General features: G+C 40.5%; 4 protein-coding genes across 4 annotated transcripts; 2 read left to right on the top strand and 2 right to left on the bottom strand.

Moving 5' to 3' along the window:
• Positions 1 to 11,042: 11,042 nt before the first annotated feature.
• LOC120876001 (olfactory receptor 1013) lies at positions 11,043 to 11,978 on the top strand. The gene has a single exon (XM_040257728.1). It carries the CDS (start codon positions 11,043 to 11,045, stop codon positions 11,976 to 11,978), a length of 936 nt encoding a protein of 311 aa, XP_040113662.1.
• Positions 11,979 to 16,740: 4,762 nt separating this feature from the next.
• Positions 16,741 to 18,630, bottom strand: LOC120877053 (ADP-ribosylation factor-like protein 6-interacting protein 1). The gene has a single exon (XM_040259355.1). It carries the CDS (start codon positions 18,549 to 18,551, stop codon positions 17,940 to 17,942), a length of 612 nt encoding a protein of 203 aa, XP_040115289.1. The 5' UTR covers positions 18,552 to 18,630; the 3' UTR covers positions 16,741 to 17,939.
• A 10,355-nt stretch (positions 18,631 to 28,985) lies between these two features.
• LOC120877052 (olfactory receptor 9G4-like) lies at positions 28,986 to 29,924 on the top strand. The gene has a single exon (XM_040259354.1). The coding sequence runs from the start codon at positions 28,986 to 28,988 to the stop codon at positions 29,922 to 29,924; it is 939 nt and encodes a 312-aa protein (XP_040115288.1).
• Positions 29,925 to 47,231: 17,307 nt separating this feature from the next.
• LOC120877051 (olfactory receptor 8H1-like) lies at positions 47,232 to 48,170 on the bottom strand. The gene has a single exon (XM_040259353.1). It carries the CDS (start codon positions 48,168 to 48,170, stop codon positions 47,232 to 47,234), a length of 939 nt encoding a protein of 312 aa, XP_040115287.1.
• Positions 48,171 to 50,660: the final 2,490 nt, after the last annotated feature.

Genomic DNA, 50,660 nt, shown 5'->3' with positions numbered 1-50,660 from the left:
AACAATGCAAGAGAACTCCTTTTTCTCCACACCCTCTCCAGCATCTATTGTTTGTAGGTTTTTTTGATGATGGCCATTCTGATCAGTGTAGATTGGCACCTCACTGTAGCTTTGATTTGCCTTTCTCCTGTATGGATGTGAGAGTTGGACTATAAAGAAAGTTGAGCGCAGAAGATTTGATGCTTTTGAACTGGAGAAGACTCTTGAGAGTCCCTTGGACTGCAAGGAGATCCACCCAGTCCATCCTAAAGGAGATCAGTCCTGGGTGTTCACTGGAAGCACTGATGTTAAAGCTGAAACTCCAATACTATGGTCACCTGATGTGAAGGACCGACTCATTTGAAAAGACCCTGATGCTGGGAAAGATTGAGGGCAGGAGGAGAAGGGGACGACAGAGAATGAGATGGTTGGATAGTATCACTGACTCAATGGACATGAGTTTATGTAAACTCCGGGAGTTGGTGATGGACAGGGAGGCCTGGTGTGCTGCAGTCCATGGATTCACAAAGAGTCGCACATGACTGAGCGACTGAACTGAACTGAACGGAACAATTAGTGATGCTGAGCATCTTTTCCTGTGTCTCTTGGCCATCTGTGTGTCTTAGACCTTCAGCCAGTTTTTTGATTGGTTGATTGTTTTTACACAGTGAGTTGCATGAGTTCTTTCTATATATTGGAGATGAATCCTTGTCTGGAAGTGCACCTCACTGGGGATCACCATTACAAAGAACAGTGAGTGATTCATACTGTTTTTAAAAATTTTATTTATTTTAATTGGAGGTTAATTACAATACTGTATTGGTTTTGTCATACATTAACATGAATCTGCCACGGGTGTACACGTGTTCCCCATCCTGAACCTCCCTCCCCATACCATCCCTTGGGTCATCCCAGTGCACCAGCCCCAAGCATCCAGTATCATGCCTCAAACCTGGACTGGCGATTCATTTCATATATGATATTATACATGTTTCAATGCCATTCTCCCAAATCATCCCACCCTCTCCCTCTCCCTCAGAGTCCAAAAGTCCATTCTATACATCTGTGTCTCTTTTGCTGTCTCACATACAGGGTTATCATTACCATCTTTCTAAATTCCATATATATGCATTAGTATACTGTATTGGTGTTTTTCTTTCTGGCTTACTTCACTCTGTATAATAGGCTCCAGTTTCATCCACCTCATTAGAACTGACTCAAATGTATTCTTTTTAATGGCTGAGTAATACTCCATTGTGTATATGTACCACAGCTTTCTTATCCATTCATCTGCTGATGGACATCTAGGTTGCTTCCATGTCCTGGCTATTATAAACAGTGCTGCGATGAACACTGGGGTACATGTGTCTCTTTCAATTCTGGTTTCCTTGGTGTGTATGCCCAGCAGTGGGATTGCTGGGTCATGAGACAGTTCTATTTCCAGTTTTTAAAGGAATCTCCACACTGTTCTCCATAGTGGCTGTGTTAGTTTTCATTCCCACCAACAGTGTAAGAGGGTTCCCTTTTCTCCAGACCCTCTCCAACATTTATTGCTTGTAGACTTTTGGATCACAGCCATTCTAACCGGCGTGAAATGGCCATTATGGTTTTGATTTGCATTTGTCTGATAATGAGTGATGTTGAGCATCTTTTCATGTGTTTGTTAGCCATCTGTATGTCTTCTTTGGAAAAATGTCTATTTAGTTTTTTGGCCCATTTTTTGATTGGGTCGTTTATTTTTCTGGAGTTGAGCTGCAGGAGTTGCTTGTATATTTTTGAGATTAGTTGTTTGTCAGTTGCTTCATTTGCTATTATTTTCTCCCATTCTGAAGGCTGTCTTGATTCATAGTATTTTTGCAAATGTTTTAGGCTAATTTTTGGTGGGGGAATGACAAATGTTTTAGGCTAATTTTTGACTTGAATTGTGTGGCATGACTAGAAGCATGCAAGGTGGAGTAGCTTGCAAAAATATTGCAAGCTCAAGGAGCAGCATGCTGAAATCCCAGGAGAGGTGCTCATGGTGGAGGCTCTTCCAGGTAATAAGACAGAGTTCTAAGGGTCTGCACCATTGAAAGCGTGGTGGTGATGGCTCGCAGAAGGTGTGTCTGGGCAGGAAGGCTGTAATCTATGAGCCTTTTTGTGTCATGTAGGGAAGCGTGAACTGTTATCTTGTCAAGCTCCAATACTGGTCTGAAGTTACTTAGAGGGACTGTGATTTGCAGTAGGGTCATAAACAGAAACATTTTTCTTTAATTGAGATTCTGTTTACAGAAGTGCAAATGACTCAGCCTTAATTTGTCCAGCCTTGTGCGGGGGATCTCCTCTATTATGCAGCTCAGTTGGTAAAGAATCCACCTGCAATGCAGGAGACCCCGGTTCAATTTCTGGGTCAGGAAGACCCACTGGAGAAGGGACAGGCTACCCACTCCAGTATTCTCAGGCCTCCCTTGTGGCTCAGCTGGTGAAGAATCTGCCTGCAATGTGGGAGACCTGGGTTCAGTCCCTGGGTTGGGAGGATCCCCTGGAGAAGGGAAAGGCTCCCCACTCCAGTGTCCTGGCCTAGAGAGTTCCATGGACTAGTCTAGGGTCACAAAGAGTCTGACCCGGCTGAGCCACTTTCACTTTCCTCTATTATGCAAGAGTATTTCATAAATTTAAGAACATAGTCGGTTGTTATGAGCTTGTTCCTTTTTCCTCTTCTTCCAAAAATGACCCCTGTGCCTGACATAGTTACACTTAAGCAGCTTTGCCCTCTTGCATTCTCTGAGTACATTAGTGTGACTTGCTTAGTTGTGTCTGACTCTGTGATTGTAGCCCATCAGGCTCCTCTATCCATGGAATTCTCCAGCCAAGAATACTGGAGCTGGTTGCCATTTCCTTCTCCAGGGGATCTTCCTAATCCACAGATAGAACCTGGATCTCCTGCATTGGCAGGCAGATTCTTCATCATCTGAGCCACCAGGGAAGCCTCATTCTCTGAGTGGTCCTTAGGGATTCTAGGCGCACTGTGACGTTTTCTGCCCCTTTGCTTTAGTTCCCCTCCATCCTTTGCTTCAAGATTGGGCATGTGTGGATGGCACTGAGGGGGTGTTTAGATAGAGGAGGGCTCTCCTATCCCACCTGCAGTGGTGAAAGCCTCCAAATCACAGGATAGGAGTGACTCATAGGTTTTGCAGAGATTCTAACAGCACGTTGCCTGACCAAGTACTATTTCCTCCTTTTTCTTTCCAGGACTCAGATGTGAATACTTGAGTACATCATCAAAAGGCACTTTAAAAAAATTGACAAAAAGTTTTATATATTTAAGATGTACGACATGATACTTTGATATACATATACACTGGAAAATGATTATCACGATTAAGCTAATTAACACATTCATTACTTCATATAGTTACCATTTTTTATGAGTGATAAGAGCACTGAAGATTTATTCTCTTAGCAAATTTCAAGTATATGATATACTTGTTTTCTACAGTACTTTTTAAAAATTATTTTTAATTGGAGGATGATTGCTTTACAGTGTTGTTTGTTTCTGCCATAAATGACATGAAGCAGCCGTAGATACACCTGCACCCCCCTACTCTTGCACCTCCCTATCACTTCGCCGCACCATTCCACCCCCCACCCCGTGACGCCTCCTCACCCCATCCCACCCCACCCCTGTACGCTGTCACAGAGCCCCACACCCCTTTAGCTTTTCACAGAGCGCTGGGTTGAGCTGCCAATGTCATACAGCAGGTTCCCACTGGCTATCTATTTTGCATATGGTAATGCATATGGTAATGTATATGCTTCTGTGCTCCCCTCTCAATTCACCCCACCCTCTCCTGCCCCCACTGTGTCCACAGGTCTGTTCTCTGTGTCTCTCCTGCTGCCTGTAGAGATGCAGAGGAGCCTGGCGGGCTCCAGTCCACGGAGTCACAAAACCTGGACACGGCTGAGCGTCTGAGCACACAGGATCATCAGCACTGGTTTTCCAGAGCCCACACGTATGCGTTAATACACAATGCTCGTTTTCCCTCTCTGACTTGCCTCACTCTGTATAGCAGGCTCTAGGTTCATTCACCTCCCTAGAACGGACTCAACTTCATTCCTTTTAGTGACTGAATAATATTCCACTGTGTATATGTACCACAGCTTCTTTATCCATTCACCTGTTGATGGGCATCTAGGTTGCTTCCCCGTCCTGGCTGTTGGAAACAGTGCCGCGATGAACACTGGGCTACGTGTGTGCTTGCACTATTATTGTCACAGCCGTCATGCCGTCCATTGGGTCCTCACAGCTTCCGGGTCTTTACACTGGAATCGGTGCTCTTGGCCCAAAGTCCTCCCGTGGGAGGCACTGCCCAGTCCGTGCCAGCCGCCCTTGAGTCCCACTGTCTGGATGTAACACTCAAGTGAGAGTCTGCAGGATTTGTTTCTGCGTCTGGGTCTTTCATTTTGCAATATGCCCTCCAGGTTTATCCAGATAGCAAGGTTCCCCTCTCGCTTATGGCTAAATAATAATAGACTTGATCCAGAACGTTCTACAAATCACCTCTGACTGCTCCCACGCTCTGGGATCAGATTTGCACAGTTAAGCTCTTTTTCCCGCCAAGGTTGAGTGTTGTCCAAGGACGCTCTCTAGTTCTCTGTGTAAATTTGCATTTATGTGCCCACATTTGTGTTATCCTTATACTTCGTGAAATAGCAAGAATTAAATTAGGCACACAGCCTAAGCTTACCCATAGTCATACCTGTCTCAGTTCTGGAGGAAATGAGGAAACAATGTGATATGTTTTAAAGCACTGGAGTAAAAATATGACACAAGATTCTAAAGAATTATTAGAGCAGCTGTGAAGAGGAAGGATTCAAAGCAGGGGGAGTCAGGAGCCAGAAGTTTAGTGCCAGCACAGCAGTCTAACCATGAAGCAGGCGGCAGCCAAACGGGGAGGGTGTTTTTGAGATCATGCGTTGCAGTAGGTTTACCAAGAGGTGTAGAAACTGAAAACTGAAAGAAAAAAATATATGAAAGAATTCTGGGGGAAAATCAGAAAAAACCTGCTGTCTTCATGTAAATAGTCTACTTGGATTTCAATATAGGATATTGTATAAGCTGGAAAACAACAGCCCTTCCCCTTCAGTTGGGGAAGTAGAAATAAAAGCAGTTCCATTTATAAATTTTTAATATATTATTAAAGCTGTTATGAAATTATGGAAGAAATCGCCAGCAAGAATTTTTTTTTTAATTTGGAATGTCTACAGACAGTGTGCATGTGTGTGCCCAGTCATGTCTAACTCTTTTTAGACAAAGACTAACAGAGAGTGTCTATGGACTGTAACCTGCCAGGCTCCCCTGTCCATGGGATTCTCTAGGCAAGAATACTGGAGCGGGTTGCCATTCCCTTCTCCAGGGATCTTCCCAACTCAGGGATAGAACTTGTGTCTCTTACATTGGCATGCAGATCTTGAGACCAATGTGGTCTTTTTAAAAAATTTATTTATTTTAATTGGAAGCTAATTACTTTACAATATTGCAGTGGTTTTTGCCATACATTGACATGAATCCACATATTTGAGGCTTTGTATCTCTGAGGTGCTGAATTAAGGCTGTTTCAACCAAGGTACTCTTGCCTGGCAAATCCCATGGAGGAAGGAGCCTGGTGGGCTGCAGTCCATGGGGTCGCCAAGAGTCAGACACAACTGAGCGACTTCACTTTCACTTTTCACTTTCATGCATTGGAGAAGGAAATGGCAACCCACTCCAGTGTTCTTGCCTGGAGAATCCCAGGGACGGGGGAGCCTGGTGGGCTGCCATCTCTGGGGTCACACAGAGTCAGACACGACTGAAGCGACTTAGCAGCAGCAGCAGAAGCAGCAGCAACAGCAGCCAAGGTAGGAAAAGCTGCAAGCCGTAACCAAATGCAAAACTGCTGGAATACAATTGCTGATTAAATGAAGAAGCGTTTCTAAGGTGACCCTGGCAGGGACAGGGAGGGAAAACAGAAAGGAGCAAGCCTTTTACCCTCTTCTAGATAGCTAGCCTCCTTTACCCTCTGTTCAGCTCCTTTAATATAAGTTTCAGGGAAACGTCCCAGATCTTGCATGAAAATTTGCATAATCCCACCACTCTTCAGGTGTATCCCAGAGTAGTCCTTGTATTCTTCCTCTGAGTTCTGCTTGGATATTATCTCTTGTTGCTGCTGCTACTGCTGCTAAGTCGCTTCAGTCGTGTCCGACTCTGTGCGCAGCCCACCAGGCTCCTCCCTCCATGGGATTTGCCAGGCAAGAGTACTGGAGTGGGGTGCCATTGCCTTCTCCGTTATCTCTTGTACTTGGAAGCAAAGACAGATGTTGTATGGTCTCTATTTCATTATTGCAATTGTTCTTCAGTAGCTAATTTGTGTGCGACTCTTTGCAACCCCATGGACTGCAGCAGCCAGGCTTCCCTTTCCTTCTCTCTCTCCTGGAATTTGCTCAGACTCGTGTCCATTGAGTTGGTGATCACATCCTCTGTCATTGTGGTGGTGGTTGAGTCGCTAAGTCGTGTCCGACTCTTGCGACCCCATGGACTGTAGCCTGCTAGGCTCCTCTGTCCATGGGATTCTCCAGGCAAGAATACCAGAGTGGGTTACCATGCCCTTCTCTAGGGGATCTTCCTGACCCAGGACTCGAACCCGGGTCTCCTGCATTGAAGGCAGTTTCTTAACTGGCTGAGCGGTGGGCTACAAATAATTCTCGAGCATTGGTTGTGTGCTGACGATTTTGGGGCTACTCCTTTCTGCCAAACTCTCTTTTATCACAGATGCAGGCATGGAAGTCACAAAGCTGAAGGGTTTCACGGATCAACTGGGCCAATTATGTTCATGACGAGAGTTCTCTTCCTGCTTCATCCCAGAAAGATAACTGGCATTAAAATTGGTCACTTGGCACCAGGATAGCACGTGGCATGTTCTTTGCTTTTAGCAGCAAATCCCAAAGGGATTCTCAGGCTTATATTTTCTCCTAGTATTGTTACCTTTGAAACAGGATTCCTGTGGAGTGAATAGAAGGCACTTTTTATTCTAAGGTAATCTAAAAAAATTTGGGCTTTAGTTAAAATTCAAGTGAGGAAACTATTTATAATTCACAAAGCAACTACCTTGTTGAATTGACCAGGCAAAAAAGGTCAGTAAATCACCATATGGGCAAAACCAAAATACTTTACAATATAATCAAATCATAATATAATTCCACTTCATGAAATACGGTAAGGTTTCTTTCCTATACTTATAATTGATGAAGAAAGCTGAAAGAAAGTGAAGTCACTCAGTTGTGTCCGACTCTTTGCCATCTCATGGACTGTAGCCTGCTAGGCTCCTCCATCCATGGGATTCTCCGGACAAGAATACTGGAGTGGGTTGCCGTTTCCTTGCCCAGGGGATCTTCCTGACCCAGGGATCAAACCCTGTCTCCCACACTGCAGGCAGACTGAAATGCCTTCAAATGTCTTTTCTTTCATTCTTGTTCTCCTTTTCAGAGAAACAGATCATTAGATATATACTTTATGGATGTTTTCATTCTCATAAACCCTGAGAAGTTGCATGTAGCTCTGTGTGGCCCAGTGTCTCCTTTTATCTTGTAGTAAGCTGATCCATCCTTAATGTTGGTAAGAGTATAGAAATACTAATATTGGTCAATATTTTCATGACTTTGAAATGTTTATTTTTATATGTTGTGAAGTTCATTGGATAGAAGCTCTTTAAGCGAAAGAGCAAAATTTTATGTGTCTATCAATCTAGCTCTATGTATATTTATCTTTGTCTATATTTATATCTATTTCCATATATAATATACCCATCTATACTTATAGTTGTATATATATTTCACTTTTTTAACATCTAAGATTTACATATAAAATACAGATATAGATGAATATATTTAGGCATTTCTTTGGGATCGTATTATGCTATTATAACTATAACTCAAGAAGTACCTGATTAAATGATCAAACGGAATGACACAGATTGCAAACACATTAACTCTGGCAAGAACTGGGAGATCACAAAGACCTCAGATTCTTTTGGATAACCACCCCCAGAACCATCTACCTCTTAAATGGGTCTCCTGATAATGAGAGACTTTGAGAGATGAGGAGAGATATTCTGTGGGAAGAAAGTTTCTGAGTGTGCCTTCTAACAAGGCATGCAGCCAGTTTTAAGTCTAAGAACGAATGGCAAGTAAGGGTACCTCAAAAATCTCTCTTTTGTGTCTTTATATATATAAGACTACTATACAGTATATCATGAGGGCGCCCCTGGTAGCTCAGTGGTAAAGAATCAGCCTGCAGTACAGGAGATACAGGTTTGATTCCGGGGTTGGGAAGATCCCCTGGAGGAAGGCCTGACAACTTGCACCAGTATTCTTGCCTAGAGAATTCCTTGGACAGAGGAGCCTGGCAGGCTCTATGGGGTTGCAAAGAGTTGGACCCGATTGAGTGACTAACACTTTCACTAAAGTCTCACTGAATTGAGAAGGTAGGTGGGAAAATAAAGCTTTAGAGATTATCATTTTATTTCAAATGGCAACAACCAACTCAGATCAGAATCCAGATTTCTTGCTTCTTGATCTTAAGCAGCTTCCAGGAAGATGCTTTGTTAAAAAGGATCCTGGCACTCCTGAAATTCTAAGAGAACTGAAACATTACTTATTCCAATCCTTGTTTGCTTATTCTGAGTAAATTCTACTTTGATAATAAATGTAGCATTAACATTTTTAATTAAAATTATGGATTCCATTCATCAAAAAGATACAGTTCCAAGAGAGCAATTATTTATATTTTTTAGCTTAAGTCCATCACCGAAGGCTTCCCAGGTGGTGCAGTGGTGAAGAATCCGCCTGCCAATGCAGGAGACGTAAGATATGCAGGTTCCATCCCTGGGTCAGGAAGATCCCCTGGAGACGGAAATGGCAACCCGTTCCAATATTCTTGTCTGGGAGATTCCATGGACAGAGGAATCTGGCATATTACACAGTACATGGGGTCACAAAGAGTCAAATGCAACTGAGTATGCACACTCATGCACACACCCACGCACTCATCACCTAGAAATATCCATTTTATTTTTTCTTGGGCATAAGAGGTTTTGAAAGCCTTGGCTCTAATAGCAGCGATATATCCATGCCTGTTCAGAACCCTGCAAATCCTGATTTAGCTCTTTTTTGACTGTGGTGTTGAGTTTCCTGCAAGTTGTACCGTAGGCAAGCCGAGATGGTTCTTCCCCCATTGCTGGCGGCAGAAATGCTCCTACTTTCGAAGCAAAGAAGACTATTAGAGACTGAAGTCCGTAACTTCATGTATTAAATGATCATAAACTTGGTGGCCTAAAGCAGCAAAAATTTATTTTCTCATACTTCTGGAGCTCAGAACTCAATGGCCCTGGGTTAGAATCCGGGTGTCCACAGAGCCACAGTCCACGCAGAGGCTCTCGCAGACTTCTCTGTCTCGTCTCAGGCTTTCTGAGGTCGCCGCCGTTCCCTGCGGTCGGATCACTCTGAGCTCTGCGTCTCTGGCCACACTCTCCTTCACTGGGTCTGTAGTCAAACCTCCCTCTACCTCCTCTCTATAAGGATATTTGTGGTTGGATTTAGGGCCCACCCCGATAACCTTATTTCAAAATTCTTAACTTTTACCTTAATGATCCTTTCCCCATAAAGTAAATTCCCATGTACCAGCAATTAGTAAAACACTAATTTGAAAAGATACGTGCATCCCAATGTTCCCAGCAGCACTATCTACAAAAGACAAGATAAGGAAGCAATGCAAGTGTCCATCAACAGATGAATGGGTAGAGATGTAATATACATATGTACATGGCAGAATATTGTGAGCTACAAAAATTAATGAAATTCTGCCATTTACAACAGTGTAGATTAATCTAGAAAATACTAAGTGAAGTAAGATAAAGACAAATACTGTATGACATCACATATGTAGAATTTAAAAAGTAATACAAATGAATACATATACAAAACAGAAATAGACTTACAGCTACAAGAAACTAACTACTGGTTACCAACGGGGAAATGAAGGTACAGGGACAGATTAGGGATATGGGATTAAGAGATACAAATTACTGTGTATAAAAGAGATAAGCAACAAAGATACAATGTATAGCACAGAGAATCATAGCAAGAATCTTGTAATAACTTTTCATGCTGAATCATTATGCTGTACACCTGAAATTAATGTAATAATGTAAATCAACTAAACTTCAACTTTAAGAAAAAGAACTTGAACATCTTAATGGGCCATATTCTGCCTACCACATTCCCTCAAATCATTCAGTTTGATAAGTTTAGTTTTTTGTTTTTAATTCTTCTTTCTATAGGAAATTAAACCACATTTTGAACACAATTATCCATTGATTAATATTTTCACTTCCTTTCAGCATGCATTTGAATGTCATACATACATAGATATGGTTTCAAATTCCTATTATCTAAGTAAACCTATTGTATTTTTCAAGTTATACATTTTATTATTAATTTTTTAAACTTCATTTTTAGCTGTTTTATTGGTTTTGTGGATAAAAAGTTAAATAAAATGTAAGTATTGGCTTCAAAGAAATTTGCATAAATGCACATTCAAGGTTATTCCAAAGTGTGGCTAGACTAATAAAAGTATGCTTCTTCAGGTAATGCACTAGTAAAAACAAAGGATTTAAGAGCTCAAACGCAAACCCCCCTTTTCATGTCTTCCACGTGCTCCCCAATCGCTCTAGCTGCAAACAGAAAAGATGAACAAATCACCATCTCTCAAAAGGAGAATGATTAGGAAAAAATGCATGGTGACAAACTATATTATGTTCATAATCTGATCTTTCAAGGCAGCATAGAAAGATTTCACAGTTTTCTAACAGTTCAGCATAAACAATTTCCAGTTCAGCATAAACAATTTTTTTAATGAACATGCTATATGCATCAGTTGAGTAGTTAAACAATCTAAAATGACATATAATGGGGAAGCTGATAACACCAATACCTTAAATCATGACATTGATCAATTTTTTACAGAAAGAAATGAAAAAAACTCAAACTCAATGGATGAAAAAAATTATACCATGGTGAAGGAGTTCATACTTTTAGGATTTACGACAGACCCGTGGTTACAGAGAGTTCTCTTTGATATCTTCCTCGTCATCTATACCAGCAGTCTTTTAGGGAACATCACCCTGATTTCTCTGATCTGTGCTGATTCTCAGCTCCACACTCCCATGTATTTCTTCATTGGGAATCTTTCATTCCTGGATCTCTGGTATGCTTCTGTCTACGGCCCCCAAATCCTGATGACCTGCATCTCTGATGACAAGCACATCTCTTTTGCTGGCTGCTTAGCTCAGTTCTTCTTCTCTGCTGGACTGGCCTACACTGAGTGCTACCTGTTGGCTGCCATGGCTTATGACCGCTATGTGGCCATCTCTAACCCATTGCTTTACTCCCAGGCCATGTCCCCGAGTTTATGTGTCAGTCTTGTTGCAGCTGCCTACTTTAGTGGCTTTGTGAACTCAGTCATCATCACCAGTGAAACATTTACCTTGAGCTTCTGCAGGAACAACGTCATTGATGATTTCTTCTGTGACCTGCCCCCCCTTGTCAAGTTGGCCTGTGATGTGAAAGAAAGCTACCAGGCTATGTTATATTTCATACTTGCCTCCAACGTCATCACTCCCGCCATGCTTATCCTTGCCTCCTATCTCTTCATCATCGCTGCCCTCTTGAAGATCCGCTCCACCCAAGGCTGCTTGAAGGCCTTCTCCACCTGCGGCTCTCACCTGACAGCTGTCACCTTGTACTATGGGTCAATTCTCTTCATTTACTCCCGGCCAAGTACAAGCTATGCCCTGGAGAGGGATAAAGTGGTATCTGTGTTCTACACAGTGGTGATTCCCTTGTTGAATCCCTTGATCTATAGCTTAAGAAATAAGGATGTTAAAGATACCTTGAGGAAAATGTTAGATAGAGCAAAGTTTCTTTAGCAAAGGCTTTGGTAAACAGTAGATATAATAGTCATCTGAGTTAAATTCACCCATTCCAGTCCATTTTAGTTCGCTGATTCCTAGAATGTCGACGTTCACTCTTGCCGTCTCCTGTTTGACCACTCCCAATTTGCCTTGATTCATGGACCTAACATTCTAGGTTCCTATGCAATATTGCTTTTTATAGCATCGGACCTTGCTTCTATCATAAGTCACATCCAAAACTGGGTATTGTTTCTGCTTTGGCTCCATCCCTTCATTCTTTCTGCAGTTATTTCTCCATTGATCTCCAGTAGCATATTGGGCACCTACTGACCTGGGGAGTTCCTCTATGAGTATCCTATCATTTTGCCTTTTCATACTATTATGGGGTTCTCAAGGTAAGAATACTGAAGTGGTTTGCCATGGGAGAAGACTCTTGAGAGTCCCTTGGGCTGCAAGGAGATCCAACCAGTCCATCCTAAAGGAGATCAGTCCTAGGTGTTCATTGGGAGGACTGATGCTAAAGCTGAAACTCCAATACTTTGGCCACCTTCTGCAAAGAGTTGACTCATTGGAAAAGACTCTGATGCTGGGAGGGATTTGGGGGCAGGAGGAGAAGGGGATGACAGAGGATGAGATGGTTGGATGGCATCACTGACTCAATGGACATGAGTCCGAGTGAACTCTGGGAGTTGGTGATGGACAGGGAGGCCTGGCGTGCTGTGATTCATGGGGTCACAAAGAGTCAGACATGACTGAGCGACTGAACTGAACTGAACTGAACTTGGTAAACAGAGTGGTTTTTTTTTTATTGCTTGTTTTGTGTTTTGCAGATTAGTTTCTATTTTATTGATAACAGTCTGTAAATCTCAGAAATAAATAAATTAAGCAAAAAATAAAATCACTGAATAATGTAGAAATACCAGCCTGCATTTGTCTTTTTAAGTTGGGACTGATGTTCTTGAATATTTTTTAAAATAAATCAGTCTGGGGCAACCGGAAAAACTACTAGGCATGCTAGCTCAGAACAAAGTCTATAGCATTACTGGAATTCTGAGAAGTTTTTTTTTTAAATTACAATTGACAGCTTATTAATTAATTGTAAATATAATATTATAACCTAATATAGAATAATAATATTGGTTATGCAATCGCTGTCATGACTAGACAGAAGAAATCTCTTGGTTCCAATCAGATAAATCATAGGTAAGAAAAAAAGAACACAAGCACAGATTTTCTGATTCCAGAGGTATTTATTCATTTGTTATGAGTTAGTGCGAGTTGAAAGTTCATAAGTACAATAAGAAAAAAGAAAGTCACTCGGTCGTGTCCGACTCTTTGTGACCCCTTGGACTATACAGTCCATGGAATTCTCCAGGCCAGAATACTGGAGTGGGTAGCCTTTCCCTTCTCCAGGAGATCTTCCCAACCCAGGGATCAAACCCAGGTTTGCCACATGTCAGGCAGACTCTTTACCAGCTGAGCCACCAGGGAAGCAAAATGCCATTCAAAATAAATTTATTTTTCTTTTCTGATTTTCATATTTTTGTTTACTATGACACAAAGATTTCCTTGACAGCATATATTGGAAAGAACGACTATATTTAGAGTCATGACAAGCTTCCAATAAAATAATATTTTCCCAAAGAAATAAAAGAATGAAGGGCAAAAGAAGAGCTGCTGTATGAAACAGAAATGGAGAAGGAGATAAAGATAGATAATTAGAGAGCTGAAAAGATTTCAAAAGCTTTACATCCAAGGGAGGATTTAGAGCTTGTCAGGGCTGCCATATCAAAATACCAGAGATTGCCTGTCATAAACAATTGAAATGTATTTCTCACAGCTCTGGAGGCTGAAAGGCCAAGATCAATGAGCCAGCATGGTTGACTTGCTCTGATGTCTTTTTCCTTTGCTGGCACTTGGTCACTTTCTTACTTTCTCCTGACTTGGATCTTTGTGTGTGTGTGTGTGTGTGTGTGTGCATGTGTGTGTGTGTGTGCGTGTGTGCGCGTGCGCAAAAGCATCCCCAGTATCTCTTTTCCTGTTTCCATTTTTGTTTGTTTTTATAAAGATACCAGTCAGATTGCATTAAGGTTCATTCTAACCATCTCAGTTTAACTGAATTTCCTTTATAAAGGCTCTATCTCCAAATTCAGTCACATTTGAAATTACTGGAGGTTACATCTTCAATATTTGAATTTTAGAGGGTTGCGATCCAAGCCACGGCCCCAAGAATGGATAGTGTTTCCTGATGAATGAGACAAGGAAGTGTAGCCTGGACAGACAGTGAGACGTAAGAGAGGGAAAAACACTATGAATCACATGATAACTTCTAGAAAAGTCCAATTAGTATAATTTGGAGAGTTTTTTTTTTTCTTTTTATCACACACATGCTGTGTGTGCTAAGTCAATTCAGTCGTGTCCAACTCTGCAACCCTATGGACCACAGCCTGCCAGGCTCCTCTGTCCGCGTGATGCTCCAGGCAAGAAGACTGTGGGCTGCCATGCCCCTCTCCGGGCAATCTTCCCAACCCAGGGACTGAAACTGCTCCTCCTAGGTCTCCCGCACTGGCAGGCAGGCTCTTTACCCTAGCGCCCCCTGGGGAGCCCCCGCACACCATCACACACAGGTGTGATTACATTTGACACATTCATTCTGAGAGTGGACTTTTAATGAAATGCTCCTCATTTTACCATATCCTAACTAATATATTATCCCCATGCTCCAAAGGAGCTCCAGTTGTGTCTTTGGAGAGGGAGGCACATATTTCTGGGATGCTCTGTGGAAGAGGTCCCAAAGGACTATTGAGGAAACACTTATATTAGATCTAACACAGCTCCCCAAAGCATCAGAGGAGAGTGAAGAGGGCGTCACTTCTAGAGTGTCCTTCCTGATCAAGGGTAAGAAACTAGGGTCAGAAGCAGGTAAGTGGTCGGGCTTTTCTGTGATCTCAGACAGCGTCTGGCCTGGCTCTCAAAGGGTCATTCTCATGCCAAACACACACACACAATCTTCTAACTAGAGTTTCGTTCGTGTTATATGTAACCTTCCTTTAGAGTTCTAATTCAGTCTGGTAGCTATGCTGGGTCATCATATATTCAAGTACACAGTAGAGAAAATAAGAGGCAAAAAAAGACATGCTTTTCTGACTCTAGTGGTGCTGAGACTTGACTCTGGTGGTGCTGAGAGTGCTGTGCTCTTTAAACGGCTAGTGTGTGATGTTTTCTTCTTGGTCCTCATTTCCTGGTGCTAGAAGGATGCATTCTTCCCTCGAATTTTAAGTGCTTCAGTGAAGGGAGAAAGGGACAGAGCTGCTTCAGGGATCACACAATATATGAAGTCCTTTTATATGGGAGGCTCAACAGGACTGACTCTGACGTTTTCTTTGTTGCTTATTTTATTCACTTTTTAATTGCAATTTATCTCAAATTCAGAAATTATTTTAGTCCATCTTGGTGGTTATGAATCTTCTCTTTATTTACTCTTCCTTTTCATTAGTGACATAATACACTGACCACTTCAGGGAAAATGTGTCCTGGGGAGTCTGAGCAAGGTTAGAAAGGAGACATCTTTAAATTATAAAGGGAATTACTCATCAATTAATTTTAGAAATATTTATTAAGTGCCAATTAGATGCCAAGAACTGTTCTATACTTTGGAATACAGCGGTAGACAAAACAGAAAAGTCTTTCTGACCTGTGTTCTTACATTCTGGTGAAGAAAGATGGACAATAAACTTAAGCAAAAGGAGAGGATTGCAGTTGTTGTCCAGTTACTGATCGACTCTGACTGTAAGTGACCGCATCGACTGCAGCACTCCAGCCTCCCAGGTCCTCCCCTGTCTCCGGAGTTTGCTCAAATCCATGTCCATTGAGTCAATGATGCTATCTAGCCATTTCAACCTCTGCCGTCTCCTTCACCTTTTGGCTTTCAGTCTTTCCCAGCATCAGAATCTTACATCTGGGGAGAAAGGGCAAGATCTGAGCAGAATAAGAAGGATGGGGATTGTTGATGGGAAGGGAATATAACATTTAAAATAGACTGATGAGGATGGGCAGAAATGCCAGAAAGTGTCATTTGATAGAAACTTAAAGAAGATGAGAGTGTGAGTCTTGCACACATCTGGGGAATAGTGCTCACACCGGGGAACAGATAGATCCAATATATCTGAGGCTGGGCCGGGGCTGCTATTAAGAAACAGCAATAAAGGAGGACTGACTTAGAAGGTGCGGATCTGCAGGTAATGGAGGGCCTGCTTGGGAAGGACATTCGGGCCACTGCACAGACTTGGACTTTAACTTTAAATAAATTAGTAAATTTGTAGGTTTTTTTTTTCTTTTTTAAGAACAAGAGTTACATGAATTCCCTTATTTTTGTAAACAACAATACTGATGATACATTGAAGATAAACTAAAGAGGAACAAATGTGTAGACCAGTTTGAAGGATTTTGTAATATCTTTGGCAAAAATGGTAACAGTTTGACCAAGATGCTGCCAGTGGAGGTGGTGAGAAAAGCTCAGATTCAGGGAATGTTTTGAAGGCAGGGACATGAGGATTCCTTGGAATTTTATTTTATTTTATTTTTGGGGGGGATTCCAGCTTTTTTATTTATTCCTCTTTTAACAAAGTAGAAGAACTAATACAGGATTAAAACTGCTAAAGTAGTTAATTGGTAGAACACACATACACACAAAAAATCTGGACAGAAGACAAGCTTACATACAATGAGCAAACACGTAAATTATGGTAGTTTGTAGGTTGTATACAAAACATTTTAAAAAAAGTCAAATATGCTACATGGTGCCACTGTTTACAGCAATATTTAAGGGGAGAAAATAACACTAATTTAGGGACTGATATACCACAAGGTCCAGGTTTCACAGCATCAGTGCAATAAATTCACAAAACTATATTGCAGCTAATTAATCAGTTTAAGAATTGTTCCCAAATATGTCACATTTCCAGCCCTCAGAGGTCCATTCCTACAGATTTCAACTACTACATCTATTGGGACCAAAAGCAGCCAGTGTCACCATAAAAGGAGACTCTTGAGACTTATCTGTAAAGGCTTATTCTGGTCTTGAAAAATTAGTAGGATAAGGCTATTTTCTACTGAAATGAATCTTGACTCAACACAGGAAGACTTTTGTCCTTTATTGGCTGGTCTTGGAGTGAAGATCATAGACATGACTCTTAACCTATTATGGACTTTAGTTTCAATTAACTGAAAATCTGAAATTTAAAAGTCCTAAATACCAACTTGTGTAAGCCTGCTACTAAAAAGCCTTTAAGGATGTACTAACTTCAAGTTTAAGTGCAAGAGAACAAGAGTTCTAAAAGTTCCTATCAGATTCCCCATTTGGGAGGAAGGATCAATGTTTCCTACAAACTGCTAAATTCTGCACAAGGGAAAAAACACATGCTAAGGCATGGAATTAGTTTCATCTTATTCCATGAGGCTGCTTCTCCCACACTACCGAAACAGAATGAGGAATGAATCTTAATTGGTCTCTTCATCAGAAGTGGTAAACTTGGTCTATATTCATGAAGCCAGTTTTTTTAGCAGACCATGGAAGCAGACAATGGACTAAGCTTCCTGAACCCACAGACCACTATCCTGTATCCAGCTAAAAAAAGATCAACTTGAACAGTTATCCCAAGTCACTGTTAACTGTACTAAAGGGTGAAGCTCACCACTATGTTATTTTAAAAGTAAGAGTTCAGTTAACCCTGGGTGGCAAAAAGTCAAGATGAGGAACTGAAGAAAGAGTTGTCCATATAAGGGCAGCTGCTAAAAACACACCCATGAAGACACCGGGCAAAAAGCCTTGCTTAGCAAGTCAGAATTTGTACTAAGGGCAGAGTGAGGGACAGCAGAGAGCTACTTCTGTAACATTTTAGTATCCAAACAGCATAACAGACACTGTTCCCAAGGACAATGTATACTCCATTAATCACACTGAATAAAGCGAATGCTTTATTCATTTTTCTTTTCTTTTTGTTTGAGAAGCTTGTTTATCTCTCTTTTGGCCATTCCAATGTACTTCGAAATGATCCCATGTTGGTTCAGTCCAGGAAGCAAAAGTAAGAAAGTCACTATCAGGTAGGTGAGAAGGAGGTTGTGGACTTGCTGTTCCACCCAAGCAACCGCAGCAAGAGAAATGATCATGGTCATGAAGTACATTTTAGGCTTTTCTTCCTTTAGTGTAAAGAGGCGTTTCCACCAGCCCACAGCTCTGCGTTGAGTTTTTACTAGATTGCTGCAAATTTCATGGAATCTTTGCTGTTGCTCGGTGGTCCATTTATTGGAGCCAAAAATTCTAGGTGCTAGAATGGGAACAAGGTAGTCAGCCAAGCACAAAAACATAACAAAACAGGAAACACCAGATAGAACAGATGGATCTAGATAGTAGATAGTCAGAAACACCAAAGAAACCACACCCATGATGGCAGGTGGAAACCAGCCTCTTTCCCATCGGAGGATTTTATCTGCCATCAGCATCACTTCTCCCCATCCTTGCGGCTGCTCTTCCAGACTTGCAGTCTCTGCAGCCAGCAGATTGGTGCTGAGATTATCTCCCTCCGCCATAGTTCTCGAGGTGTGCCGTCTCAGCGAGCACAGGACGTAACCAAATCAAATCGCCCACAGACTCCCTCGCCGCACCCGTGGCGCCTATTCCTTGGAATTTTAAACAGAAGGCAGGAGAGAAGGAGGGTAGGTTGATTCCAAATGTGTGGCTCCAGTAAAATTTACTAATAATAAGAGAAATGAGCAGTTCAATCTGTTTGGGGAAGTGAGAGCTAGGGATTCAGCTGTAAACATGTGAAGTTCAAAGTATTTATCACTCATCTCTAATTATAGAGTATTAGCATTGCAAAGAACTTAGGAATCTTTTGGGAGTTGTTTTTAACCTAAGAATCATAACTACTGAATCAACGAATAGATATCTAGGGATTTGTCTTCTCTCAAAACTTTTGATTGTTTCAGTTCAATTCAGTCTCACAGTTGTGTCTCTCTGAGACCTCATGGACTGCAGCACGCTAGGCTTCCCCATCCATCACCAACTCCTGAAGCTTGCCCAAACTAGTGTCCATAAAATCGGTGATGCCATCCAACCATCTCATCCTCTGTCTTCCCCTTCTCCTCCTGCCTTCAATCATTCCCAGCACAAGGGTCTTTTCCATTGAGTCAATTTTTCACATAAAGTAGCCAAAGTATTAGCATTTCAGCTTCAACATCAGTTCTTCCAATGAATATTCAAGACTGATTTCCTTTAGGAGGGACTGTTTGGGTCTCCTTCCCATCCAAGGGACTCTCAAGGGTCTTCTCCAACACCACAGTTCAAAGGCCTCAATTCTCCAGTGCTCAGCTTTCTTCATAGTTCAACTCTCATATCCATACATGACTACTGGAAAAACCATAGCTTTGACTCTATGGAATTTTGTTGACAAAGTAATATCCCTGCTTCTTAGCTTGCTATCCAAGTTGGTCATAGCTTTTCTTCAAACAAGCGTCTTTTAATTTCATGGCTGCAGTCACTATCTGCAGTGAATTTGGAGCCCCCCCCCGCAAAAACAACAACAACAACAACAACAAAACAGTCTCTCATTGATTCCATTGTTTCCCCATCTATTTGCCATGAAGGGATGGGATCAGATGCCACTATTTCAGTTTTCTGAATGTTGAGTTCTAAGCCAACTTTTTACTCTCCTCTTTCACTTTCATCAAGAGACTCTTTAGTTCTTCCCTTTCTGCCATAAGGGTGGTGTCATCTGCATATCTGGGGTTACTGATATTTCTCCCAGCAATCTTGATTTCAGCGTGTGCTTCATCCATCCCAGCATTTCACATGATACACTCTGCATATTGGTTGAACAAGGAGAGTAACAATATACATCCTTGACATACTCCTTCCTCAGTTTGGAACCAGTCTGGGTTTTTTTTTTTTTTTCATTTTTAGTTCTAACTGTTACTTTCTTGGCCTGCATACAGATTTCTCAGAAGGCAGGTGAGTTGATCTGGTATTCCCATCTCTTTAAGAATTTTTCACAGTTTTTTTGTGATCCATGCTGTCAAAGGCTTTGGCATAGTCAATAAAGCAGAAGTAGATATTTTTCTGAAACTCTCTTGCTTTTTTGATGATCCAGTGGATATTGGCATTTTGATCTCTGGTTCCTCTGCTTTTTCTAAATCCAGCTTGAACATCTGGAAGTTCACAATCCATGTACTATTGAAGCCTGGTTTGGAGAATTGTGAGCATTACTTTGATAGCACTGTGAGATGAGTGCAATTGTGTGATAGTTTGAACTTGCTTTGGCATTGCCTTTCTTAGGGATTGGAATGAAAACTGACCTTTTCCAATCCTGTGACCATTGCTGAGTTTTCCAAATTTCCTGGCATATTGAGTGCAGCACTTTCACAGCATCATCTTCCAGGGTTTGAAATAGCTCAACTGGAATTCAATCATCTCCACTAGCTTTGTTCATAGTGATATTTCCTAAGGCCCACTTGACTTCACATTCCAGGATGTCTGGCTCTAGGTGAGCGATCATACCATCGTGATTATCTGGGTCATGAAGATCTTTTTTGTATAGTTCTTCTGTGTATTCTTGCCACCTCTTCTTAGTATCTTCTGATTCTGTTAGGTTCATACCATTTCTGTCCTTTATGTGGCCATCTTTGCATGAAATATTCCCTTGAAGGTGAAGGTGAAGTTGCTCAGCCGTGTCCGACTCTTTGCGACCCCCATGGACTGTAGCCTACTAGGCTTCTCCATCCATGGGATTCTCCAGGCAAGAATACTGGAGTGGGTCACCATTTCCTTCTCCAGGGGATCTTCCCAACTCAGGGATCGAACCTGGGTCTCCCACATTGGAGGCAGACGCTTTAACCTCTTTACTTGAAGAGATCTCTAGTCTTCCCCATCCTATTGTTTTCCTCTATTTCTTTGCATTGATTATTAAGGAAGGCTTTCTTATCTCTCCTTGCTATTCTTTGGAACTCTGCATTCACATGGGAATATATTTCCTTTTCCTCATTGCCTTTTGCTTCTCTTCTTTTCAGGGCTATTTGTAAGGCCTCCTCAAACAACCATTTTATGTTTTTGTGTTTCCTTTTCTTGGGGATGGTCTTGATCACTGCCTCCTGTACAATGTCACAAACCTCTGCCCATAGTTCTTCAGGTACTCTGTCTATCAGATCGAATCCCTTGAATCTATTTGTCATTTCCACTGTATAATCATAAGACATTTGATTCAGGTCATACCTGAATGGTGTAGTGGTTTTCCCTACTTTCTTCAATTTAAGTCTGAATTTGGCAATAAGGACTTCATGGTCTGAGCCACAGTCAGCTCCCAGTTGTTTATTTAAACACAGGGAATTTTGGATGCTGGGAAGAAGATAATAGTCCTTTTAATGTGTTCTCAAAGAGATCCACGAGTCCACAAACTTAATCCAAGTCAGGTAAAGAACCAGGAAGTAGTAATTAGAATAAACAAGATCAATGATTGAGTTTTAGGGAAACAAGAATGTGAGAATCTTAAAGTGAAAAGAGGAGTGCCCTTCTGTGGTGCATCGCATCTCTCTTCAATCCAGATGGTGAGAATGGCCCACGTATCCAAAACTACATGCATATTTAAGGATTGTTAATCTGTTCTTCTGGAGAAGGGAATGGCAACCCATTTTAGTATTCTTGCCTGGAGAATTCCATGAACAGAGGAACCTGGTGGGCTACTGTCCATGGGGTCACAAAAGAGTCGGACATGACTGAGGACTAACACTAATCTGTTCTTATACATGATGTTGTAGACAACCTTTCTACTCTTATCTTTATGATAGATTATATAAGGGATGTTGATAAATGGTATCTTAGGAACTGAATGCTGGAAAAGGATCAACTAATTTTTCATGGGGTGAAATTGTGCTCCAGGGAGGACACTGGCATTCTTAAAAGCATACATGTTTGTATCTCTTGATCCTATAGTCCTAATAGGTAAGAAAAAGGATTCACTGTACAGAACAGGAAATTATGTCTTGTAATAAACTTGAAATATAGGCAGAAAGATAATTGAATCACTGTGCTATACACCTGAAACTAACACACTACCGCAAATCAGCTCTACCTCCATAAAAAAGAAACAAAAAGGAAAAAAACACACACAGACACACACATAGGTGATTAGCATCAGGCTCTGCTCCTGTCAATTCAAGGCACTAAAATGTGCATTTAAAAGCCTGCCAATCCTTTGCTGAGTGTATATGAGTAGGCAAATATATATATATATTACTTTTCTGGGTTTTAGAAAGATTATGGGGGACACCACTATTCTGGCTTAAATGGTTTCTTTGTAGGAATTAGCCACATTATTTTTTCTTGAGTTCAGATTTGAAAGATAAATCAAGCATTACTCATTTTTCTTGGAATGAAAATAGCTGTTACTGTATGATATTTTCTGGTGACATTTTTATGTACATATCACTGATATTTTTCTCGTTTCTTAAACATGAAAAAGTGTAGGTTGGAGGTTGTTAAAAGACTTGCTCATGATTACAGACCCATCAAGGGACCTAATCAAGATTTGAACTCAGGTACCATTCCAACTGTGCAGCTATATAAGGCTGACTATGCCAGCCCTGTCTGTTCCCAGCTAGGCTTGCTGATGGTCTCTGCTCAGCTGTTATGTTAGCGAGGGCTAGGTGAGGAAGAATGGACTCGCTCATATGACTGGGGTCCAGCTTGCTGTGAGAAAGGAGGTCCAAAAGAGAATGTAACCAGATGTCTCACCTTTCAGCAGTCTAACTGAGGCTTATTTATATTGTGGTGTCAGAATTTCAAAAGTGAGAATAGAAGCAGGTAATGTTTCCTGTATGTGTGTTAGTTGCTCAGTCATGTCTGACTCTCTGTGACCCCATGGACTGTAGCCTGCCAGGCTCCTCTGCCCATGGAACTCTTCAGGCAAGAAAGATGGAGTGAGTGGGTAGCCTTCCCTTCTCCAGGGGGATGTTCCTGACCCAGGGATCGGACCTGGGTCTCCTGCATAGCAGGTGGATGCTTTACTCTCTGAGCCACCAGGGAAGCCCAGTGTTTCTTGAGATCCATGCTTAATAGCTACCTGGTGCTGCGAATGTGGCAAACTATTTGTCAGTGCAAACCACAAGATCATTCCAGATCAAAAGGTAGAATAAGAGCATCTACTCTTGATTTTATGAAATCAGTTTTTTTAAAAAGTCATTCAAAAACATTAATCACATAGATCATTGGTTTGTGGTTAGTTTCCCTCTCTATTTTAGAGACTGACTCCGGGCCTCCCACATTGACGGTGAGTTCTTTACCACCTGAACCACCAGGGAAGCCCATTAGAGAGTTCGTTTGGTGGGTGACAGTCCATAGCGTCGCAAAGAGTCAGACTGAAGTGACTTAGCACGCTGCACACATGCACAACGTATAATATGATTAATCTGTGATCTCAGAATGATGACTACATGGTTCGGTTTTTTAATAGAATGTTCTAAAAGTTTCACCAAATTCTTTTATTCACTCTTTCCAAGATTTTGGGGCTTCTTGTGTAAAAATACAGAAAAGATGCTTCCACTGTTAACTAAAACTTGAAAAGATCTTGTCTTTAACACTTTCCTAGTCTTTGGAGGTTAAATTGCTATATAAATACACATTCCTGGTTAGAAGAGGAGTTGAAACTGAGAGTCTTTGAGTTTGTTTGTTACCGTAAGTTCCCAGTTTATGCAAGCTGTAGTAATTTTCCCAAGACTTCTGAGTGCCTCTTTCCTACCTTTATTGGAGGGTAGCCTCAGCAGGGAATAAAGAACTAAGGATTTCAGAGAAATTTCTCTTTAGAGGGAAGTTTTCCTCTCTTTCAGTTCATTCTCTGATTTGCAGTCAAAATGAACCTTGAAAATATACATCTGACCATGTTACTTCCTCATGATGGCAGTGTTCCCATTTGTGTTGGTTTCAAGACCTCAGATCCCAATATGGCTTCCAGTAAGCTTAGTGAAGAGATTTACCTGGTGGCTCAGACGGTAAAGCATCTGCCTACAACGCAGGAGACCTGGGTCCGATCCCTGGGTCGGGAAGATCTCCTGGAGAAGGAAATGGCAACCCACTCCAGTACTCTTGCCTGGAAAATCCCATGGACGGAGGAACCTGGTAGGCTACAGTCCATGAGGTCGCAAAGAGTTGGACACAACTGAGTTACATTTACTTTACTTTTAAGCTTAGTGAATGGATAACTCTTATGACTCATTCCTGATTCCTCTCTCCACCCCTTTCTTTTTTAAAATATAAATTTATTTATTTTAATTGGAGGCTAATTACTTTGCAATATTGTATTGGTTTTGCCACACATCAACATGAATCCACCAAGGGTGTACACGTGTTCCCCATCGTGAATCCCCCTCCCACCTCCCTCCCCATACCATCCTTCTGGGTCATCCCAGTGCACCAGCCCCGAGCATCCTGTATCATGCATTGAACCTGGACTGGTGTTTCGTTTCACATATGATATGATACATGTTTCAATGCCATTCTCCCAACTCATACCACTCTTTCCCTCTCCCACAGAGTCCAAGTTAACCATTCTTAGTTTCTTAGCTCACCAGACTCTCATGTTAAGGATCTGATATATGTTTTTTGTTGTCATGAAAATCCTCTCCTCTCTCACATTACCCTTGACAAGGGTCCAGAACTGGGTTCATTTTACAGGATCATATAAATATCTCTTCTTCTGGGAACACTTTTGGCATAGACTAGAACTTTTTTCTTTTTTCAATTATATTCCTCTTTAGAAGGCAGTCATAGAAGAGTAGTAATTGGTCTGTGCAGATATTTTAGTTTTGTTCCCCAAATTATATTCTATTAAAAACGAATATTATGTTTATGGTGGTACATGTAGAATATAATTCAATCATAAAAATAATAAAATAATAGCATTTGCAGCCACATGGGTGGATCTAGGTGCTTCCCAGGTGCTGCTAGTGGTAAAGAACCCTCCTGCCAATGCAGGAGATGAAAGAGACCTGGGTTTGATCCCTGGGTAGGGAAGATTCCCTGAAGGAGGAAATGGCAAACTACTCCAGAGTTCTGGCTGGAAAATCCCATGGACAGAGGAGTCTGGTGGGCTATAGTTCATAGGATCATAGAGAACTGGACAGGACTGAGCATGCATGCACACCACGCTACACATAAAATCTATAAATAATAAGAACATGTTGTACAGCACAGGAAACCCTAGTCAATTCTCTACAATGGCCTATGGGAAAAGAATCTAAGAAAGAGTGGAGATATATATAATGAATTTTTTTTTTACTGTACATTGAAACTAATACAACATTGTAAATGAACTGTACTCTGATATAAACTTTTTTTAAATGAGCTTAATAAGTCTCAGATATTTTCTATTCTTTAGTCAAGTGATAATGTAGCAGAGAAAATTTATAGTAACTATTGAGATGGTGTCTATAGCCTTCTTATTCATTTATTTTTTGCATTGTGTTACTTTTTCTTCTTTTAATATTTATGCTTATTAATTTTCTTGGCTGCATCAAGTCTTAGTTTCATTGTGAGACATCGCTGATGTTTGTTGTAGCTGCAGGATCTATTGGTTGCAGCACATGGGAGCTAGTTTCCTGAACAGGGATTGAACCTGGGCCTCTTGCATTGGGAGAGTGGAGTCTTAGCCACTGGACCTAAAGGGAAGAACCTATAATGCACCCTTTTATACATTATCAATGTAAAGAAAGCTGAGCACCAAAGAATTCATGCTTTTGAACTGTGATGTTGGAAAAGACTCTTGAGAGTCCCTTGGACTGCAAGGAAATCCAACCAGTCCATTCTAGAGGAAATCAGTCCCGAGTATTCATTGGAAGGACTGATGCTGAAGCTGAAACTCCTGTACTTTGACCACCTGATGTTGAAGAACTGACTCATTTGAAAAGACTGTGATGCTGGAAAAGATTGGAGGCAGGAGGAGAAGGGGATGACAGAGGATGAGATGATTGGATGGCATCACCGACTCTATGGTCATGAATTTGAGTAAACTCTGAGAGTTGGTGATGGACAGGGAGGCCTGGCAAGCTGCAGTCCATGGGGTCACAAAGAATTGGACACACAACTGAGCGACTGAACTGAATATAATAACCAAAACTCCACCCAAGATAATTCTATTAAGTTTGAGTATATTTAGAAAGTTGTATTGTACAACTGAATAACAATGGCACTATAACTGTGAAGCTCCCAGGATGTATGGGAATCAATCATGTAACCAATACTTTGGTTGAAGTTCTAATAGATAAAGATAAGTGGTAAGAGGGAGGATTATAAAAATTTAAGTTAAAACATGTTTACAGAACCTAGGATATATGGCTAAAGCATCTGTGCTTTGAGTATTAATGAGAAGAAATCCATTATATGCTTAAAAGAAATGGAATGGCCTTCAGGACTCCAAAGTTGCTTTTACCATCATGTCATCAGTCAAGTCACATCCTCTCTGAACCCTCAGCTACATTGGAAAGGTTAGGAAAACAAGTCATTGAAAGATTAAGCTACTTCACTAAATAACAAGTGGAACCAATATATCTTGAGGTAGAACATTTGGATTTGCATTCTAGATATAGAATTGTCTCTGGTTTGCCTCAAAGATGAACATTTTAACATTAAAGTAAATCACAGTTCTCTTAGTTTTAGCTTTCTCTCACTGCCTTTATGGGGGCTTTGCAGGTGGAGCTGGTGGTTAAGAATCTACATGTCAATGCAGGAGATGTAAGAGATGCAAGTTCAATCTGCAAGAGCTCTGGAAGTTCAAGATATAAACCTGGAAGGAGTCATAATTTCCAATGGAGCTTTAACACCAAAAAGTTGGTTCTTTATAATATTCAACATTACTGAATCCAAATATGCTTCAACTATGTATATAAATCTCACATGAACTAGAGAAAAATGCAGAATACTATTCTCACTTTGAAGGCAAAGACATTCAAGTTGTCAGAGAATTATAGGATTGCCTTAGCTGGAAGAAGAAGAGAAAAATATATTTACTTATAAGAGAGGTCAATGACTTAACAATTGAGAACATGAGGTCTTGGTACAGAAAATTCTAGGTTCAAATACTATCTCTGCTGTTGATCAGTTTTACATTGCCAGGGTCCAGCCCCAGTGGATCCAGGGTGATTTGAAGCGTGGATGGTGTAGGCGAGAAGAAACATTTATTTATTAATATAAGATTAGATTATGAAGAAATAGTGTAGTAGGAAAATTAAGTGGAGAAAGGAGGCTGAATAGCTTGGCTTACGGGGAAGACCAATAAAATCTCAGGACAAGAGATTTGCACCATCTACGTTGGGCCACTGGTGCCCACTTGAATATCGAAGGGTGCCCCGCCTTAGGCTCCCTTTTGCGCAGGTCTTAGAAGCCAGGACAAGTAAGTAGACTTGGTGAGCCACCCTGCTCCAGATGGGAATTCAGCCTGAAATTAGAGTAAAGAGGAGACACGGGGGAAACCAGTCCAGCGACTTGCCCGGCCTCTATTGTTCAGAAGGCTTTTTATACTTTTGATAGTACATGGAGATCAATGGGTAATACAAAATTATGCAGCATTAGCAGCCCAGACTTATCAAAACCAGGCTTTTCTCTCTGCATAGCTAGTTGTATACACAAGTCTTAGGTGATTTACATCCTCTTCTGGCCAAAAGGGCGAATTAACATTTTACAGCCTTTTTTTCTGAAAAGAGTTTATCAACCAGAAGACTTATTTGTGTTGATCTTCCCAAAGTCTGGTGCCACTCTCAGAAAGCACTAAATAAAGTTACATTCTTACATAGCAAAGATACAGCAATTTATAACAAGTAAAAGGAGTACAGTGATTTATAACAAAAGAAAAGTAATTAACTCTAAAGTCTAGTGTTGCTAACATCAAAACTATTATATATCTTTTTCCATATCACGTTTACATTGATTAACATCCTCCCAGGTGCCTAAAAGATAAAGAATATGGAGGCCTGGCTGCAATCATTGAGTCAACAGTGAAAACCCATCACCAATATGATTTTTAACTCTCTAGAAAAGGCTCTGTATCTTTAAGATGCTTTTAAGCTTTGTGCCTCTCACAGTTGTGGGGCTGTAAGCAATTCACAAGCTGTAAGATGTCTGGGGAAACCTGTTAGGTAAGCTAGAGAGCTATCAGAGGGGTTTAACTGAAACATCCCTTTCAAATGCAGAAGACTAACACCCTGATGTGACTTTTTCCAGAGAATATTAGAAGAGTGGAAAAGCAGGCAGACTCTGGTCTTGGGGGGTGGATGCTCAGGAAATTCCAGGGGGAACCCCTGAAGCCTGATCACATCCTTGCATTTTGTCAGGCTTCCTTCCACATGACCTTGTCACAGGCGGGATTCCTCATGCTGGCCCCCGGCACTAGATCCTTGGAAACATTTCTTAAACTACATGAAGATTATAATAGTATCTTAAAATCTGTGGAAAGTCTTAAGTGGGTTAAGTATAGGATTTAGGACACTGTCCAAACAAGGAGAAATGTGTGTGTGTGTATTTCTATGTGTGCTAATAGTGACAGGAGCGGTACAGTGTACTGATATTTGTCGAACTATCAGATCACGCTAGACACATAGATTCTCAACAATACATGCAGGATACTCAAGATTTTTGGCCTCACATCGTGTAGCAGACATCTGGCTGACCTTTTCCTGTGCATCTGCTTAACTCAATCAGGCAACCTGTCAGTGTCATCATTCTGTTCATCCATTTGATGAGATTCAGATACCAACCCTGCATTAAGCAAAGAGCAAGTGCAAGCCTTAATTCTAAAGTCAATTATTTTCCCCAATTCTAGTGGTCTTCCCAAGTGATAGATTGAAGATGCGGTATTTTAGCGACATTGTAAGGGATTAATACACCTCCTAGCAGTTGTTGAGTTAATTGATACCTTTATTTTTTTATTCCAAAAGAAAAATCAGCAATTTTTTCTCATTATCTTATCAAGCTTTCTCCTAGTGGACATGGATGCTGGAAATCGCACCATCCTGACTGAATTCATCTTACTGGGTCTCTCAACAGACCCCCAGTGGCAACTAATACTATTTGGAGTATTTCTGGCTGTCTATTTGGTTACCTTGTCAGGGAACATGACCCTGGTTATCTTAATTCGTATTGATTCCCACCTACACACACCTATGTATTTTTTCATTGGCAATCTCTCTTTCTTGGATTTCTGGTACACTTCTGTGTACACTCCCAGAATCCTGGCGACTTGTATCTCAGAAGATAAGCGCTTTTCCTTGGCTGAATGTGCAGCCCAGCTATTCTTTTCTTGTGTGGTAGCCTACACTGAGTGCTTTCTCCTAGCAGCCATGGCATATGACCGCCACATGGCAATCTGTAACCCGCTACTTTATTCGAGTTCTATGTCCCCTTCTCTCTGTACCAGACTTGTTGCTGGCTCCTATATCGGAGGCTTCTTGAATGCCATAGCCCATACTGCCAACACTTTTCACCTGAGTTTCTGTGGCAAAAATATCATCGACCACTTCTTTTGCGATGCACCGCCACTGGTGAAGATGTCGTGTACAGACACCAAGGTCTATGAGGAGGTCCTCCTGGCTCTCGTGGGTTTCACGGTCCTCTTGAGCATTCTTGTCATCATCATTTCCTATTTCCACATTCTTCTCGCTATTCTGAGGATCCGCACGGCTTCAGGAAGGCGCAAGGCCTTCTCCACCTGTGCCTCACACCTGGTCTCAGTCACGCTCTTCTATGGATCCTTGCTCTTCATGTACTCAAGGCCGAGCTCCGCCTACTCCCTGAAGAGAGACAAAATGGCTGCCTTGTTCTACACTGTGATCAACCCACTGCTCAACCCTCTCATCTATAGCGTGCGAAACAAAGACGTCAAAGAGGCCTTCTGGAAAGCAGCAAAGACCATAAGACCTCAGAGATGAAGGTGCTCTTTTCTGCAGAATATTCTCATTGTGTTTTCTAGATTATTGGCTTATTAACATGTTTGTAAACATAACCATATTTCAAGTAAATGCAGCATGTTATACTTAAAAGAAGGAACACTGATTAAACCATATGTTTTTATTACTCCCTTTTTGTGATTAAACTATTTTAAACATACGATATTAGTTTGTTTGATGTTTTAATATACTGTAGTATGCTTGATTCTGTAGTTGTGGTTTAGATGCTTAGTCATGCTGGACTGTTGCAACTCTGTGAACTGTAGCCTGCCAGGCTCCTCTGTCCCTGGGTTTCTCCAAATGGGAATGTTAGAGTGGTTTGCCATTTCTTTCTGCAGGGGATCTTCCTGACTCAGGCATCAGACCCACATCTCCTAAACTGCAAGTGGATTCTTTACCACGGAGCCACTGTGGGAAACTTATTATGCTTCTTAGTGATACTATATTTTCCATAACATTTATCTGCCTGATTATCTTTGGAAAGTCTTAAAGACAAAAAGGAATTTGATGGATTTTTTTGTATAAATTTTGATTTTGAATCTTAGTGCACAAAGTCCATTCTGTGGGTAAAATATTTGGAGTGGCTAAATTTTTGGAAATTTACTCAAGATTTTATACATGTTTATTTTTAGGAAGTAATTCCACCATATTTATTCAAGAGCTCTAAATGAGTACATAGACAATATCATTGTAAATTTGTCTTTGTAAAATTGATGTATTCTACATTAATTTAATATAGGGTCAAATATTTGGCAAAATATTAAATTGATGTAGATGAAATGCTAGGTCCATGAATCAAGGCAAATTGGAAGTGATCAAACAGGAGATGACAAGAGTGAACATCGACATTCTAGGAATCAGCGAACTAAGATGGACTGGAATGGGTGAACTTAACTCAGATGACCATTATCTACTACTGTGGGCAGGAATCCCTTAGAAGAAATGGAGTAGCCATCATAGTCAACAAAAGAGCCCCAAATGCAGTACTTGGATTCAATTTCAAAAATGAAAGAATGATCTCTGTTTGTTTCCAAGGCAAACCACTCAATATCACAGTAATCCAAGTCTGTGCCCTGACCAGTAATGCTCAAGAAGCTGAAGTTGAACAGTTCTATGAAGACCTAGAAGATGTTCTAGAACTAACACCCGAAAAAGATGTCCTTTTCATTTTAGGGGGGTGGAACACAAAAGTAGGAAGTCAAGAAATACCTGAAGTAACAAGCAAATTTGGCCTTGGAGTACAGAATGAAGCAGGGCAAAGGCTAATAGAGTTTTGCCAAGAGAACGCACTGGTCATAGCAAACACCCTCTTCCAACAACAAAGGAGAAGACTCTACAAATGGACATCACCATATGATCAATACCAAAATCAGATTGATTATATTCTTTGCAGCCAAAGAGAAAGAAGCTTTATACAGTCCGCAAAACAAGTCTGGAAACTGTCTGTGGCTCAGATCATGAACTCCTTCTTGCCAAATTCAGACTCAAATTGAAGAAAGTAGGAAAAACAACTAGACCATTCAGGTCTGACCTAAATCAACCTCTTATGATTATACAGTGACAGTACAAAATAGAGTCAAGGGATTAGATCTGATAAACAGAGTGCCTGAAGAACTATGGATGGAGATTCATGACATTGTACAGGAGGCAGGGATCAGACCATCCCCAAGAAAAAGAAATGCAAAAAAGCAAAATGGTTGTCTGACAAGGCCTCACAAATGGCTGGGAAAAGAAGAGAAGCTAAAGGCAAAGGAGAAAAGGAAAGATGCCAATTTGAATGCAGAGTTCCAAAGAATAGCAAGGAGAGATAAGAAAGTCTTCCTCAGTGATAAATGCAAAGAAACAGAGGAAAATAATAGAATGAGAAAGACTAGAATGCCTGTCTCAGAATCATTTAAATCAGTTTCTGCACCCCCAGGATTGTAGATTCCTGCAAACCCTTAGGATTTAATGGAAATTAAATAAAACTGTGTTTTGAGAAATTGGGAATTAGTAAGATGGAGAAGGGGACGACAGAGGATGCGATGGTTGGATGGCATCACTGACTCGATGAGTTTTACATAGAGTTTGAGCAAGCTCCAGGAATTGGTGATGGATACAGAAGCCTGGTGTGCTGCAGTCCATGGGGTCACAAAGAGTTGGACATGACTGAGTGACTGAACTGAAGATAGAGAATTTTTTTTCTGAGACTAAGTTTTCCTAGTAAGAATTTTCATTCTCATTTTGTAGTTATGTAGAAGCCAAATTAAACTTATGTGTATACATATGCATACCATATACATATATATGTTCAGAACATACATATATATGCATATGTTATTAAAATCATGTGCATATTAAAGTCACATGTTCATTAATATTATTTTGTAAACATTTTAATTTATCTATTTTTAGTTGAGGGAGAGTTTCTTTCCAGTATTGTGTTGGTTTCTGCCATACAGCAACATGAATCAGCCGTAGGTATATATATGTGTCTCTCTCTCCTGAACCTCTCTTCCACTTCCCAGCCCATCCCACATCTCTAGGTTTGTCACAGAGCCCCAGTTTGGGCCCCTGAGTCACACAGCACATTCCCACTGGCTATCTGTTTTACGTATGATACTGTACCTGTTCCCGGGCTACTCTTTCCATTTGGCCATGGTCTCCTTCCATGCCTTCTATCCCAAGTCTGTTCTCCATGTCTTTGTCTCCATTGCTGCCTTTGTTACAAGTTGAATACTTTTCCTCTGTTCTTCCAAATCCATGCTCGATCCTTTTAATCTCATCTCTGCTCTAGGATGCTCAGCTGTACTAACTGCACCCGTGGGCTCATTTGTTCTCTGCATACGTAGTGTGTTTAGCCAGTGGTTGTGACTAGAAGGGAAGAGAGTAGGGTCAGAGTATTTTTTTCCCAGCCTCCTTTCTTGCAAAAATGTCATAGCTGGCTTCATCCCTGGACCTAAACCATAGATCCTGTTGGATGGCCCATTTCAAAGCTTCCCCTTCAGTGCTCATAGCCTCTTTCTTTTCATATATTGATTCCTCCAGGAACAGCGGAGGTAACAGCTCTCAGAAGTGATTAGTTCTAGATTTATCACACTAGTCTGGAAATTCTGCAAGCCTTAGACATTCCTTTGTATTAATGCCTTTATTAAACCCTCACCAAATTAACCAGTTTGTGTGACCTTCTGCTACCTGCCAGGTTCATAACTAATATTGGTGTCAGAGCAGTCTCAGGAGACAAACATACAAATATAATTGAATTGTTCACATATTTGAAGATTAGACATTTAAACTCATCCTGGTGGGAAATGGCACAGTGGTAACATACAGCATCTTGGAGTGGTTTACCGTGCCCTTCTCCTGTGGATCTTCCTGACCCAGGGATTGAACCCACATCTCTTATTTCTCCTGCACCGGCAGGTGGGTTCTTTACCACTAGCACCACCTGAGAAGCCCCTGCAGTAGTATCAGACTTACTTGAGTGATCACCGGTGGGATCATGGAGTGAAAGCTAGGTGGAAACAAAGCACCAAGGGGTCGCTTCCTGTAGCAGAGAAGCTTGCGGATGGAGACTATAAACATCATGGGGGGAGTTGGCTTCTGCTGCAGTTTGAACCAGAGACTAACCAACTGATAAAACAGGCAGGTGGCAGCAAGCTTAAACTATGGATTTGAAGAAGTCTCTCACTTCCTCTGGTCCTTGGGAAACTATATTTGAGGACAGATGCTATGACCATATTGTAGCAGTGCAGTTACCTCCCCAAATAAATTTGTTTGGTATTTAAGGAAAGATAAGAATATGACCAGAAAGGAGTGAGGTTCTGAGGCAGAGCATAGGGGCATTTGGGCAGAAAAGTAAAAATCTGAGAATTTTCATCTCAAGTCCTTAAGTCTCATTTCAAAAACCAATAATTTCCCCCTTTATCTAGGGAATAAGAACTTTCACAGCACTGTCTCGTTTATGATTGTACCTGGAGGGTTGAACAGATGCAGAAACAAGCCTCCCTTACACTCAACCCCATCATCCTCCCTTTCCTCTGTGTTTGGTGTGAAACTTCAAAACCCACATAGCCCAGACAGTGAAATGCCAAATTCGATCTAATAATTGCAGGACATCACCAATTGAGGTTGGCAAGAGTTTGGAGAATATATATAGGAATGGATCCTGAGAGCGTGAGACCAAGGACAACGGAACTCTGAGTTGAGTATGGCTAACCGTATTGACACAGGAACACTAAGCAAGGGTGTGGGATTTGAAATAAGAGTGTCAGACCAACCTGGCATGGTATTGAAGATGGACGACAGAAATATTGTAAATAACCTATTAGGCGTGATCTACTCCACTGCTGCCTAAAGATCACCCTCCTCACCTCTCACCTGGCTTCTCCAAGGGCTTAGAGAACATTTACTTTTCCAAGGTATTCATCAGAAGGTCTGATGCTGCAGCTGAAACTCCAATACTTTGGCCACCTGATGGGAAGAACTGACTCATTTGAAAAGACTCCGATGCTGGGAATGCTTGAAGGCATGAGGAGAAGGGGATGACAGAGGATGAGATGGTTGGATGGCATCACTGACTCAATGGACGTGAGTTTGAGTAAACTCCGGGAGTTGGTGATGACAAGGAGGCCTGGCGTGTTGCAGTCCATGGGGTCACAAAGAGTCAGCCACGTCTGAACAACTGAACTGAACTGAAGAAACACATTGTTTAGGGAGTCATTAGCACCCTTGTGAAGCTTGGCAGGAGCTACCATCAGTATGCTATGCGTGATGGCAAGAGAAGCTGCTGTGGGATTGGACTTCAAAACATTAGAAGCCAGGCTGCAGTGCAGAGCTGTCAGTCTCACACCAGAAAGAATGGCTTAAGTGGACGTTTTTCTGTCACGGTTTCTCTGAAGAGTTAGCTACTGATTGCTGAGGGTCAAGGCACACATATACAAATATTTGTTTGCTTACAGAGATGTTATATATAAAAACTACCTTAGAGGTGGATGGGCTGAGTCCTTGTCAGATGAAGGAACTAACAAATATAGTGGAAAACTGATGTGCTCAAGGTCACATAGGTAAAAGCACAACTTTGTCAAGAACCTGATCTTCCTGATAGATTCTAGGGTACCATGATATCTGTTCATAGAAAAAGGACAAAAAGAAAGACAGAAGGGAGAAATGAAGGAGAAGAAGCTCCAAAAGCTATCACACTGAAAGGGAATATTAAGCATTATAATAATCCATTAACTCATGATTGTTCCCCAAAGACCTTCCATTAAAGACAAAAGAAGATAATTGTATTTTTGTGGGATTTTAGAAATCACAATAAAGTAGCATAGGAATTTTACCCTTTATTCATTTATTTTTAGAGTCAGTGTTTTCTGGTACTTTCTGATGAAGCTTTAAGGGGAAGGAAATAGTGTTGAAGACTCAGGGAAATAATTACACTTGGTCTCCTTTAGCTTTACTTTGTCCTCTTTTCTTTCTTTTTTAAAGAGCTTGTTTTCTTTCGATGCAGACTCTTTTTAAAGTTCTTAGTGAACTTGTTGCAATATTGCTTCTGTTTTATTTTTTTTTTTTGGGGGGGTATGAGGTATGTGGCATCTTAGCTCTCTCACCAGGGACTGAACCCACATCCCCTGCACTGGAAGACAAAGTCTTAACCACTAGGCAATCAGGGAAGTCCCTGGAAGGTGCTTCTTGTTGAGCACATACCTCTATAAACAGATGGTGTTGCTTTCACACACATTTGGTAAAAATTCTTCAAGAAAGATAACTTTCCTTACTAAGCTCACTTTGGAATATATTTTTTGGCTGTCCACATATGGATAAATGGTAATTTAAAAATGCAAAAGTTCTAAGTGTATTATAAAAATGTCAATATTTATATACAATATATTTATAAACACTGGCAAAACCACATTAAACCTTTTTAAAGTTCTATTACATAGATGTGAAATAAAATTCATATTTTATTATGACACAAGAAAAATTTAGAGATAAAAAAAGAGTTTTGATGTCCTTTGGTCTCCTCTCTCCTCTGTGCTGTGCATTGTGTATCAGCATCATGCATCGACCCATCAACAGAAACGCGTGCTCAATCGTAGACCAACCCTTTCCCAGCGTCAACAGCTCCTTAAAAGAAAACCTTGCTTCTTGATGCTGTAAGGGGCCACGGGCATATTTATATTTGGATTGTGTAACTGTCAATGGGCTTCCCTGATTGCTCAGTTGGTAAAGAATCCACCTGCAACGCGGGAGACCTGGGCTCAGTCCCTGGGTTGGGAAGATCCCCTGGAGAAGGGAAAGAGTTCCCACTCCAGTATTCTGGCCTGGAGAATCCCATGGACTGTATAGTCCATGAGGTCACAAAGAGTCGGACATGACTGAGTGACTTTAACTTTTTTCAACCTGTCAATAATCCATTATTTAATGTACATCCCTCTGTCTCAAAAAACTTTTATAACTGTGCCTTGACTTCTTGCTGCAGTTAATGGGGTTGCAAAGAGTCAAACACAACTTAGCAACTGAACAACAAACAACGACAACTTGACTTCTAAAGTGCAGAAGGCTTCTCAGAGTTTTCTGAGATGTTATAATTCTCAATTTGGCTTAAATAAAATTTTCCATTTCTTTCTCAGACTCACTAATTTTTCATTGACATAGGTAATATATTAATTCATGCCTGCTTGCTACTAAAAGGAATTAAGTCATGCTGAAATATAAAGACAAAAAATGATGAAGGCCCCCTTTAACCTTTTACTTCATAATCTTCAAATACACCTTTCTTCTCATGAGACAACAATCTTGCCTCTTAACTTTTTAAATAGACTCTTTTGTTTTTTTAAAGAATTTTTGTTTCCCAGCACAATTGAGTGGAAAGACTTGAAATAAATTATTATCCCCAAGATGGAATCTCTTTTGACTCAGGTGTCTGTCAGTAAAACTGAACTTTTATGTTCAGGTAAATGTTTCACTTGACTAGAAGCTTTTTTTCTTTTTTAAAATTTATTATTTTAATTGGAGGCTAATTACTTTACAATATTGTAGTGTTTTTTGCCATAATGTGAAATGAATCAGCCATGGGTGGATATGTGTTCCCCATCCTGAACCCCCCTCCCACCTCCCTCCCCATTCCATCCTTCAGGGTTGTCCCAGTGCACCAGCCCTGAACACCCTGTCTCATGCATCGAACCTAGACTGGTGATCTATTTCACATAGGATAATATACACAATTCAGTGCTATTCTCCCAAATCATCCCACCCTCACTTTCTCCCATAGAGCCCAAAAGTCTGTTCTTTACATCTGTGTCTCTTTTGCTATCTTGCATATAAGGTCATCGTTACCATCTTTCTACACCCGTGGTGGATTCATGTCAATGTATGGCAAAACCAATACAGAATTGTAAAGTAAAATAAATAAATAAATAAATTAAAAAAAAATTCCATGTATATATATTGGTATACTGTATTGGTGTTTTTCTTTTTAAGTTACTTCACTCTGTATAATAAGCTCCAGTTTCATCCACCTCATTAGAACTGATTCAAATGCATTCTTTTTAATAGCTGAGTAATACTCCATTGTGTATATGTACCACTGCTTTCTTATCCATTCATCTGCTGATGGACATCTAGGTTGCTTCCATGTCCTGGCTATAGTAAGCAGTGCTGCAATGAATATTGGGGTACATGTGTTTCTTTCAATTCTGGTTTCCTCAGTGTGTCTGCCCAGCAGTGGGATTGCTGGGTCATAAGGCAGTTCTATTTCCAGTTTTTAAAGAAATCTCCACACAGTTCTCTATAGTAGCTGTATTAGCTTGCATTCCCACCAAGAGTGTAAGAGGGTTCCCTTTTCTCCATACCTTCTCCAGCATTTATTGTTTGTAGACTTTTGGATACCAGCAATTGTAACCGGTGTGAGATGGTAGCTCATTGTGGTTTTGATTTGCATTTCTCTGATAATAAGTGATGCTGAGCATCTTTTCATGTGTTTGTTAGCCATCTGTATGTCTTCTTTGGAGAAATGTCTGTCTAGTTCTTTGGCCCATTTTTTGATTGGGTCATTTATTTTTCTGGAATTGAGCTGCAGGAGCTGCTTGTATATTTTTGAGATTAATTTTTTGTCAGTTGCTTCATTTGCTGTTATTTTCTCCCATTCTGAAGGCTGTCTTTTCACCTTTTTAAAAATAGTTTCCTTCATTGTGCAAAAGCTTTTAGGTTTAATTAGGCCCCATTTGTTTATTTTTGCTTTTATTTCCATTACTCTGGGAGGTGGGTCATAGAGGATCCTGCTGTGAGTTATGTCAAAGAGTGTTTGCCTATGTATCCCTCTAGGATGTTCAAGCTGGTTTCAGAAAAGGCAGAGGAACCAGAGATCAAATTGCCAACATCTACTGGATCATGGAAAAAGCAAGAGAGTTTCAGAAAAACATCTATTTCTGCTTTATTGACTATGCCAAAGCCTTTGACTGTGTGGATCACAATAAACTGTGGACAATTCTGAAAGAGATGGGAATACCAGACCACCTAACCTGCCTCTTGAGAAATGTATATGCAGGTCAGGAAGCAACAGTTAGAACTGGACATGAAACAATGGATTGGTTCCAAATAGGAAAAGGAGTACATCAAGGCTGCATATTGTCACCCTGCTTATTTAACTTCTATGCAGAGTACATCATGAGAAACACTGGGCTGGAGGAAGCACAAGCTGGATTCAAGATTGCCGGGAGAAATATCAATAACCTCAGATATGCAGATGACACCACCCTTATGGCAGAAAGTGAAGAGGAACTAAAAAGCCTCTTGATGAAAGTGAAAGAGGAGAGTGAAAAAGTTGGCTTAAAACTCAACATTCAGTAAACTAACATCATGGCATCTGGTCCCATCATTTCATAGGAAATAGATGGAGAAACAGTGGAAACCGTGTCAGACTTTATTTTTTTTTGGCTCCAAAATCACTGCAGATGGTGACTGCAGCCATGAAATTAAAAGACGCTTACTCCTTGGAAGGAAAGTTATGCCCAATCTAGATAGCATATTCAAAAGCAGAGACATTACTTTGCCAACAAAGGTCCATCTAGTCAAGGGTATGGTTTTTCCAGTGGTCGTGTATAGATGTGAGTTGGACTGTGAAGAAGGCTGAGTGCCGAAGAATTGATGCTTTTGAACTGTGGTGTTGGAGGAGACTCTTGAGAGTCCCTTGGACTGCAAGGAGATCCAACCAGTCCATTCTGAAGGAGATCAGCCCTGGGATTTCTTTGGAGGGAATGATGCTAAAGCTGAAACTCCAGTACTTTGGCCACCTCATGCGAAGAGTTGACTCACTGGAAATGACTCTGATGCTCGGAGGGATTGAGGGCAGGGGGAGAAGGGGACGACAGAGGATGAGATGGCTGGATGGCATCACTGACTCGATGGATGTGATTCTGAGTGAACTCCGGGAGTTGGTGATGGACAGGGAGGCCTAGCGTGCTGTGGTTCATGGGGTCGCAAACAGTCGGACACAACTGAGTGACTGAACTCAACTGAATTGAGGAGTTTTATAGTTTCTGGTCTTACATTTAGATCTTTAATCCATTTTGAGGTTATTTTTGTGTATGGTGTTAGAAAATGTTCTAGTTTCATTCTTTTACAAGTGGTTGACAAGTTTTCCCAGCACCATTTGTTACAGAGATTGTTTCCTCCATTGTATATTCTTGCTTACTTTGTCAAAGATAAGGTTTCCATAGGTGCCTGGATTAATCTCTGGGCTTTCAATTTTGTTCCATTGATCTATTTTTCTGTCTTTGTGCCAGTACCATATTGTCTTGATGACTGTACCTTTGTAACATAGTTGAAGTCAGGCAGGTTGATTCCTCCAGTTCCATTCCTATTTCTCAAGATTGCTTTGGCTATTCGAGGTTTTCTGTATTTCCATACAAATTATGAAATTATTTGTTCTAGTTCTGTGAAAAATACCGTTGGTAGCTTGATAGGGATTGCATTGAATCTATAGATTGCTTTGAGTCGTGTACTCATTTTCACTATATTGATTCTTCCAATCCATGAACATGATATATTTCTCCATCTATTTGTTTCATCTTTGATTTCTTTCATCAGTGTTTTATAGTTTTCAATATATATGTCTTTTGTTTCTTTAGGTAGATTTCAGTTCAGTTCAGTTCAGTTACTCAGTCGTGTCCGAGCCTTTGAGACTACATGAACCAGAGCACGCCAGGCCTCCCTGTTATCACCAACTCCTGGAGTCCACCCAAACCCATGTCCATTGAGTCAGTGATGCCATCCAACCATCTCATCCTCTGTCATCCCCTTCTTCTCCTGCCCTCAATCTTCTCCAGCATCAGGAATTTCCCAGTGAATCAGCTCTTCACATCAGGTGGCTAAAATATTGGAGTTTCAGCTTCAATGACAGTCTTTTCAATGAACACCCAGGACTTATCTCCTTTAGGATGGACTGGATGGATCTCCTTGCAGTCCAAGGGACTCTCAAGAATCTTCTCCAGCACGATAGTTCAAAAGCATAAATTCTTCCATGCTCAACTTTCTTTGTAGTCCAACTCTCACATTCATACATGTCCACTGGAAAAGCCATAGCCTTGACTACATGGGCCTTGGTTCGCAAAGTAATGTCTCTGCTTTTGAATATGCTATCTAGATTGGTCATAACTTTCCTTCCAAGGAGTAAACGTCTTTTAATTTCATGGCTGCAGTCAACATCTGCAGTGATTTTGGAGCCCCCCAAAATAAAGTCTATCACTGTTTCCACTGTTTCCTCATCTATTTGCCATGAAGTGATGGGACTGGATGTGATGATCTTCGTTTTCTGAAGGTTGAGCTTTAAATCAACTTTTTCACTCTCCTCTTTCACTTTCATCAAGAGGCTCTTTAATTCTTCTTCACTTTCTACCATGGTGGTGGTGTCATCTGCATAACTGAGGTTACTGATATTTCTCCTGGCAATCTTTATTCCAGCTTGTGCTTCTTCCAACCCAGCGTTTCTCATGATGTACTCTGCATAGAACTTAAATAAGCAGGATGACAATATACACCCTTGATGTACTCCTTTTCCTGTTTGGAACTGGTCTGTTGTTCCATGTCCAGTTCTAACTGTTGCTTCCTGAGCTGCATATAGGTTTCTCAAGAGGCAGGTCAGGTAGTCTGATATTCCCATCTTTTAAAGAATTGTCCACAGTTTATTGTGATCCACACAGTCAAAGGCTTTGGCATAGTCAATAGAACAGAAACAGATGTTTTTCTGGAACTCACTTGCAGATGTTGACTGCAGCCATGAAATTAAAAGACGCTTACTCCTTGGAAGAAAAGTTATGACCAACCTAGATAGTATATTCAAAAGCAGAGACATTACTTTGTCGACTAAGGTCCATCTAGTCAAGGCTATATTTTTTCCTGTGGTCATGTATGGATGTGAGAGTTGGACTGTGAAGAAGGCTGAGCACTGAAGAATTGATGCTTTTGAAGTGTGGTGTTGGAGAAGACTCTTGAGAGTCTCTTGGACTGCAAGGAGATCCAACCAGTCCATTCTGAAGGAGATCAACCCTGGGATTTCTTTGGAAGGAATGATGCTAAAGCTGAAACTGCAGTACTTTGGCCACCTCATGTGAATAGTTGACTCATTGGAAAAGACTTTGATGCTGGGAGGGATCGGGAGCAGGAGAAGGGGACAACCGAGGATGAGATGGCTGGATGGCATCACGGACTTGATGGACGTGAGTCTGAGTGAATTCTGGGAGATGGTGATGAACAGGGAGGCCTGGTGTGCTGCAATTCATGGGGCTGCAAAGAGTCGGACATGACTGAGCGACTGAACTGAACTGAACTGCACTGATATCTTGCTCTGAAATTGTTGGCTCTTGGTTTCAGTGTAGGTATGGAGGCTTTTGGATGAGCTTTTTTTTTTTTATTAATGTTCCTTGGAGTCAGGAGATTTCTGGAGTTCTCAAGTTTTGGATTTAAGCCTCCTGTCTCTGGCTTTCAGTCTTATTCTTTCAGTTGTCTCAAGACTTCTCCATCCCTACAGCACCAATGATAAAACATCTAGGTTAATGGTGAAAAGATTCTCCACAGTGAGGGAAACCCAGAGAGGTTCACAGAGTTACATGGAGAAGAGAAGAAGGAGGAAGGAGATAGAGGTGACCAGGAGGAGAAGTGGGGGAGTCAAAGGAGAGAGACATATCTTGCCAGTAATCCATTTCCTAAGTGTTCTCCACAGCCCTGAATACCCAAACAGGTTCACAGAGTTAGGTAGAGAAGAGAAGGGGGAGGGAGGAGATAGAGGTGACCTGGGAGAGAAAAAGGCGAGTCAAAATGGAGAGAGAGCCATCAAGCCAGCAATCACACTCCTAAGTGAAAATGGACACTGCAGATTGGATTCTTAAAGGTAAAAAATTGATAACAAATACCAAAAAGCAAAGACTAAAAATCTAGAGTAGAGGTTAGACTCTCAAAAATACAATATTAACAAAACAAAACAAAATCACAAAAATTATAAAAAAATGTATATATGAAATTTGCTTGAAAAATGAAGGCTTTTTTTGCAAGGTAATAGTAGGTTATAAAAATGAAAATTAAAGGAATAATGAACTTAAAAATAAAAAAAATTAAAAAATGATAATAGTAAAATATATCTAGGAATTTCCCTGGAGCTGTTGAGGGCAGTGTGGGGTCAGTTCAGTTTCAGATAGTTCCTTGTTTTAGCTTATCCTTCTTCTCATGGTCCATAGGCACCTTCCAATGTAGTCAGTGCTGACTACGGGGTTTTAATCTGTTGCACCTGTCACTTCCAGAGCAGTTCCCTCTTCTTTGTTTATTCTGTTTGCAAGTTTCAGTGTCTAATTTCTGCCCTGACACAAGGAGGCAAAGGTGGTCACTTATTTAGGCTAACTTGTTCAGTTGTGCTGTGGGAAGGGAGGAACACTGTAAAGAAATATCACTGGCGTGTGCGGGGAGTACTCACAGTGTCTGGGCCACACTGGGTTTGCCCCTGCTCACGGCATGTGTCCTTTCCCGGTCTAGACTGCTCAGGCTCCAAGTTGCTCTGCAGGGGAACTCTTTTAAGCAGGTCCTGGGTTGTGCGCACTTCCCCAGTCTAAGCCACTCAGGCTCAGGTTCTTGCATACTCCACAAAGGCACAGACTTGGTTGGGCCTGCATTTTGTGCCGTCCCAGGTCCGAGCAGCTCAGGCGACCAGGTGCTTGGAGAGTGCACTCTCCCAGCTGGGCAGTGCCTCTTATCACCTTCCCTGTCCCAGACCTTTGGTTTCCTGGGTGTGCAGCAAGAACACTGTCTCAGGTGTGCCGTGTGTCTCCTCTGGGGAGCTGATCTCTGACTGCAACCCTCCTGGTGGATGTCAACCATCCAGGATCCCAGGAAGACTTGGTTAGTAATTGGGACACTGCTCACAGTTTGGTGGAGGATGCCATCTCTGTGGTAGAGATTGCCCCTCGCCTTCAGGCTCTGGCAGTCGCCCGCCTGGCTCTCAGGCTCTAGCGGGGAGGATTGGGAGAGGGGCCAGTCCGCAGCCGGTTAGCTCTCCTCTGGTGTTCCCTCAATCCTTTGTTCTGTGAGCGGGCCAGGCTGTCGCGGGAAAGTTCTCTTTCTCTTTTTTTTCCTCTCTGATTATCCCACAGTTTGGGTTGCTATCTCACATTTGCTCCCTCAGATTGTCCTCAGGGCACTCAGGCCCTGTCCCCACCTTAAGCAATGCAAAATGCCTCCCTGTTCAACACTATGCGCTGCAGGTGGACTCAAGCATCTGGGCTACTTCTCTGCTAGGAGTTGTGACTAGGCATGTAATCTGTGGGTTCTTCTCCCCTCCCGTTATGTTGCCCTCTGAGATTCCAAAACTCCCCACAGACCCGCCAGTGAGAGGATTTCCTGGTGCTTGGAAACTTCTCCTCCTTCACGGTTCCCTCCCCAGGACTGGTTTCTGTCCCTAATTCTTTTGTCTCTCTTTTTGTCTTTTATATTTCATCCTACCTCTTTTTGATGAGAATGGGCTGCCTTTCTGGGTGCCTGGTGTCCTCTGCCAGCATTCAGAAATTGTTTTGTGGAATTTGGTCAGCGTTTAAATGGTCTTTTGATGAATTTGTGGGGGAGAAAGTGGTCTCCCCATCCTATTTCTCCACCATTTTAGGACTGCCCCCAATAAATATTATTTTTAAAAAAGACAGTCTTAGTAAGTCCTTAAAAATGCATACTATGCTTCATCAGTTGTCACAATGATTTATAATGTAAAATATATAATTGTAAAATGAAGTTTGTAGAAGGCAAACACCAATAGTAAAGATCAGAGAAGAAAACTAAAAACTTAGACCCAAACCTGTACATATACACACACAGATCCCTTCTCCTGAATCGTCTTCAGCTACTCTCAAGACTGAAGACTGATAGTTCTATAGGAGGCTTGTTTGTGATGTGTGATGTATGAGAAGTCCTAACCAGTTGACTACAATGCTTTTAAATCATATGAACAAAATATAATTATGTGTACACTCATTTCCATATCCTAACTACAGTGGATCATCTCCAAGAAAAAGAAATGCAAAAAAGCAAAATGGCTGTCTGAAGAGCCCTTACAAATAGCTGTGAAAAGAAGAGATGTGAAAAGCAAAGGAGAAAAGGAAAGATATACCAATCTGAAGGCAGAGTTCAAAAAAATAGCAAGGAGAGATAAGAAAGCCTTCCTCAATGATCAGTGCAGAGAAACAGAGGAAAACAATAGAATGGGAAAGACTAGAGATCTCTTTGAGAAAATTAGAGATGCTGACTCAATGGACATGAGTTTAGGTAAGCTCTGGGAGTTGGTGATGGACAAGGAGGCCTGGTGTGCTGCAGTCCATGGGCTCACAAAGAGTCGGGCACTACTGAGTGACTGAACTGAACTGAGCTGAACTACAAAGAAAAAAGTAATTGGAAATGAAATCTATCGGTTGATCACTAAGCCATATTTTACACATGTATTAGAGTTTTGTTTTTTTTTTTGATAATCGAATTTTCAATTAAAATAATATTTTTTGAGTGCTAATATTCACCTTTGTGCCTGCCATTTAGCTTCAGGAATGTCTGACTCTGTGTGACCCCATGGACTGTAGCCTGCCAGGCTCCTCTGTCCACATGATTCTCGAGGCAAGAGGACTGGAGAAGGTTGCCATGCTCTCCTCCAGAGATCTTCCCAACCCAGGGATCAAGCCACATCTCTTATGTCTCTTGCATTGGCAGGCAGGTACTTTACCACAATGCCACCTGGGAAGCCACAGGAAGAGGTGCAAATACCAAAACAATATAAACTCGAATGAAGTAAAATCTTTCATTTTAATGAATTCATCACTGTGCCTTCACCAGCAAGCAAAAATGAAAGAAAATATTTACTTGTATATTGAAAAAGTGATACATTTGCTACATGTTGGGGAGAGTAAACCTATGACTAACCAAATTCTTTTCTCAAAGAGCTTACAATGTATTTGGTGAGAGAGAAATATTATACACATACATTTTCTTTTAAAAATACCTCTTCGAATTAATCTTCACTTCCTTTCAATAAACATGTAAACGTGATCGCCCCAATTCTTTCATTACCACGCCATGTTTCATGCACAGTGAAAGCATGGAGAGAGGCTCAGTGAGGGGATATATGTATAATAAGTGATTCACTCTGTGGTACAGCAGAAACTAACACACTCTTGTAAAGCTATTACACTCCAAAATAAATAAACAATAAATAAAAAATTAAAAAAATAGAATCAATATTTTCAGGGAGTCATCAAAATTATAACATTTCATTCAGAATGTTAACTTGATGAATTCAATAACATTTCATGTCCAAAGAATTGCAAAATGAGCATTTTCCTACCTACAAACACAGTCATCTTAGATTTCAATGATAAAAAGAATATTCAAGTTTATACATGTAAGTGTATACAGAAAGTCTCAAAAAATATAGGAAATGTCAGAAATATCACACATGTTCATAATATATACACACAAAACCTAATTGTCAATCTAGAAGAACACATACTAAACACATCATAACTTCTCACACATTTCTATTTCCTTAAATTTTCAATATTTTTCAAATTTTTACAATACTAACATATTCCACTCAAAATCCAAAATTGTGAGATGATGAGTGTTTCCTTAGCTGTTTGTGTGTTTGCCTTTTATTTTTATTGTATTATTATTTTTTAAATTTTTATTTATTTTTTTAATTGGAGGTTAATTACTTTACAATATTCACAGAGCTAGAACAAAAAATTTCACAATTTGTATAGAAATACAAAAAACCTCAAATAGCCAAAGCAATCTTGAGAAAGAAGAATGTGTGTTTGCCTTTTAAATCAACCTAAAATAACTCATAAAACACAACTAAATATTCATTACGGAGAAGTCACTGTGTGTTGAAAATACTGGCGGGATATCAATATTCTATGATACTGGCCAACATTTATTTGTGCTGCCTTAAACACTTGGCATACCTGAACTGACTTAATCTTTATCGTGACTATGTGTGTGAGTGCATGCATGCTCAGTCAGTCCTGTCAGACTCTTTGCAGACCCATGGACTGTAGCCCACCAGGCTTCTCTGTCCATGGAATTTTCTAGAACACTGGAGTGGGTTGTCATTTCCTTCTCCAGGGATCTTCCAGACCCAGGGATCAAACACATGTCTCTTGCATTGATGATGGATTGTTTACCACTGAGCCCCTGGGAAGCCCCTTATAGTAACTATATGGACCTGGAATTATTATTTATCTAGTGAAGCTGAGGAAACTTGAGGCTTGAATTTTCAGAGATTTATGGGTAATATAAGTAATAGAGCAACAGTCCTAGAATCTAAATTTTGGAATGTTTGGTTCTCAAGCAAGTGCTCATAATCACTCTGCTATAACGCTTCTCTATAAAGTAAAGGAAATGATTTCTGAAATTGGTATCATTGTTCCCATAACTGACCTTTTTTTCCATCATAACATTCTCTGAAGTTGGATTATGTTTTGGAATATATATGACATATTTTAAAAGCTGACAACTATACTTTCTCATTTAGGAAATCAGTTTCACTTAAAAAATGTATATAGTTAGACCATGGTTTAACACGGTTCTGGTTTCCAGTTATAATGTAGATTTCCATAGGCATATTCTTAAAAACACCCAAGATTATATTTAGTTAGGCAAATGATGGCTCAGCACAATAAGTAAACAAACAAACAATTCTATTTGTCTCTGAAGAGACAGCAAAGAAATACACTACAGGAATGGAAAAAAAAAAAAAGAGAGCTTTGAAGCTTAACATCACAGTTATTTTAATTATTTGGAGTCCTTTCTCTTCTTTATGACCCTATTGAGTGCATTTTTTACTTCTTTGTTTCTAAGACTGTATATAAGTGGATTCAGCATGGGGATGACAATAGTATAAAAAACAGAAGCCACTTGATCCTTTCCCAAGGAGTAGGACTTACTTGGTTTTAAGTAAGTGAAAATCATAGTACTGTAAAAGATGGTTACTCCCAGGAGATGGGAGGCACAGGTAGAGAAAGCTTTCTGCTTCCCTGAAGTGGAAGTGATTTTCAGGATCGTGGACAGGATGGACACATAGGACACGGATATTGTGATAAGAGACACCACTAGGGTGGAACCGGCAGAAATGAATATGATGATTTCAATGTCGTCTGTGCCAGTGCAGGACAGGGCTAAAATTGCTGGTCCATCACAGAAAAAGTGATAAATTATCTTTGAGTTGCAGAAATGTAGTCTACTCAAGCACAGAACATTGACAGAGGTGTCCATAAAGCCAATCAAATAGGATCCGAAGACGAGAGAGCAGCAGCGCCTGGTGGACATAACCTCCTGGTAACGCAGAGGGCTGCAGATGGCTGCATAGCGATCCCAGGCCATGGAGGAGAGAAGGAAACACTCAGTGGCGCCCAAGAAGACAAAGAAAGACATCTGAGTGAAGCAGTTCAGGTACGAAATATTCTGCTTGGAAGTCAGTAAATTGTCTAAGGTTTTAGGGGTGATGACACTTGAGTAAGTGAGGTCAAGAAATGACAAGTGACTGAGGAAAAAGTACATGGGGGTGTGAAGCTGGGGGTCCAGGCGGATTATCAGGATCATCCCCACATTCCCCAGCACAGTGATCAGGTATATCAGGAGGAAGAGGGTGAAGAGGACCAGCCGGATCTCTTCAGAGTCTGTCAGTCCCATGAGGATGAAGTCAGACACCTGTGTGATATTCCTTCTGCCCATAGTGTTCAAACGCTCCAAACTGTTGAGATCAAAGTTGGTACTTGACATGAATTACTTCAAAAAGCTTGGGTTTTTATAAACAACATGATACATTCATATTCGATGTTATAGTTTGATGTTTCTAAAAAGTGAGAAGAGGGTTGTAGAGAGTATGAAAAGAAAACTCTTAATTTGACTATCAAATATAGAAAGAAAGCTATATATTGGGATATAATATAGCAAAACCTAGTACAATTGAATAGTTAGAATGACTGATACTGTTTTAAGGCTTGTCATTATTAATGCATTTAATTACCATGAGATTATTATACCATAGTTAGTACTATTTGACACATTCTTCATATGAGAAAAAAAGCACTGTGAATTTAGTTAACCCAGCCAGAGTCAGAGCTATTAAATATTGGATCTGATATTCTACCAAGGTAGATTGACCTCAAAAGGAATACCCATAATACTATATTCTTATTTATGATTGATTTCAGCAAACCTGCAAAATTTTTATATATATAATAACAAAAATTGTTTGAGGTATATATAATTGACAATTTGATATATAATATATATAAATTGATATATATATATATAATTGTTTGATATATATAGTTTAATGCATCATGCACTGTTCTTTCTTTCCCAATATATTTACTATTATACTAATAAACATTCATTTCAACTTTAGTGAGCTTCAGTAGCATATGCTAAATTATAGATCATATATTAGTATTAATCTTCAAACAATAGGATGTTTGTACAACTTGATAATCCAAAACTAAATTTCTTCCAAAATTATATTTCTAAATATGCACATTGATTGCAGACCCTGATTATATCAACTCCGTATTTCTGGTTCTACAAATCTTGGCATTACTTAGAGAAAGGTTTAAATGATATGGGCTTCTCTGGTGGCTCAGAGGTTAAAGCGTCTTCCTAGAATGTGGGAGATCCAGGTTCGATCCCTTTGTTGGGAAGATCCCCTGGAGAAGGAAATGGCAACCCACTCCAGTACTCTTGCCTGGAGAAACCCATGGAGGGAGGAGCCTGGTAGGCTACAGTCCATATCAGTGTACATATTCTGAAAATATCTCCATTTTATTTGATTCTACCTAAAACCTTCTACCTTTGAGAATAATACTTACCAGAGGCCAAGGTTGGTAAAATACACTTCTTTTAATATTATCTGTCTATGAAGTATGTTGGCCACAAATTTTGCTCACAAATAAAACATGAAGATCATGTAAGTTGAAAATTTCTGTAATAAACATGGTTCTTTTTTGAGATAAATTATTTTTAAATTTTAATGCAGTCATTTTGTTTTCTTCAGTAGGGAAAAAACTAAATCAAACTAGAAACTTCATTCAGCTCCTGATCAAATGTAAAATTTGCCAGGAACTTATACCTGAAAAGAATTTCAAGGCTCCACTCCATATGTACATCAGCAGAGAAGAGCGTGATTTTCATCTCATCCTAATACTTCCAGGGTAGTTCATATACTGGGAATTGTTGAAAATGAAACATTTGCTCATCCCTGTGGACCAAGTATCAAGGAAGATTACTCTGCCTGTCTCCAGGGACAAAAGTGCAGGGACCAAAAGCAGCTATGATAAGGTTTGAGAAGCTAGTTGTCTTTTCCCTTAGGAGCAATGGGTTGGTCCACCTTTGTGATGCTCTAAGTTATGCCCAGGGTGGTAGAGAAACTATTTCTAGAGAAATATCTACTCCATGACTAAAATCATCGGGGCAGAATGATACATTTTTGACAATAAAAGTTTTATATTTAAATAGGTAATACTATTTAGGGAGTAAATATGTTTGTTAAAAAGAAAACTAGAATATAACAAAATTCAAAGAATGATATGGAAAAAAACACTGTTGTAATAATTTAATGAATTGCTCCCAATTATTTTTGTCATGGAGTACTTATCTGAACATCTCTAGATTTGCATAATCACTATCATACTGTATATTTAGTATCCACTCTCATTTTATAACTAAGTGAAAGTCAAAGTGAAGTTGCTCAGTTGTGTCCGAATCTTTGCGACCCCATGGACTGTAGCCCACCAGGCTCCTCCACCCATGGGATTCTCCAGGCAAGAGTACTGGAGTGGGGTGCCATTTCCTTCTCCAGGGGATCTTCCCGACCCAGGGACTGAACCCAGGTCTCCCGCATTGCAGGCAGACGCTTTAACTGCTCAGCCACCAGGGAAGCCCTAAAGCCACGTCAAAAACCATGATAAATGCACAACTATGAGGAGAAAGCTTTCCTTACTGAATATTTTCTAACACTGAAACTCATTTTGTTCACTTTAGTGGTTTTCCTGGTTTCAAACTATTCTTATACCATTCACTGTGTCATGTCAGAAGCCAAAGCATGATCAAAGATTTTTAAAATCTCTCTTAATTTAATGATGGTATAGCTTCATTCCCGAATTCATTATAGTTTTAACTATCTATCTATCTATCTATCTATCTATCTATCTATCTATCTATCTA

The sequence above is a fragment of the Oryx dammah genome, unplaced genomic scaffold (assembly GCF_014754425.2).
Source record: "Oryx dammah isolate SB20612 unplaced genomic scaffold, SCBI_Odam_1.1 HiC_scaffold_17, whole genome shotgun sequence".
NCBI classification, from domain to species: domain Eukaryota; kingdom Metazoa; phylum Chordata; class Mammalia; order Artiodactyla; family Bovidae; genus Oryx; species Oryx dammah.
The sequence above is the reverse complement of the archived record's forward strand: the minus strand, read 5'-3'. Positions and strand labels throughout refer to the sequence as shown.

What these genes read in the sequence shown, in the direction of transcription:
- LOC120876001 (XM_040257728.1), top strand. Translation starts at nt 11,043, where the DNA reads ATGGATGAAAAAAATTATACCATGGTGAAGGAGTTCATACTTTTAGGA.
- LOC120877051 (XM_040259353.1), bottom strand. Translation starts at nt 48,170, where the DNA reads ATGGGCAGAAGGAATATCACACAGGTGTCTGACTTCATCCTCATGGGA.
- LOC120877053 (XM_040259355.1), bottom strand. Translation starts at nt 18,551, where the DNA reads ATGGCGGAGGGAGATAATCTCAGCACCAATCTGCTGGCTGCAGAGACT.
- LOC120877052 (XM_040259354.1), top strand. Translation starts at nt 28,986, where the DNA reads ATGGATGCTGGAAATCGCACCATCCTGACTGAATTCATCTTACTGGGT.